This window comes from Lemur catta, chromosome 1 (assembly GCF_020740605.2).
Source record: "Lemur catta isolate mLemCat1 chromosome 1, mLemCat1.pri, whole genome shotgun sequence".
Classification (NCBI taxonomy): domain Eukaryota; kingdom Metazoa; phylum Chordata; class Mammalia; order Primates; family Lemuridae; genus Lemur; species Lemur catta.
Window position 1 is genome coordinate 4801765 of NC_059128.1, and position 63245 is coordinate 4865009.

The 63245-nt window shown below is 58.4% G+C and overlaps 1 protein-coding gene and 1 long non-coding RNA gene across 2 annotated transcripts; both read left to right on the plus strand.

Moving 5' to 3' along the window:
• Positions 1–32058: 32058 nt before the first annotated feature.
• Positions 32059–34515, plus strand: LOC123640110. The gene is made up of 4 exons (XR_006735875.1): positions 32059–32118; positions 33746–33802; positions 34121–34182; positions 34501–34515. It is a non-coding gene; the product is annotated as an uncharacterized LOC123640110 (long non-coding RNA).
• Positions 34516–48458: 13943 nt separating this feature from the next.
• BEGAIN (brain enriched guanylate kinase associated) lies at positions 48459–60370 on the plus strand. Its single transcript, XM_045560558.1, has 6 exons — positions 48459–48591; positions 51721–51882; positions 53124–53190; positions 54198–54305; positions 56619–56702; positions 57574–60370. Exons 2-6 carry the CDS (start codon positions 51725–51727, stop codon positions 59407–59409), a joined length of 2253 nt encoding a protein of 750 aa, XP_045416514.1. The 5' UTR covers positions 48459–48591; positions 51721–51724; the 3' UTR covers positions 59410–60370.
• The last annotated feature ends 2875 nt before the right edge of the window (positions 60371–63245 follow it).

Sequence of the window (63245 nt, forward strand, 5' to 3'; positions counted from 1 at the left end):
AGGGCATCTGAAGGGTGCTGGGAGCCCCAGGGGCCCAAAGCTGTCCCTCCCAAGCTGGGCCTGGCACCTGACATTCCTCCATCAGCCAGGGCCAAGGGGAGGGCGATGACAGTGACCACACCAGGCTGTCTTCTGATAGGCCTGTGTCTGGCCTGGGTCTAGAATCAGGTGGGGGGTCCAAGAGCCTGCCAGGTCCCCAGGGGTCGCAGATACGGGGGTCAAACAAGTGAGGCATGGATTAGGGGCCTCTCCAAGGCCGCAGGGCTGGGACGTCATGTCCTGGGCAGAGAGGCAGGTGGGCACCCAGGAGGCCTGGTTGAGAGAATGAGGCTGGGTGGCCACTGGCAAAGCTGTCAGAGGAGCTAGTGCCACCACCTCTTCCCTATTGTGTCTCTAGCCCGGCTTGGAGGCAGGAGCCAGAGGAGAAGTGCTTGAGGGTTCGAAAGTGCCCCCGTGCCATCCTGGGGCCCCAGGGGGCCTCCACCTGTGACATGCCTCTCCCTGGCCCCCGAACTGCCACTTGCAGCTGGCTCCCATGCCCCTCCCCCACCACTCTGGCCCAGGGATTCCTCTTGCCCGTGTCCCTCCGTCCCATCTGTCCCTGCTGCCCAGTTCAGGACTCTGGTTGCTCTGGGCTCCAGCACCCCTTCTACATTGTGGCTCCAGGGTAACTTTGCTAAGCAGCAGGCCGAGCCCGGACCCCATCCCAAAGCTGTCACTGGGTCCCTTCCCCTGCAGACCCAGGGCAAGCTTTCTGTCCCCCATGAGTCCCTGCACCCACCCACCCTGTGGCCCCATTACTCTGCCCGGCCCAAGCCCCCATCCCCACACATGGTCACACCTCCACACACCTTTGCACGCCCACCCCTCTGCCCGGCAAGCCCTCCCTCCCACCTCCACCCTGCAAACTCACCCTTTCAGCCCTGCTCGAACATCGGGAGACTTGAACATCCTCCACCCTCCTGCCCTCCTGAACGTCGGCGCTGGGGGTGCTTCTCCACCTGGATCACACGGGCACCTCACACTCGTTTCCACAGTTGTCCCCGTGCCCCCCACACCAGGCTGTGGGCATCTTCAGGGCTGCGCCCTGCCCTGCCCCATGATGCCCTGGCTGGTGGTCTCAGGCCCCCTCGCAGGGGCTGCCACTGAGTAGCTGCTCAGTAAATATTAAATGAAGAAATTAATGAATGAAGCCCTAATGAAAAGCTAAAAATGGACTGCCCCTCCTGGGCCTGACCCACTTTCTGAGGCTTCACCAGCTGCTCAGGGAAGCAGCATCGATTCTTGTGCCGCGCGGAGCCCAGGCATCAATGAGCCTCTGATTGCGCCACTCTGGGCAGTGCGGGAGCCGCCCCGCAGGGCCGCTGGCTCAGGCTGCCGGGCCGCAAGGACAGGGAGGGAGCACCCCGTCCCAGAGGGTCCGAGTGCCAGGCTGAGGGAGGCCCTGGGACTTTGGGGTCAGTCTGCCTACCCGGGCACTGAGCCCCTCACATCCAGCTGTGCGTGAACTTGGCTGAGTTCTGGACCTCGCCGAGCCTCAGTTTCCCCAACTTGTGAAGTGGGGTCCCATTGCGTGTATGGATGAACCAGACCAGGGGCCGGCACGTTTTTCAGTAAACGGCTGGATAGTAAATATTTTCGGCCTTGTGGGCCAAGCCGGCTCCGTCACTCTCGACTCCGCCGCGTTGGTGCCAGAGCAGCCCCAGACGGGAGGGAGATGCGCCGTGTGGCTTCGCGCCAGCACGGCGCTATTTATGAACACTGGGGCTTGAGTTTCATATGACTTCGCATGTCATGAAATATTATTCTTCTTACTTTTCCCAACCATTTAAAAACGTGACAACCATTCTTAGTTTACAGGATGGACAAAAATAGGTGGTGGCTCAGATTGGCCCGCGGGCCCTAGTCTGCTGCCCCCCAGTGAGACTACGGGAGACTCCCTGAATCTGAGCCTTGGTTCCCAGCATTGTTGTGTGTTTCTGACGGGTTGTCTCCAAAAAGAGGCACTTGGAAATCTGATGTCAAAACAATTGTTTTGTTTAGTTGTTTACTTAACATGCAATATTTGTTAAATGGCTAATAGATTTCTAGCAGTCAGGGGGGCATCTGTGGTTGGAATTAGTTGCTGCGATGGTAGTGAACTCCCCGTCTCTGAAGGTGTGCAAGTAGAGTGGAATGATGGGGGCAGGGGAGCCGTAGAGAGGGTTTGGAGGTAGGGAGTTTGAGAAAGGGTCATCGAGTGCCAGATTGGGGGCATGTGTAGGGCTCTCGCCTCGGCTAGAGCTGGAAGGCGGGGGTCCGTCTTCTCCCTCCCCTGGCGCTGCCCCGGACCCTTAGCCAGCACAGGGAGCACTCACCCGCAGCTGACATAAAAAGCTAACGCCCAGTGCACCTGACAACACGTGGTGCCGGGACACAGGAGGGTCTCAGGCCTGACATGTTGCTCTGGGACGAGCACGTGGGTGCAGGGGGTTTACTGGGGAGGCGATTCCGGGAAGAGTGAGAGGAAGTGGGGAAGTGAGACGCAGGAGGCAAGCCTGCGACGTGTGGGTTAACGAGCAGGTCAATGCTGAGCCCACCTGCGGCTTCACCTGTTGAGGACCCTCCGAGAGGCAGCACAAAGCACACCTCAGATTTGTCCCACTACAGGGAGGAAGCTGGGGCATTTGCCCGCCACTCCCGCCCTCGTCGCGCGAGGGTTTGCTCCTGGAGGCCACAGCACATGCCTGCAGCCAGAGAAACCCTCCACGGACCATGCAGGTGCTGGATTCAGAAGTGGGCGGTGCGTCCAGAAACTGACACAGGCTCCCAGACCCTATCCGGGGGTGGGCGGAGGGCGTGGCCCAGGAAACACTGAGGATCTAACTCGTGCCGGTGTTCAGCTCCAGACTTGCCCGAAGCCCCTGCTATGAACGGAAACCCCCGTCCGTTCCCTCCGTGGCAGGGCGTGGCCGTGTCGCTGCGCCCACGGGAGCTGCAGCCTCATCGGCGGTGAGATGAAGACGGCGGCGCTCCTCTCTCGGGGCTGCCATGAGGACCATGTGGGATGGTGCACCTGAGAACAGCGGGCAGATCCCGGGCGTTGCAGGCGCTCAGTAGGTGACAGCGCATTGCCACCGTGCCCTGCGCTGCCTGGGCTAGGCAGCTCTCGTGGGCATTCGTTGGTCCCCTCTCCTTTCTCTGGCCAAGGAAACTCAATTTTCCACAACTGACCCCAACTCCACTCTGAGAGTGGCCATGATCAGCACCTCCCACCCCCTGGATGCAGTGACCGGTCAGGGGTAAGCATGTGACCTAGTTCTAGCCAGTAAAAGAGGCGATGGCAGGACCGTTTGGTATTCCTGAAACTGATCCTTTCTGCTCCAGAATGGAGAGTGGGGTGACCCAGGGCTGTGGGTTTGCAGCAGGGCAGATGCTTCCCCGCCAAGGGGAGACCCGCCGGGGCTGCCGGGGGCACCGCTCGGATCCCACGGACCAAGGGAGACAGGATACAGCAGGGTCTGTGTGACCATCCTTTGAGCCGCTGGATGGAGCCTCCCCGGAAGCTTTTGAACTCTTCAGTTACAGGAGCCAGTAAATTCCCTTTATGTCGAAGCCACCAGGAGTTGGGTTTCTTGTCCTTTGCAACCTAAATAGTTCTAACAAACAGAGCATCCCTCCTTGCTACCTGAGACTCACGGACAGGGCTGTAAAATACAGGATTCACTGAACAGACACAAGGAGCAAGGCCCTTCCGGGCTGCGGCCGGGGCAGGAGAGGAGGCTGGGAAGCTCGGATGGCTCCCTGCTATCGCTGCGGCAAAGGGACTCTCGGCCCAGCCACTGCGAAGCCTTGAGGACATCAGAGGCTCTGTGAATGACGAAGCAGTGGGCCAGGCAGGGAGAAGCCTTTGGTTAGGACCTCGGTGCCCAGAGGCAAGGTCAGGGCAACAAGGATGGGGCACCTCCCACACACACGGGCCTCTCGGCTGGCGGGCGCTTGGCAAGCACACCCACAGAGGACACGCAGGGGCCCTTTCCTTCCCTCTCAATAATTTCAGAAGTGGAGAAAACCTCCAGCGACACAGCCCACAGCGAGCACTTTGCAAAGCCCGGAGACCGCAGGAGTGGCTCCTAGGCGGGAAGCGGCGTGTGGGAGGAGGGGGGGGCTGAGAGCCCTGGGGTTTGCTGGAGCTTACGGACTTCCAACTTGCTTAACACAGTTAACGTGTTCGTGCCTCCAGAGAAATTGGCAGGAAGGACGGGGTGAGAACTCAGGAGTTTCCTTTCTGTAACAGCAATAGTGACATAGCCGTCACGCGCTAGGCTTATAATCCGAATACGAGCTGGCACACCTGACAGGTTGGGCTGGGACTCAGGACAAAATGTACATGGGATGTCAGAGTCTTTCAGGGAACAGGCTGCTCAGTGTGTGGTTGGGCTGGTGGCTACAAGGTCCTGGAAAAGCCCAAACAGAGAGCAAGTGGCCACCCAGAGCCAGAGGTGAGGCTTCTGCAATGCCCGGTGGGCAGAGCCAGGTGGCCCACCTGCCCAGAGAGGAGGGAAGGGGTGGCACTTACCACTAAAGCAGCACAGGGCATCCGCCTGTGAAAACCCCTGAGTCGTCCACGTTAGTCTCATTGTACAAAAGGCTAAACCTGAGGCTGGGAGGCAGGGTGGCTGGTCCAGGTCCCTCAGACACTCTGAGCCCCCAGAGCTGGACAAACCCAGCTTGCCGCTTCTCCTTGGACTCTCCCCACCCCCTCAAACCTGTTCCCACCCTGATCCCACCCCTGCCCTGCAGACCCAAACCCTCTAACCTCCCCCATCACCCCAGCCCCTCCGCTCTGCCGAGACCCCTCACAGACCCAGCACCCAGGAGGGGTGGGAACCCCCGGCTCCAGCAGTGACAGAGAGACATGCAGGAAGGCCCGAGGGGACCTACCGGGCAGAGAGGGAGGGCAAGGCCAAGGCTTCCTGCCACTGCCATATGTTGGGCCTGAGGGACCCTGTTGGCTCACCCCTTGAAGCCCAAACAGTAAGCAGGACGCCCAGCTACACTAGTGTTTCAACCGTGCCCCCCGCCATGGTCCGCAAAGCTGCCCTCGGGAGGAAAGCAAAGAGAGCAAACCCTCCCACCCCACCCTCCTCCCCTGCCCTGGCCCTGCAGGCCCCTGCAGCTCCCCAGCGCCCAGCCCGCAGCAGCTTCCACAGCCTTGCCCAGAGTGGCGGGAAGGGGCCCAGGTGTGTGGGGTGGGGGACAGGAGATGTGTGGACGGCACCTGGGCGGCCGCCATCTGCTCCTCTGCTCAGAGCGCAGTGGGCCGCAGGGGGAGCGGGAGCGGCAGCACGGGCCAGGACGAGGCCAGGAGGGCCACTGGGCTGGCAGCGGCCCCACCCTGGGCAGAGCCAGGGACATGTCCTAAAACCAGAGTAGGGGATGCTTGGCCGCGCCACACCAAGGGGCCTGCAGACCAGGCACAGGGGAGCGGGAAGGGGGGGGGAGGGCTGCTCAGTGCCTGTCTTATTTCATTTCAGAAAAGTACGCAGAACAAAGAGCGCACAGCTGTGCGCCTGCCACACAGAAAGGACAATCACTGGCATTTTGTCCCAATTGTTTTAACTCTTTCCCTTTTTCAGTGCAAATATAGAAAACAGTACAAATAATATTGAAGTCCTCTGTGTGACCCTGAGGTGACATGAGGACCATCCGGGACCCATGTGTCTCCCTCCATTGCCACCCACCCCCCAGAGAAGGAAAACAACCCTCCTGGAGCACACGGTGTGCCCAGCGCCAGCCCAGAGAGTCAGTTCCATGAGTCACCTCCTCTTGTCCCTGCAGCACAGCGAGGGACCCTGACCTGCTGCCACATGGTATGTAACGACCTCCAGCGATGAGAAAGGCCTGTTATTGGAGGAAGGGGTGCAGGTGGGTTACCTCGGCCCTTGGTAGCTTCCTGCAGACATCCTTCTGCCGCCCGTTCTCCCAGCCTTCACGGCTCAGCCTTGCTCCCGATGGCCAAGGTAGCCCTTGGTTCCTGACATCACCCACATGTACTAACACATCCCGGGAGAAAAGACACTGCCTTTCTTTTATGGGCAAGGAAATCTTTCCCCAAAGCCACAGAACACTTTCCGCAGTCTCCTCAGACCTGCCCCAGTCGCCTTGCACACCCTGTCTTGAACTGCGGCAAGAGAGACCAATGGCACCGTGGTTGGCTTGGTGGCCATGTGGCCACTTGGCTGGGTGACCAGAGCAAATCAGGCTCTTTTAGCAAGAAGGAAGGGTGGGCGAGGGGACGAGGGCAAGGGTGTCAGGTGGGCAACCGCCCACCAGTGCCGGCCCCCCTGCCTGTGGACAGCAGCCATGAGGAGGCAGAAGAGGGAGCAGAGTCAGATGGCACTGTGCACCACCCCACTGCCAGGACCACACCCACACTACCAAACCACTGAACCGCCCCCACAGCTGCACCCCATAAGGTACATCACTGCACCCCCCACCACACCCTGCAAGGGGGACCAGGGCCGGGGGGTACATGAGAAGTGAGGGCAGGAAATGGGAGCAATCCCTGCAGTAAGGCCACCCACAGACCAGCATCAAGGGGCGAGGAGGGGAGCCAAGACCAGGGCCAGAGGGGCCGAGCGGCGGGGGGCACCAGCCACAGAGGGGAATGCTGGAAGGACAGGCAGGAAGTGACAGGGAGAAAGGGAGCTGGGGCAGAGCAGGAGTGGAAGGGGCCCTGGAGGGGCACGGCAGCTGCTTTCTGCTGGCACCAGACCCTGGCTGGGCAGGGAGGAGTCATCACAGGACTGAGCCAGTGTCATAACTCCCCTCGGAGGGTTCACATCCTTTAGGGACTCTTTGGACAAATCAGGAGAAATAAGGATGTGCTGGGATGGGGGGCTGTGTCCATTAGAATTGGGTTTGGCTGCAAAGCAGAAAGCATAGACTAACACAGGATCAAAGACACAGGATTTACTTTGTTGAGTAAAATAATCAGGGAGGTCGGCCATCCGGAGCTGGGCTGGCTGCTCCACAGCCTATTAAGGACCCGGGCTGCTTCCACCCGTCTATCTTTTCCTCCATCTTTCTAAGGATTTGTCCATTTCCTCCACATTTTCAAGTTTATGTGTATATAGATTTTTATAGTGTTCAGAGATGATATTTTGTATTTCCATGGTATCAGTTGTAATTCTCCTTTTTCATTCCTGATTGAGCTAATTAGAGTCCTTTCTTTTCTGCTTCTGGGTAATCTAGCAAGAGGCCCATCAATTTTGTTTATCTTTTCAAAGAACCAACTCTGTGTTTCATTAATCTTGTATATTTATTTTATTATTGATTTCATTTACTTCTGCTCTGCTCTTTGTTATTTCTTTTCTTCTGCTGGGCTTGGGATTGGTTTGCTCTTCCTTTTCCAGTTCCTTGAGATGATTCATTAGATTGTTGATTTGTGATCTTTCTGTCTTTTAGGTGAAAGCATTTATGGCTATGAATTTTCCTCTCAAGACCCACAGATTTTGATAACTTGTGTCCCCTTTGTCATTTAGTTCAAAGAATCTTCTGACTTTCATCTTAACTTCCTCCTTGACCCAACTATCATTCAGCAGTAGGTTGTTTAGTTTCCATGACTTTGTGTAGAGATGAGTGTTTCTATTGGAGTTGATTTCTAATTTTATTCCACTGTGGTCTAAGATTCATGGTATAATTTCTATTTTTTAAAAATTTGTTGAGACATGTTTGTGGCCTAGGATGTGATTAATCTTAGAGAATATTCCATGAGCTGATGAAAAGAATGTATATTCAGTGGTTTGGGGGCAGAATGTTCTGTAAATGTCTGTTAGGCCCATTTATTCTAGGGTTCTGTTTAAGTCCATTGTTTCTTTGTTTATTTTCTGTTTGGAAGAATATGCCCCATTCTGTCAGAGGGGTGTTGAAGTCCACATATCTTTTCCTACATCTTTAGCATGTAACTTCCATCCTTCAAATCACCTCCTGGTTTAAGAAAGTTCCTGGAGCTCCAGCTATCACATCTTCATTCCAGATAGCAGAAAGGACAAAAGGAGGAATGAAAAATGGAGACTTTGCCCAGCTGTCTATTCCCTTCAGAGAAGTCAAGCTAAGGACTTCCATTTCCAAAATAGAGTAACAGGGACCAGATTTACCCTCCAGCCTTAAACTATACACACACACACACACACACACACACACACACAAATGAAATTACGGCTTTTGGACACTGGATAAAAGGCAGCCCAAGAGAATGAGCCCAAAGCAAAGGTAAACAAACTAGGTGAGCCCTGTGATTCCCCCTGGAGTTTGCAGGCTATATTCCTGAGAAGGGAAAACCAAAGAATGTCCAGAAGTCTCTCTGAGTTGGGACACAGAGTTCAGAGAGCATAAGGCACCTACAATTTATGGTGTAGAACACCAGAGAAGAGAGAGCTGGATGGAGACAAAGAGCTTCAGGAAATGTTTCTCCTCCAGTCTTTAGCTAAGTGCTGACCAGTGCAAAAGTTTGAGGAAACTGTCAAAACTGAGGAAACTGTCAAAACTGAGGAAACAGCAATTAGAAAGGAAGAGGCTGAACAATTCCCTGGGCTTATAGAGAAATGAAAATAGTTTACCTTTCCACTGGCCAGAGTAGAAAGACCTTATAATGACCTTATAATAGAGGAGAATCCTCAGAAGGTATTACCTCAGTAGTGGGTCAAATTATCCCTAGACTAAAGGCTCACCTGGGCCTACCTACAAAGCTTAAAAGTAAGCCTCAAAAGAGTCAAACTCTCCAAAAGCCTCCCTTTTCCATTCCTCCCTTTCTCATTCCTGCTATTTGGAATGAAGCTGTGATAGCTGGAGCTCCAGGAACTTAATTGCATCTTGGAACAAAGCCAAAAAAATATTTAAAGGAATAGAAGAAACTCTAGCACCTAACAAAGTAAAATTATAATGCCTAGCATCCAATTAAAAATCACCTAGCATGAAAAGGAGGAAAAATGACCCATAAGAGAAGAAAAATAAATTAATAGAAACAGATCTAGAAATGACCAGATGATAGAATGAGTAAAATGGATGGTAAGATATATGTTCAAGAAAGTAGTGAAAATCTTGAGCATGAAGAAGAAGCAAATCGAATGTATTTTAAAAGACACAAATTGAACTTCTAGAGTTAATAAAATGTGTGAAATGAAAAACACACTAGATGAGATTAACAGAAGATTAAACTCTGCAAATGGAAAGGTTAGTGAACATGAAGATATGGCAATTAAAACTACCCAAAATGAAACACATAGAGGAAAATGTGAAAAAAAATGAACGGAGGATCACTAAGTTGTGGGACAATATCGAGTGGCCCAATACATGTATAACTGAGTCCTGGGGAGGGGGAAGAATTTTTCCAAATTTGATGAAAATTATAAATCTAAGAATCTCAATGAACCCTTAGCAAGAAAAAAGAAAGAAAAAAACAGGAATAAAACTACACCAAACTACATAATAATTAAATTGCTGGAAACCGATAAAAGCAGCGTAAAGAGACATATTACGTGCAGAGAAATAAAGATAAGAATGGCAACAGACTTCTTGTTGGAAGTAATCCAAGCCCAAAGAAAATAAACCAACATCTTTGTTAAAAGAAAAAAAATCTAATACCCAGTGAAAATATCTTTCAAACATGAAGGTGAAATACTTTTCAGACCTTCAAAATTAGAGGGAATTCATCACCAGCACACCAGCTCATAATGTTAAAAGGAATCCTTCAAGTAGAAAGAAAATGATACCAGAAGGAATCTGAATACATACAAAAGAATAAAGAGCACCAGAAATGGCTACCAGGTGGGTCTATCTTGTTCTTAAAAATCTCTTTACAAGATACTTAACTCCTTAAAGCAAGAATAATAACAATGTATTGTGGAGCTTGTAACAGATGTAGAAATAAAATATTCAGCAAAATAACTCAAAATCTATGATGGGGAAATAAAGGAAATATATTGTGGTAAGGTTTTTATGTTATTCATAAAGTAATATAATATTATTTGAAGGTAGCATATGACAAGTTAAATATGTTTACCACTGAAATAAGTTAAATATGTATACCTAAAGTAATCACTAAACAAAAATAACAGCGCGCGCGCACACACACACACACACACACACACACACACGTACACAACCAAAGAAGTATAGTTGATAAGTCAACATAAGGGTAAAATGTAATCATACATATTACTCAATTAATCCAAAAAGAAAGAAGAAGAGAATAAAAGGGAACTAAGAACAGATGGGCTAAATAAAAAAAGTATTAAGATAACAGAATTAAACTAAACCATATTAATAATCATACTAAGTGTAAATTGTCTAAATTCACCAATTACAAAGTAGTGATTGTCAAACAGATGAAAGAGCAAGACCCAATTATAGAGTGCCTACAAGAAACTCACTCTACATTCATGAAACCCACAATAGGTATAAAGGCACAGATTAATGAACAGTAAAAAGTATAAAAAAGAATATACTATATCAATATTAATCAAAAGAAAGTTGGAGTAACTATACTATTATCAGACAAAATAGATTTAAGAGAGACTAATATGACCAGGAGTAAAGAGGGTAGTTTCATAATGATAAAGGTTGTCAATTCTTCAACAGTTCATAATAATCTTAAATATTTATGCACCTAATGTATGATGCAAAAACTTATAGAACTGCAAAGAGAAATAACAAATACACAATTATAGTTGGAGATTTCAACATTACTCTTTCAATAATTGATAGAAGACAGAAAATCAATAAGGATATAAAAGATCTAAACAGCATTATCAGTGAACTTGACATTTATAGAATACACCACCCAACAACAGCAGAATACACACTCTTCTTAAGAGAACACAAAACATTCACCAAAACAAAATATGTTTTGGGCAATCGACAAGTCTCAATAAATTTTAAAAAATTGAAATCTTGCAAAATATATTCTCTGACCACAAAGGAATTAAACTAGAAATCAATAACAGAAAGATGCTTAGAAAAATCACCAAACCTTTGGACACTAAACAACACACTCCTAAATAATCCATGGATCAAAGAAGAAATCACAATGGAAATTATAAAATGTTTTAAGCTGAATACAGTGAAAACACAGCATATAAAAATGCAGTTAGGCCGGGCGCGGTGGCTCACGCCTGCAATCCTAGCACTCTGGGAGGCCGAGGTGGGTGGATCACTCAAGGTCAGGAGTTCGAGACCAGCCTGAGCAAGAGCGAGACCCTGTCTCTACTAAAAATAGAAAGAAATTATCTGGCCAACTAAAATATATATAGAAAAAATTAGCCGGGCAGGGTGGCGCATGCCTGTAGTCCCAGCTATTTGGGAGGCTGAGGCAGTAGGATTGCCAGGAGTTTGAGGTTGCTGTGAGCTAGGCTGACGCCACGGCACTCGCTCTAGCCAGGGCAACAAAGCGACACTATGTCTCAAAAAAAAAAAAAAAATGCAGTTAAAGCAATGGTTTGAGGGAAAGTCAGAGCACCAAATGCTTATGTTATAAAGCAGAAAGGTCTAAAATCAACAACCTCAGTTTTTACCTTAAGAAACTAGAAAAAAGAAGAGAAAAATCCAAATTAAGCAGAAGAAAGGAAATTATAAACAGCAGAAATCAATAATATGGAAAACATTAAAACAATAGAAAAATCAATGAAATCAAAAGCTGATTCTTTAATAAGTCAATAAAATTGACAAACATCTAGCCAGACTGATCAGGAGAAAAAAAGAGAAAACACGTACTGCCAATATTAAGGATGAGAGATAAGACATCACCATAGATCCTATAGAGATTAAAAAGATAACAAGTGAATATTTTGAACAACTTTAGGCCAAGAAATTTGACAACTTAGGTGCATTTGAAAATTCTTCAAAGGATATAATCGCTTTCAAGAATAAATAGTTCTCTGAATAGCCCCACATCTATTAAAGAAATTATATTTGTAGTTTTAAAATTTCTTTTCCACAAAGAAAATTACAGACCCAGATGTCTTTCCCACGAATTCTACCAAACACTTAAGGCAGACATGGTACCCATTCCACAGAAACTCTTCTAAAAGATAGAAGCAAAGGAAACTCATTTTTCTTTTTCTTTTGGCTAACATTATTCTGATACCAAAACTGGGTAATGACACTACAGGAGAAGAAAGCCACAGACCAATATTTCTCATGAACATAGACACAAAAATTCTTGACAGAATATTTGCAAATATTGAAGCCAATGAAATATAAAAACAACGACATCATGTCCAAGTGGGGCTTATCCCAGCAGTACAAGGTTGGTTTAACATTTGAAAATCAGTGTAATTCAGCATATTAACACCATAAAAATAAAGACACATGTGACCATCTTGATAGATGAAAAAAAAATTTAAATAAACTTCAACTTCCATTCCTAACAAAGACTCAGTAAACCAGGAAGATATGGTAGCGGCTTAGGAGTAAGGCACACTCAGCAGTGAAGGAGCCAGCACTTGCTCTCCAAGGCCAGGAGCAGAGCAGGGATGTCCACTGTCATCACTTCTACCCAGAGTGACACTCAGGTCCTAGGAAACACAGTAAGGCTAAAGACAAGCAAAACAAAACAAAACAAAAGTCATACACATTGTAAAACAGGGAGTAAAACTGTCCTCACACTCAGAGGTTGCGGTCATGTATGTAAAACTTTCTAAGAAATTTACAAAAAAGCTACTAGAACGAATATGTAAGTTGCCAGATACAAGGTGAATTGATTTATGTTAGTAGCAAAAAGCAATTGGTTAGGAGAGATGTTTTCATGTAGTAAATACAAAGTATAAAAGGAAAATTGATCAAGTGAACTTTATCAAAATTAAAACCTAAAACTTTGAATGACACTTTTGAGAAAATTAAAAGGCAAGCAAAAGACAGGAAGAGAATACATGTAAGACATATCTGACAAAGAACTCGAGTCCGGAATATGTAAAGACCACTTACAACTGAATAATAACAACACAAACCACCCACTTAAGAAGTGGGCAAAAGGTTTGAACAGACACTTCACTTAATTCTCAACATCATCAGTCACTAGGAAAACGAGAATTAAAACCACAGGGAGATACTACTACACACACATAGAATGGCTAAAATTAAACAGACTGACCATATCAAGGGTTGGCAATGATGTGGAGCAATGGGTCTCTCACACTTTGCTGATGGAAATGTAAAATGGTATAATCACTTTGAACATAGTCTGTCCGTTTCTTAACAAGTTAGACATAACACCTACCATACGATCCGGCCATTGCACTCTGAGCTGTTGACCCAGGAGAAAATAAAGCAATACAGCAGCACACAAAGACTTGTACACAAATGTTCATAGCAGTTGCTCCCCAAAACTGGAAAAACCCAAATGTCCATTAATAGGTGAACGGATAAACAAATTACAGCATGTTTATACAGTGGAATATTACCAATAAGAGGAAATGAACTATTGACACAACATGGGTGAATCTCACAATCATGATGCTGAGTGGCAGAAGCCACGCCCGCCAAAGTACATACTGTGTGATTCCACGTATAAAGAACTCTAGAAAACGCAAACTAATTGTTAAGGATAGAAGGCAGATCAGTGACTGCCTAGGACAGGGGAGGAGGGAGGGGTGGTTTGCCAAGAGGCGCCAGGAAGCTTTTCCGATTGACAGAAATATTTGTTATCTTGATTGTGGTGATGGTTTCATGAGTATGCACATGTGTCAAAACTTATCAAATTATGCACTTTAAATATGAGCAGTTTACTGTACGTCAATTACGCCTCAGTAAAGCTGTAAAAAAACAACAATAAAGAGTCTCTTTCAGCACCTTGTTCCATACAGCTCTCCAGGACTTAGTCATCTGGTGCTGCCTGGCTGCGAGGGTGACGGGGATGCCGTGTTCACGATAGGAGAGCGGATCCGTTAGTGAGGAAGGCGCCAGCGTGGAAGGAGGCACATGACACTCCCTGTGCACTGAGTTCCAAGGGACGGTGGGGACCGACCAGAGTCTCAGAGCACGGTCCAGCCTCCGCCTTCCTGCTCGGGAAGGACAAGGACGCAAATTGGCTGCATTTGTTCCCCAGCCCCTGGCGTGCTGGAGTACCCACAGCCCGGCGTCGCCGGTGATGGGGCCTCAGCACGCCGCGCCGTGCTAGGGCCTTGGCAGACGTGTTGCAGATCTTCACGTCTCTGCGGAGGAGAGGTTGTGCCGTCTCAGAGAGAAAACTGGAGTTCTGAGCTGCAAACGGCCTCTCCGGGGTAAGGCTGGGGCTGGGCTGAGACCAGAACCCCAGTGCTAGTGCTCTCCCTGGCCCCTGGGGTGCCAGTTTGCCCAGAAAGAAGCTGTAGGGAGGGACCAAGGTGGGGGAGGTACCCAGACGGCCTCGAGGCCCAGGTCTGGGGGGGGACTGGCCCTGAGAGGGAGCAGAGTCTAGAACTGGACCCAGGAACAGCAGTGCCCCCCAGGGCTGCCATCCCCTCAGGACAGTGTCCAGGTCCTGGCAGACCTTGAAACAGGCTCTTAGGGAACATGAACCTGACCTCCCTCCCAGCCAGAAATGCCTCCACAGGTGAACCCCTCTGCCCGCTTGATTTCCTCTGGCACTGGGGCCCTCACTACCTCCCAAAGTGTTTACCTTGAACTATTGTAAGTTCTTCTCATCCTGAGCTGAAGGTGACCAACTTGCCTCGGTTTTCCCAGGACTGTCCCATTTTAAAACAGAAAGTCCCATGTCCCAGGAACCCCCTCAGTCCCTGGTAAATCTGGGCAGTGGTCATCTTACACATGTGCCAGCCTGCCCCAGTCACTGCCCCCACTGGCCCCAGAGTAGCACGCTGAGCTCACAGCCCTCATCTGTAGCTACCGCCCAGCACCCTGCGGTGGGGAGGGTGCCTGGTGTGTCCTCCCCAAGTCTGCACTGCCTCAAGGCAAATGCCCAGTCCTGGCACCTTCTGCACGGGGACCACCTATGCTGCTTCACCTCCTGTCCCCTCCCCATGGCTGGCCCTGCCTGTGGACAAGTGAAGCTGCCGCCCCGGGGAAGGAGCTCGGCTGTGTGGCAGACAGATCTCGGCTCACATCCCAGCCACTGCACCTCCACTGAGCACATTTACCCCAACGTCCTACACCTTAGTGCCAGCCTCCAAGGTGGGCTGAGGTCCCTAGGCTGCTGGATCAGCCCTAATGTGCACAAAGGGCTCCAAGTGGGCCTGGCACATGGAGCTGCTCCGTGAACTTTGCTTTTTGGCCCCATACTCTTGATGTGTGAAGCCACGACCCTGGGTTGGGGGTCACCCAACAGTGCAGAGCCCCATGGAAGGCAAGCTTGGGATGTCCGGGGGCCCAGGGACAGGCTTGGGAGGACGTTGGGTGAGGACTCAATCCGCTGCCTGTGCCAGGACGGCTCCTGCCTACTGTCTCCATCCCAGCCAAGCAGGATGTCCCTGCCTACTGCACGACTTTGAGGCTCCCTGCAGCCACTGTTCTGCATGCTGGCCAGCACCTAGATCCATTGCAGGCACGAGAACCAGCTAGAACACAGAGGAGTCGGCAGAAATAATTTTCCTGCCCAGTGGAGTGAGGAAAATTGGTGGCCGCCTCTGCAGCCCCGTTTTCAGCAAGGGCAGCCTGCTCACATCCCAGCAGCCGCAGCCCTGCCGCCACCTCGCGACGCTTTATGGGGAGCTCCGTGCCTGGGCACCCCAGCGTCAGGTTCTCTCCCAGGCATTTGACCCCAGGCTTGAGATTGCAAATTTCCTCCTGGACAGGGCCTGTCTTGTCTGCAGCCCTGGTCCCTGCTCTAGGTGGAAACTTTCCGAACAGTCACGTGGAAGGCAGACGAGGCCTGGGGCTCGGAGTAGGTTCCCATGCTACAGATGAGCAAGAAGGAAACTGAGCCCAGAGGGGAGAATGCCCTGCCCAGGGCAGTCAGATGCGAGGTCCCCTGGGCCCAGGTCAGAGGCCTGACCAGTGGCTGTCTTGACATCTGAGGGCCTTACCAGTCACCTGTGCCAGGACTGGTGCTGTTCTGAGTGGGAGTCAGAAGAGAAGGGGACATGGGCACACCAAAGGGGCCACGGTCAGGTCAGGAGCCACTGAAGGATGGGATGAGGAGGGCAGGCGAGTCCTGGGGAGTGGAAAACAGGGCTGTAGACAGAGGTGGGGCCGTGCAGACCTGGCCCCTGCCCCCCACCATTCCAGGGGCCCAGGATCACATGAGCCTCTTTTTTATTGGAATGTTGCCTCCTGTTTTGAGTACGGATGAGGACAAAAGAGGCCGAGTGTGCATGCCTGTCGGTGGAGGGACAGAGGGGCAGAAAAGCCCCCGCCTCTGCCAAGAGAATATAAGTCATATCTGAGACTCGAGTGAGCCCATAGAAGGCACAGAGTGCCTGGATAGTATGTGTCAGGCAGTAGGGAGCTACTACAGGTTCTTGAGCAGGAGAGGGACAGGGTTAAAAGGGTATTGGGGACTCTTCCCAGAGTCCAGAACAGACATGATGCCGGTGTCAGAGGCAGAGAGGCAGGTTGGAGACTATGTGGACTCCCTGGAGGGACGAGGGGGTTTCTGGGCTGGGAATGGAGGGTGTGGGGGCCTGCCCAGCTCCAGGCACCCTCAGCTTCCACTCTTTCACCCCAGCAGACCAACTCAGCACTGCCTTGGCCTCCACCGTCAACCCATAGCACACAGGGCGGTGCCAGGAGAGGGATTAGGGTTAGGGCTGATGTTGGGGTTAGGGGTCGAATCAGGGTTAGGGTTAGGGCTGGTGTTGGGGTTAGGGTTTGGGTTGGGGTTAGGGTTGGGGCTGGAATGAGGTTAGGGTTGGGATCAGGCTTGGGCCGTTTCAGAGATGCTCTGCTGCCTTCGGAGGGCAGCTCCAGTCTGACCTGCAGCGGATTCTGGAGTGTAAGTTATAGTGTCTGTTAGGTGGGAAGAGAAAGAAACCTCTGAATTGCCCACGGTCCCTGGACTTCGCACTCTAAGAACCTTGTCTCATCCCAACCTAAGCGGCCACCGGGAAGGGAAGGCCAGAGCCTGGCCAGCAGGACTGGCTGATTCTGGAGTCCGGGGGGACAGGAGGGGCTGGATTCCCACACCTGTGCATCTGCAGGAGCTTCGCACTCAACGACCACCCTCCAACCTGCTGTCTGCCCTGGTCCAGGCAGCCACATGGCATCACATTGTGCTCCTCCAATCTTCCTTCCGTTCATTCATTCATCCACTCATTGGTTGGTTCTACAACTTTCCCCAGCACCAGGCTGGTTCCTGCCCCCGTCCCTGCCCCTCAGGGTAGAGGAGCATATACTCCAGCTGGGCAGATTGATGTGTACACGGACAAATAAAGCAGACAGCATTGGAGAGAAGTGAGAGCCACACAGAAAATAAAACAGGTCATGGGATTGAGAGATGGGGATGGTCAGCAGAGGCCCGAAGGAGGGGGGGGCTGGAGACAAGGGGCCTATACAGCCCCGGGGCACAGGCCCCATGCCCTGCCACTTTCATCCCTTCTTCCCATTGCCAGAGGAAACCTCACCTCCTCCAGGAAGCCTGCCTGGTGCTCCAGGCACTGCTGCACCAGCCCACGTTGCAGGGCTCTTCACATTGCGTCCTCTGGACCCCCTCAGAGACACCTGGACATTGGTCCTGTGGGAGGCAAGACTTGAATGGGAGCGACCACTGGACCAAATCGACCAGGTCAGCCTCCTACTTGCTAAGTGGCCTTAGGCAAGGGACTTCTGCTCTCTGAGCCTCAGTTTCCCCATCTGTAAAAGGGGGCTAGTGCCACCTCTCCACAGGGCCACTACAGGGATTAGCCAAGACCCAGAGCCAGTGCCCACTCTCTCCCTCCTTCTGATCGTTGGTGGGCTTGGTGGGAAGGAGGGAAGAGAGGGCTTGGAGGGTGGGGACAGGAGGCGGGTGCAGAGTTGGGGAGGGGCTCTCCCGGGGCCTACCCAGGCAGGCCCCAGCTGAAGTCTGCAAGCTGCCTGAGCTGAGGCAGGAGCCGCCCCCACCCCACTCACCCCTCCCCCGCCTCCCCAGCCATCTGCGGCGTTGGCAGCAGCAGCACCAGGGCGGGCGGCGAACATTCTGGCACCATCTGAGCAGGACCAGTCTTTGGGGAACGGCCGCAGCCCAGGAGGAGGAAATGTGGGCAGAGCCCCCACATGTATGCTCTATCCCACATCCCCCATTAGTGTTTGTCCTCTTGGGGCCTGGGGAGGGCAAGGACATTGGGGCTGGCAGGCTGGGCCCCCACCGCCTCTCATGGGCTGCCTCCACTTCTGTGCGTGGCCTGAACAGTATCAGAACCCAAGAGGCCAGGAGTGGAGGTCATGGAACCTGCCCCGACTCATGATGGGGAAACTCATCAAGGCCCCCGGAGCAAAGGGACCAGTCCCATAGTGAGCCAGTGACAGGGCCTGGACAAAGCTCTCTCCCTGGGTAGGACTGGGAGAGCCCACACCCTGAGCTGCCACCTCTCAACTTGTCCGGACCGTAGCCCAGTGCACCTGGAGGCTGAAGGGCCGTCCTCTGACATTTACCTGTCCCCGGAACTTGGGACCCTCCCTGCACCGCCCTCTCTCCATTTGCTACCCAGTAATGTCCCTGGGCCTGAACAGGGAGAAGAGAGAGGACTCTGCCCGACACTAAATGGTCCAGTTGGCTGCTGGTTCTTCTTGTGTCTCCTGTTTCTGGTTTTTCTCTCTTCCTGGCTGTCAGTGCCTTTTCTCAGCATGTCACTGTGCCTGAATGTAGCAATCTACTCTCCTGATTAAAGGAGAGAGTAGAAACTGCAAAGTAGACAACATATAGACATATAAGGATAGTGGTGATGGTAGCACAACAGTGTGAATCTACTTAATGCCATCAAATTGTGCTTTAAAGTGATCAAAATGGTAACTTTTATGCACATTTTCCCCACAATTTAAAAAAAGTAAAAAAAAAATAAGGTATTTATTGGCAGCATCTTCTAATCTTCCACGTGCTTGGAATGACATGAACACGTGTGGACTCTGAGCCTGCAGGTCCCAAAGGAGGTCAACAGTGAAGCGCACGTGCTCTGGGACCTCTCCTCCCACCACTTGGACCCTTCTGCCTCCCCAGCGCGCCTCCCAGGGTTCCCACGCTGGCTGCGGCTGGGCTGGCCAGGGTGGAAGATTCTCTGACACCCTCAGGACTGACCCCTGCTCATTCCTGAGGAGGCTCCGGCCTGGCCTGGGCCATCAGAATCGCCCTGCCTAGTGCCTTCAGGAGGAGAGGGCAGGTTCACACTGTGCCCTTCCCCCGGCGGGGCTGGGCCAGCCTTGGGCCCTGCTGGGGGGCAAGGACGGGCGTGCTCCAGCTGAGCAGGGTGAGCAGCACTGACCCTCTGAGGCCACCTTCTCTTTCTGAGAGCTCCCTGGGGAGAAGGCAGCCCCTCTGTCATCACTTGGCTGTCCTGGGCCAGGTGCACTGAGTCAGGCAGGGAAGGAAGGCCGGGCAGGTACCTGCGGTGATGACTGATGACCGGGCAGGGCAGGGGCGGGGAGAGAGGTAGCTGCAGTTTCCTCATCTGTAAACTGTGAGCTCCATGAGGGCAGGAACTTAGTTCCACTCAGTCCTATATCCCCAGGGCCCAGAGCAGGGCTGGTTGGTACACAGTAGGTGTCTAATAAATGTTGAGGGATTGAATGAATGGGTGCATGAATAGGCTGACAGGTTACGACTGTCTTGGGCTTTACTCCAAGTTCTCTTCATGCATTCATTCTCTCATTCATTCGTTCCTCCAGCCTGCACGCCCCGCACTCATTCATTCATGCGCCCCGCCATTCATGCACGCACAGGTTCATTCATTCCCTGCCCCAGTGCCATTCCGTCCCCGACTCCCGTTCACACGCGGGGTCCCGTGCCCCTGCAGCCCCGCGCCCGCCACGTGCGCCCCGGTTGGGCGCTGAGCCTGGAAGCGCTGAGGCAGCCGCGGCTGCGCGGGGCCGGGGCTGGCGGGGAGCCGGGCTGGGGGCGGGGGGCGGGCGCTCCCGCGGGAAGCCGGGCGGGGTAGGGGGAGCCCCGGCCGCGCCGGCTCCGGGCGCGCTCGGCCTCGGAGGGGAGGGGGCAGAGGCGGCGGGACCTGAGCGCTGCGGCGGCGGCGGCGGCGGCGGCGGCGAGCAACGCAGCTGCCCCGGGACCATGTGGACGGGCGGCCGCCGCCCGGGCCGGCTTCGCCGGGCGGTGAGTACCTGAGAGCACGGAGGGCAAAGCGGGGACACCGGCGCGGAGGCGGGGCGGGCGCCACCCACGCCTCTGGGCGGTCCCTGCTCAGCGCCGCGTGCTACTGGCCCCCCGCCCCCCGCTCCGATCCCGCGGCGCCCCTCCGGGGCCGGTGCGCCGGGACCCCGCCGTGCATGTCCCCTGGCCCCGGAGGAGCGGCCCGGACACCGGGCCTGGGCACCCTCGGGCGGGGGGGGGGCGCTCGGTGCGGCGCGCTACCCTGCCCCCCACACGGCCGGCCGGGAGCGCCGGTCCGATTTGCGGGCTCTTTGCCTTAGCACGCGTGTCCCTGCCGCTGGGGGATGGGGGGACAGGGGACCCAGGGCGAGGCCCTAGCGTCTGGCACCCGCCACTGTCCCGGGCAGGTCGTGAGGGTGCAGGCAGGCCTCGTCCCGCCCTGCGTCAGGGGCAGGGCCCGACCCCGCTCGGGGAGGCCGGAAGGAGGCTGGGTCGTGGAGCGCTCGCCGTGCGTGGGCGCGCGCTAGCTCCGGACACTCTGAGTCATTCCGGACCCCAGGGCGGGTACTGTCATTCTCCCCATTTACAGGCGAGGAAACTGAGGCTCACGGAGGCGAGGGGCTTGCCCGGGCGGCTCAGCTGGCGCTCTCGCCCTCCCTGAACCCCAGCACGTTGCAGGGGAGTTGCTGCCCTAGCGTTTCCGCTTCCTGCCTGGTTTCGGGGTGTTTCCTTCCTTGTCTGTGCCCCACCCCATCCCCAATGTGGTTCCTCTGGGGCAGGAGCAGCGTGGGCGACATCCTGGAGACTCCCGAGCCAGCAGAATGGGAGCAGAGTGGGCACCCGGGCTCGAGTTGGGGGCGGCTGGCCTGCAGAAGGGGCCCTGGGTGGCCAAGGTCCACCCAGCAGGGCAGACCAGGGGCCCAGGCCTTGGGGCATGGTGGGGCAAGGTCTTCATGGGCCTGGCTGGTCCCAGGCCCCAGTGCCCTGGGTATCTGGGGGCCATGGACAGGTCCTTTCCCTTCTCCGGCCTCAGTTCCCCCACCTGCCAGGGGCAGCAGAGCCCCGTCCCATCCTCGCCAAAGGCCAGGCTCCAGCGAGGACTGGAAGAAAGCCCCTTACACACTGTGATGTGCCACCCTGCCAGGCTGGGCATGGCCCTGCCGCCTGGGGCAAGTAGCCATTGGGGGTGGCTGTGCCTGGCATCTGTGATGCGCAGGGCGGAGAGGCGACAGCAGGGCCCTGGCAGCATCCTACAAACCCTTAATTTTCCCGACTCTCACTATAATCAGGGCGGCCGGAAGAGCAGACACGGTAGCAGATGCAGCTCCTTCCCGGCTGCTCAGCCGCAGGCGCCGAGCGAGGACCCTCCCAAACTATTGTCTCGTATTTATAGATTCCTGTACTCTGCATTCGGCTCGTCGGCTCATCGTCAAAACCTGGAGCTCTTCGCACCTGGGACGCTGAGTGGGGAGGGCCAGGGCTGCCTGGAGCCTCAGTCCATAGCGAGTATTCCACAGGCTGGGGGGGTGGGGAGCGGGACGTTTGTCAGGTCTGGGGAGGGGAAATGAGCCCCAAGCAACCCGGGAGATGATCTCCCATCCACTCGGTAAGACTCCTGGGCCCAGGGTCTGGCCCACCTAGCTTCCGCTGGTGGAGCACCTACTATGTGCGGGGCAGCGTTAGCATGTTCCACAGCATCTCCACGGCAACGCCGTGAAGCGGTGCTCCCACTCCGTAGGCACTTGATGGTGTTGAAGTGTTGATGGATGAATGGATGGATGGAGGGAAGGACAGCCATCCATGAATCCATGGCTTGTTGCAGACAGCCCACAAATCGTCTTCCAAATCCCAGGAGGTGAGCCCGGTGGGCTGAGTAGGAGTTGAACAGGTAGAGGCAGGTAGAGGCGTGTTAGAGGAACTTGGGCCAAGGGCTGGAAGTGACAGGAGGGTGCAGTGAGTCCCAGGGTCAGAAGAGTCTCTGTCCTCCTGGAGTGTGGAAGGCAAAGGCAAGGCCATGGGGAAGAGGTGGCTCCTCCCCTCAAAGGAGGTAGGGATCACTGGGACAAATCGGAGGGTGACCCCAAAGCTCACTGTGTTGGTCCAGAACTGTCCCCAGGGTCCTCTCCTGCCTTCCCCTCCTGTCCCAGGGCTGGTCACTAGCCTGGTGGAGAGGCCTGAACAGGGGTCTGGAGTCCTGGGTTCCACTTCCTCCTCTGCCATTGATTTACCATGTGACCTTGGGCAAGGACTGGCCTCTCTCTAGGCCTCAGCATCAGGGACTGTGACTTCCTATCACAGCCAGGGGAGTGACTTCCAGGGCCTGAGAGCAGGCACCACACAGTGGCCTGTGGTAAGAGAAGCTGACCAGAGGTGTCTCTGCTGGTCCAGTCATTATAGGAATGAATGAATGAATGAATGAGTGACTGGCTGAGTGGTTGGACTCTATGTTCACCGAGCATACTCTCCTGAGCACCCACTCTGTGCTGCTCATTGGGGTCACTGAGGTGAACCTGACAGAGACCTTGCCCTTCAAGAGTCCACAGTCTGCTGGGAGACATGGACCCTGACCAGTGTGGCAGGTATTAGGAGGTGCTGGGGACCTTCTCTGTCCCACCTCCTGCCAGGAAGAAGGACTCAGAAGTGGCCCCAGCCCCAGCAGGCCACGAGTCTGGAAGACTCTGGCGGCTTCCTGGAGTGGGATCAGCCAGGGCCCCCCTCTGAGCCCGGCTGGGGAACCGTAGTCATGGTTCAATCAGCAGGCCCTGGACCAAGTCAGGATGGAGGGGATCAGGCCTGGGCCCCACCTGGGGAAGACAGGCCTGGAAACCTGCAACACCACGGGGCGGTGAATCTGGGATGAAGAGGCACACGGGTGGAGAAGCCATGGTGTGAGGAAGGGTGGGTGGGGGAAGGAGGATGTGTGGAAGGGGGCCTGGATAGAAAGCTGGAGGGTAGATGGATGGAAGGGGAGATGGGTGCATACAGGTGTCGAGGTAGTCGGGGATGGACGGGCAGACAGATGGAAGAGCTGGTGTGGATACAGGACTGTGTGGGTAGAGCAAAATGCTGGTGGATCCATGGGTGGAGCTGGCTGGATTTCTGGTGCATGTGGGGGATTGACATGAATGGATGGATGGTTGGGTAGACGTCAGTAGATGGATAAAGGTCTGGGGACGGATACAGGAGTACATATTGGAGGATGGATGAATACAGGCATGGGAAATAATGAATAGAGTTCATGCGTGGACGCTGGGCTAGATGGATGAATACTTGAGTGTGTGTCAGTAAGATGATGGACCTAGGAATGGATGGATACGGGAGGAGCAGATGGACAGGTGAATGAGTGTGTATTGATGAGTGAATGGATGCAGCCCTGGAAGGGTGGATCAGTGTGCAAAGGACATGTGTCAATGGATAAAGGCATGGACACAAACACAAGTGACAGACGGATGGGTGCATGGGTGATGGGTGGGTTCATGGATGGATACAGGACGAGAGGATGAGCGGATGGATGAGTACATGTCAGCAGACGCAGACATGGACAGATACGTTGGTGCAGGGATGGTGCGTGCAAGCATATGGTAGACTAATGGTTACAGGGGTGGGTGGGTGGAGGACGGTTGCTTAAATGGGTGGAGCTCCAGGCCACGTGTGCCTCAGTCTCCCAGATGCTACTGTCTTGCTCATGTGCCCCTAGTCCCTCTGGTTCAGAGGTGGTGTATTGGGGAGACACAGGGCTGGGAAGGGGGCCAGCCTTGCTGACTCAGACCCAGAGAGTTAATCCCACCTTGAGCGTTTTGGGGGGAAACCAACACAAACTAAGGGCATTAGGTCGCTCCAGTTCCGCGTGGCCCTAGAAGACATGTTCAGGGACGGATGACGCAGGGATGGAGGAGCAGCCAGCGGGGGTCCCACTGGGGCTTCCTTGCCTGGGGAGCGCTGGGGCAGAACTCAGGTGCCAACCCTGAGGACACAAAGCGTACGCAGGTGCTGGGGACCAAGAGACAGCTCAGATGCGCTGCTGCCCTCGGGGACTCTCAGGCCAGCGTGGAGATAGCCAGAGGCAGCCGGGCAGGGTGGCTGAGAGCACGAGTGTGGGACTTCCCAGACCCTCAGCATCCCCATCCGTAAAAGGGTCATAGTAATCGAACCTTCTGTGCTGGGATGGGGGAGGGCTAGAGAGGGGGGCTGCACTGCTGTTGGCATTTTCTACGGAGCCAAGCCTGGGTGTGACGAACCACGGCGTTCCCCAGTGACCCTGCAGAGCCCAGTTTCCTCCTCCATGAGGTGAGATCGCTGTTCCTGGCTCAAAGGGCTGTCAGGAGAATGGAGTGAGGTGATGCTTAGAGCTCTTAGTGGCTGCCCAGTCCCCGCTGCCCTGCCCACCCTGCAGGGTCCCACCAATACCCTGTGGCCTGGTCTTCCCAGTCCAGCCCAGCAGGGAGCGGGCAGTCCCATGTTCCTCTCCGGAGCTGGCAGGGGCCAGCTTTCTGCCCGCGGGAGCAGAGTGGGGCCAGGTGGCAGTACAGAGGCCAAGGGTGTCCTGGACAGGAGGTGAGTGTGAGTGCATGACCTTTGGGGTCCCCATCCTGGGTCTGCCACTCCGAGCCATGTGACCTCTAACGAGTCACTTCACCTGAGACTCTCCTCCTTTTAGCATAAAATAGTGTCCATAACGGTCCTTCCTCACAGGGTGGGTGAGGATTTAGGGCGAGGATGTGTGTGCACCCCCAGCATGGAGCTCGGCACTCAGGAGGGGCCCAAGAAGTGGGACTGAAACAGACGAGTCAGGGGACAGGGGCTGCAGCTCCAGAGGCTGGGTAGCCCCTTTCAGGAGATGTAGCCCAGGCTGCCGAGAGTGCACAGGCCCAGGCGACAGCCCGCGGCAGCTGGCAGCATCGTCAGGAGCCTCGGGCCCAGGCACCTGGCAGCCAGCAGGTTGTTATGACAATGGAAACTTGTCTGATGCAGCCTGAAACTCTGGGAGTGGCTCAGAGGACTAGCTGGCCAGGGCACCCCAGAGCACCCTTGAGACCCCACGTACCAGGGCGATGGAAAAATTAGAGCCCCAATGCTGGTGAGTCCTGAGGTCCTACTAGGTACCAGGCTTTGTGGTCACACTACTTCCTACTGCTCCCTGGGGGCTGGGTACTGCTCTGTCCCCACGTGGTAGATGAGGAGGGGGTGTGGCTTGCCCAGGGCTTATTGGAGTGTTGGAGAGGGGGTTTGAACTTGGATCTGCCAGCCTCCAAGTCTCATTCCCACTGGTGATGGGGCAGGGGCTGGACGGCCTCTGCTGGGAGGGGTTTGTCGGGGTGTAGAGGGGTGACTATCGGAGGACTGCCGGGGTAGGGGAGGACACTGTGGCCTGAGAGCCTGAGATCCCTCCTCTATGTCCTCAACCCATGTCCAGGCCAGAGTAGGCCCACAGCAGGCTGGGGATGCTTATGGACTGACAGCCCGAGCCTGTGATATCCTTCATTCATTCATTTGGGAACTTCTTATTGAGCATCTACTATGTGCCAGGCCCTATGCAGAGAGCCAGAATACAGTGAAACTTACATACTAGTGGGGCACAGATAACACACAAGTGATTGCAAACACGTTAGTTACAGCTGGGGGCCAGGTTGTGAGAAGGGCAGAAGGAGAGTCTTCCTGGCCGAGGGAACAGCAAGTGCAACGGCCCCGAGATCAGATAGAGCTTAGTACATTTGGGAACTTGACAGAAGTTCCTTTGCCGCGTGGGGAGCACAGGGGCGCAGGGTAGCAGAGAGAGAAGACTCTTGGCCACTGTCAGGGCCTTGCAGGGTATATGAAAGTGTGACATTGTCTAGTTACTTGGTCTGCGATTTTAAGAGATTGTACTGGCCATGCTTGTAGGATGAACTGACTGGACCAGCACAGAGTCAGGGGCCCCAGAGAGGGGTAATCGCAGGTGTCCAGGTGAGACATGGTGGCATCTGCGACCAGCAAAGTGACAGTGGGGATGGAAGGAGGTGGTCAGGTTTGAGAGAGGCTGAATCATTAGGATCTGGTGGTCAGGTGGGGGCAGGGAAGAGGCAGAGGGAGGCATCTGGGTGGCTCCTGTCCCTGTCTCAGGCAGCGGAGCCCATGGCGGTACTGTTCCTGGAGGCCCAGACATTCCGTCAGGGATGCCTGGGGCAGCCAGAGAGGTGCCCAGCTGAGCCCAGAAGAGCAGGGGTCCCAGGCATTTGATGTGAGACATCCAGGCAGGGCCCAGCTGCACAGCCCTGAGCAGGCGGTGCCAAGGAGGGCCTCGGCCATGCTCCAGGCAGCCCCAAGGCCAGTGCCAGAATGGTGGTGGTGCATGCCAGCTGGCCAGCCAAGGCCCTGGAGCTGCCACCCCCTAGCGAGCCTTCCTTTGGCTTCAGTGCCCACAAAGCTGCATCCTAAGAAGGAACTCTGCCTGGAGCCCTGGCGCCCTGTGAGGTACTAGGGGCAGGCGTGTCTTCCTTCACACAAAGGAGGGAAGGTCCAGACCTGGCTCTGGCCCTTCTCTGGGTTAATCTCCCCTACCCCACTCCCCATCTAACTAACCCTGGGCCCCCATGTGCCAAAGGCTCTTGCCTCATAGCATTAGCAGCTGCTGTTTCTCACCTTATCCCAGTGTATCATTGAAGAATTGCATGTAGTTGCTAGCAAGAGAGACTGGAAATAACTATGGCTTAAGCAAGACAAAGGGTTATGTCTCTCTGAAGTTAAAGAAATGCCAGAGGCAGATGGTGCAGCACTGGTGTGATGATTCAGTGGTCATCAGGGATCCAGGTTCCCTTTGTCTTTCTGCTCTTCTATCCTTTATATATGGCTTCTGTCACATTTTGTGAGATGTGGTGTACCTCATGGTGCAATGTGGCTGCCACAGCTCCAACCATCACTTCCATGTTCTAGAGAAGAAGCAGGAGAATGGGCAGAGGGAGCAAAAAGGGCACAGGCAAGCTGTCTGATCTCTTTTATGGAGCTCTCCTAGTAGTCACACCCGGCAACTTCTGTTTTAGCTCATTGGCTACCTCCTGGCTGCAAAGGCGGGGTACTTGCATCCCAAAATGAAATGAGAGTTCTTTAGTAAGGAAGAATGGGAGCACGGCGGGCAGCCAGTGGTCTCCACCACACCCTCCCACATTGCTGGATTGCTGCAGTTCCAGTTTCCCCTCCTGCAGACCCTGTGCTCACAGTCTGGTGGCCATGTGGCTGTCTGTGTACTGCCTGCCTCTCCGTGTCCCTGCACCCAGCAGAGGGGCCTTGTGAGTGGGAGCGGGTGAGGCCCAGCCGGGGCCCTGCACAGAGCAGCTCGTTCAGTGTGGTCTGCCTCCCCAGGCCGAGCCTAGGACATGACCTTCTCCTCTCCAGCACTTTCTAAGCCCGAAGCTCAGCTCCTATTTAGCGAGGATCAATTTGGGGGCGGGAGGCTGACAGGACCTGCCACCAGATCGATGGGCAGGCAGCGTTTGGCCAATCACCCTGGGCCCTGAGCGGCACGGGGATCCCAGCCCCATGGGAGAGCAGGCGCATCCGTGCTCTGGGAGAGGCGTGACCCCAGACTGACGAAGGAGGATGCTCTCCGGGCCCGGCTCCCAGACACGGAGGCCTGAGCCTGCCAGCCCCAGGCAGGATGGCCATGGCTCCCTCATGGCGGGGGCCCCCATCGCGGAAGCACACAGGCAGGACCCTGGCAGCCACAGGCCAAGCCCCAGCCCAGGGCAGAACCCCAAGGGCAAGGCTTCTCTGCCCAGCTGGACGGCAGGGCCTGGCCAGAAGGCCTGGGTGTCACCAGGCCAGCCGCCCACCCCGGCGCCCCTGAGCCCCGGTAGCAGGGCTGCCCTGGGCCCCCTCGCACGCCTAGGCCGCCGGCGCGAGGCCAGACTGCCCTTCTCCAGATTCCTGGATGAGGTCACCGTGCGGGTGCTGGACCCCGGGACCCTGGAGGCCCTCAGGGGGTCCAGGGCCCGCAGCCCAGGGCCCTCCTCGGATAAGCCAGGCCCGGGCCCGGCCCGGGAGGCCCTCGCCGGAGCTGCATCCCAGGAGGAGGAGGACGCAGCCCCGGGCCCCCAGCTTTCCTCCGAGGTGGCAGCTGAGGCTGCGTGCGGGGTGGGGCCAGGCCGGGCCGCGGAGACCAGCGGGCCTTGCAGCGGCAGCAGCCAGCGCGGAGGCCCAGCCGCCTCCCCACGGAGACCTTCAGGCCCGGTGAGTCTGTCCCTGACTGTCACCCGGCAGGCAGCCTGGGGCTGCTGCGGTCCTTCCCTCCCCATATGCCCTCCGGATTCCCCCGTCACACCCCCTTTGTAATCTCTGTAACAGGAAGACCTTAAGTACCGAAAGAAGGAATCTCTGAGGTGAAATTTCTGGCTTTGGGACAGGCAGACTATTTCTGGACCAAGCACACATGAGTAGACAGTAATGATAATGACAACATCACCACCCGCATTGGCAGGGCCCTTGGCGGCTCACCACGGGCTTTCCTGTGATTGTCCCTGTAAATTTTGGAGCCTCAGACAACTCCACATGAGGTAGGATGTCACACTGTCCTGTCAGGACCAGGTGGGCTGATGTCTTTCATAGCTGTCCCCATTTCATGGAGATGGAAACTGAGGCTTTGAGGGGCTGCTAATTGCCCCAGGTGACACAGGGAGCCCGGGCCTGGCCTGCAAGTGTCTCTCCTCAGCACCCTCTGCACTGGCCGCCCGTGGCTGGCCTGTCTCCAGAGCAGTCGGCGGGGGGAGCTCCGGTCCCTGAAGCCCCACCGGCCCTTTCCCTGTGGGTCTGCTGTGGGCAGCTGGGCCTGGGGGTTCTGGGGGGACTCTCATCTTGAGGGTCAGCTGCCTGCTGTGTGGCTCTGCATAGGCCGCCCCATCCTCATTGGGCCTCAGTTTCCCCAGCAGCTAATAAGCATGGTGTCCCCAGCCTCCTCCACACGGTGGTCTGAGCCGCTGCTTGTCTGCCGCTCTAGGCCCTGCCTGCCATGCAGACCTCACTCTGGGAAGTGCCAGGCCCCTGGAGGACGCTGTCCCAAAGCTCCTGGCACGTGCCTCCTGGGGCTACCGAGCAGCACAGGGCCGCCGGCCCGTGGGGGCCCAGCAGTGTGCGGGAGAGTGGGCCTGGCCGGGGGTGTCTGACGGAGGAGCTGGCCTTGACTCCCTGAAGCGGGAGGTGGCATCCTCCCTGGAAGGCAGGGCTGGGCCTCCCCTGGCATTGGAGGCCCCGGGTGCAGACCTAACTCTCCGACAACCCGCCCCAGCCCCACCCCCAGGACCATGCCCCGTGGCGAGCAGCGACTCTGAGCCCCTCCGCTCCAGCCTCAGATGCAGCAAGCCCGTGACAGTGACCCTGGGATTGGGCTCATTTTACCCACCAGCCCAGGAGGCCCAGAAGGCTAAGCCCCACAGGGTCCTGTGTCCTGCTCGGGGAACCTGGGCAAGTCATGTTCTCCTCAGGGTCTTCCCGGGGTGGGGGCTGGGAGAAGGGAGAGTTAGAGGTAACCGGCGTCCGGGCCTGGCGTGAGGTGGGAATTCAGCCACTGGGATGGCGACAGCGATGAAGATGATGATGGCGGCGCCTCTCGGGGGCTTGTCTGTTGATCTGAGTGCCTACTGTGTGCCTCCTACCTTCCTGGGCCGGACAGGCCTGCGTCGCTTCCTGTCCCGCAGTTGTTGGGGGAGTGGTAAGGAAGCAGGGCAGGCCCCCAGCTTCAAGTCATCAACTTGAAGGCCCTTTCTAGAGAGAAAATGCCTGGAGTTCCACCATTAACCACTTTGAGAGGAAGCTGCTGACCAGCGGAGGCCCCGGGTCCCAGTCCTGTCTCTCTCCTGCCTGGCTGAGTGGCCATGGGAGAGTCCCTGGTCCTCCCCTTCATTGTTCAGCAAACGAGAGGCCCCTGTAGAGGTCTCTGGGACCTCCAGCTGCCACAGACATGTGATGGAGGTCCATTCATACTACAGTGTGAATGACTCCAGCCAGTCTTTTTCTGAGAAGAGAGCAGGAGGCCCAGGGCCAGGGTCACAGCCCCGGATGGGGTTATGACAATACCCTCGTGCCAGTCCACAGTGCTGCAGCTGGATCCCGGCTGAGAGGCTGTCTGGCTGAGTGACCTTGACCACGTCACTCCACCCTCCTGGCCTCAGTGTCCCCATTGGTAGGGCAGCTGAGATGTGGATGGAGCCTGTCCTGAATGAGGGACCTCTGCCTCTGCCTCTGGAGGGGGCAGCTGCCTCCCAGCTCCCTGACTGTTGCCATGTGGGAATGTGGGCCGGAGTTGCCAGATCTTCCAAAATTTTCAGTAGAAGCCAAAAATACGGATTTTAAAATGTAAACTCTCCTAATTTTTAAATGTTGGCTCAAATGTTTAAAAAAAAAAAAGCTTTCTGCAGGCCAAATACAACATGCTGGTGGGCCCGATTTAGCTCAGGGAGGCCAGTTTGCAGCCACCAGCCTAGTCCGTCTGCACAGGTGGGAAAGCGGGAGGCCTGTCTGAAGTCACACGGAGCCCAGGCAAGACTTGGGGCTGGTGCCGCAGGTGGCACAGGGTCCCGTCTAGAACCCCAAGGGGAAGGACATTCTTGGCCCTATCTGGGGACAGCCCCAAGCCAGGGCCAGGGCCCAGGTCCCCAACTTGCTAGGTGACCTCTGGCAGGTGCTCTCCCCTCTCCCGGGATCAAGGCCGGGAAGCGCCCGGCTGTTTGGTGTCCCCCTGAAGCAGGGGCGGGGCTCGCACTGCATCCAGCGCAGACCAGGTCCCGCGGGGCTGCCCGGGGGCCACGGCGCCCAGCAGCTCTCTGTCCTCTCACCCACGACCCTAGGACCCCAGTCTCTTTGGCTGGCTCTGCCCCTCCCTGACTGCGGCTGTGACAGAGCCCGGCTCCGTCCTGGAGCCTCTTCTCCCCTTCCGAGACCACTCCCTTGGGGACCTCACTCAGTGCTGTGGCTTTAAGTGTTACCTCTGATCTGACCACTCCCAGGTTCACAGCGGCCGGGCCCTCCCCTAAACTCCAACCCCAAGTGCCCGCCCCTGGACGGCCCCACCGGGACAGACCTGAGTTCCCCTCTTCTCCCCACCCCTCCTGGCTGCGAGGCCAGCGCGGAGCCCTCTCCGGAATTCCCTCCCTCCCACTCGCCTGCGGTCTGTCAGGGAATCCAGCCTGGTCCCCGCTGGCCTGGCGTGGTGCGCGAGCCTCCGCGGGGACTCCCCGGGGCCCTGCACGAGGCAGCGTGAGGGACACTCCTCTGTTTAGCCCTTCAGGGGCCCCATCCCGCTCAGGACAGAAGCCAAAGTCCTGCTGATGGCCTGGGAGGCCCCGCCCAGCCCTCCTGCTTCCCAGACCCACCGGGCACCGCCCCGCTCGCCCCCCTCGGGCTCCCGACGACTCCCTCCTGCCTCCTGCGGGTTCTGCTCACACCCTCCCCACCTCTCTCTGCGCAGTTGCTCCCCTGCCGTCCGGCCTGCCGTCCTTCCTGCCATCCTCGCACACTTAGCCCCGGGACGCGCTGGGTGCGAGGGGGCGGTTTCCGGACTTCTCTTGCGCACGGTCTCCCTGCGCTGGAGTATCGGCACAGCGAACGCAGAGTTTCATCTAGTTTGTTCGCTGCTGAATCCCCTAGAGCAGAGCTCTGCGTACAGTGAATGTTTGTTGAATGAATGCCAGAAGGCAGAGAGCAATGTAAAACATCGCATAAACGTGACCACCGGAATGAGCAATTGAAAGGCTGGCTCTCCAGAGCAGCTGCAGCCCTTTACCAGCTCTGTCCCCAGGAGAGTCCCTTACACACGGCCACCTTGTTGCTCACAAAGTCCTCTGAGGATTTCCCATCTTTCCTTTGCAGATGAGTGATTGAGGATCAGAGAGGTTGAGAGCCTTGCCCAGGATCACACAGCTGCACAGGAGGCCCAAGTCACCCCGGTGAGAGGTGTGCTCTGCGCCCCCTGCACCTCCCCCCACCGCCGTGCCTAGGCACGTTTCCTCCCCTCCGGTGGGGCAGGGGAGCAAGCCGAGGGAAACTGAGGAAGCCAGAGCCAGTATGGGTGTGAGGAGGCCCCCGGGGGCAAGCACCAGGGTTGAGGTCCATGAGGCCAGAGGTGGGCTCACTTTCTTTTTCTTGATAGTTTCAGGACTTGGCAGGATCGGGGCGGACGGGGGGATGGGCAGCCATGCAGCGGAGCCGGAGGGTCCACAGAGGATTTACATGCACTCTAGTGTGGACAACGGACCGGCCACGCCTGCAGAACTGGGCAGAACTCTGTGCAGGTGCCGTGCTGGGTACCAAGGGGACTCCGGTCCCCTCTGGCACAACAGTGGGCTTGAAGAAGGGACGCAGGATGGCGTGAGGATGCCGAGGGTTGTGCAGCCGAGGGTTGTGAGAGCAGGACAGTGCTGCCCAGCAGGGCAGGGCCGCCACCAGCTGGGTGAGGAGCCGCTGCGCGTTCAGGCCGAGCCACCTGCTCACCGGAGGCCTCCCTGCCAGGCCAGGCACAGGCAGATGCAACGGCTGAAGGAGAGCTGCCCTGGGTCGGGGCTGTCATTTATACTGTAGGCGGTGGTCAGAGAAGGCAGGCACTAGACATGCAGGGGTCAGGGCTGAGCACTCCAGATGGAGGGAAAGACGTGCAAAGTCCCTGAGGCAGGAATGAGCCCGGTGAGCTTGGGACCAGCAGGGCAGCCCTTGTGGCCGGTGTGTGCTGGGGGTGGGGGTGGGGTCAGAGGGACACGTGGGCCAGATCAGTATTTACCACTCCCTCACAGAGGCCTGACTGGGGGTCCACGGTCACCTCCTCCCTCACATCTTGGGAGCACCTACTGTGTGCCAATTTCCGTGCCCACGTGCCACAGGGAGGATGGCAACTGTGCGAAGCCGTTCAGAGCCCTGGCCCCACATCTCCAGGCACCTGCATGTAAACTGCTGGGGTTTGCCTCTTGGAGCCTCTGTTTTTGCATCTGTAAAATGGGAGTTCTAAGACCTGCCTGGCAAAGTCTCTCTGGGGAGTAAGTGGAATGGATCTCTGTCGCTGCTGCCCTGGGAGCAGAGCCAACCGACTGAAGGGCAGGTGGGCCAGGCGCCCTCCTGAAAGTCAGAATCCCGCAGAGAGCGAGCAAGGAAGCAGGTGGTGGGAGGGAGGCAGTGTGAGTGGGGGTCAGCCCTCGAGGGGTGCTTGTGTCTGGGCCACATCGGGGAAGACACTGAGTGAGGAGGAAGCAGGGGCCTGGGCACAGTCCAGTGTGGCCAGCAAGTAGGGCTCCTGCAAGGGTGTTGGGACATGAAGGTGGCTGCTGGGCTGGACCCCTGGAGAGTACAGGGGAGCTGAAAGTGACAGGATGACAGGTGTGTTGCAGGAAGAAGCAGAGTGGATTGGAGGACAGGGCCCAGAGGCAGGGAACGACTGTGCCCTGAGTACTCAGAGAGCTCACCTGTGTTCCCATCTGCCCTGAGGGGAGACCCCACCCCACCATTTCACAGTGGGAAGCCTGGACGTGCCCCAGGCACCACCCACCCCCTCGTGGTCCTCACCGTCTCCTTCCTCCTCCTCTATAGGGAGGCACCGCCTTTGGCCCAAGACCCAACCAGCACCCCAGTTCTCCAGCCTAACAGGTAGGCCTCACCTAGCCTCAGGTGACTTTGAGCAAGCCACTTTGTGCGCTGGCCTCAGTTTCCTCATCCATAAAAGGGGCCTTAGGGAAACATCCTCAAGTCCTGTGGTTAGTGAATGGCACAGTCAAGACTTGTACCCTGGGCACTGGTCCCAACACCAAGTCCATTGCCCAGGGCACTGTGCCCCCCTCACCGCACCCCCCCCCCGTGGCCAACCTCCCTGCTGTCCCCTCCCTGGCCACACACAGCGATGACTGCTCAACACATGGCCAGGTGCTGGGCTGGGGAAGACACAGGCCCTATCACATCTGGTTGCAGGGCTTCACCCAATGACCACTGAGTTCCCATGGAAGACTGCATGGAGGAGGCATCCTTTAAGGGTGAGGGCAACAGCTACCTCGCAGGCACTGGGTCAGAGGAGAATTTGAAGAATTGTAGCAGTATCACAGCCAGGCTTCAGGGTCTGCAAGAGCAAGTGAAGGGCGGAGGCCGGTTCCTGTGGGTCTCAGCCCCAGCCCCTGCCACCAGGGCAGCTCAGCCACCCCCTGCCTCCCCCAGAGTCCCTTCTAGGATTGAAGGGGGAATTCCCAGACTGGTCTTTTAGAAGAGCTGAAACATTCAATGTAAATAATTAATGCTAAATTTTTAAAATTAAATTTTAATACATTCTTATTAATTTTAGACAAACTCCCTGGCAGGTCATTCACTGTGGGCAATGAAGGCAACTGGAGACAGCCTTTGGGTGAAAAAGGCCTCTGAGAAGTGGGGTCCAGGTCCAGCTGAGCCCCTGCAGCTGTGGGGTTTCCGGCAAGCCCCTCTTGTGCCTCTGATCTTTGTTCTCCGTATCTGTAAAATGGGGACTCCCACTTCCCACTTCTCGGCAGAGCTGCCGCGAGATGCCAGTGGAAAGTGCTATGACTGTGTCAGGGGTGTTGGGTATTGTTATTTCTGCCCTCCTGCCGAGGGGGACTCCCAGGATGGGGTGGAAGTGAGTGTTGGCCACCCTTTGTGATAGTGCTGGGCTCCCTTCCTCTGCGGCCCCCTCTCGGCTGAGACCTCAGCCCCGAGCTAATGAATGAGAATCACTGGTGCATGGATGAACACTTCGGTGTCTTGGGTTTGGTTTGATCCTGGGTCAGGTCTGACCCTCCAGTGGACGGCTCCTCCCATCCTGCGCTGGCTGGTGAGGCCAACCCTGCTGGGTGCTGGGGTGTCCTGGTGAAAGCACGGGGTTCCTGCCCAGGACAGCCAGGAAAGGGAAGGCCGGCAAAGACCAGCTCTGGTGCGGTGGGATCCAGGCATGAATTGCCCCTGTGTATTGAGCGCCTGCTGTATGCTGGAATCTAGAGTGAGAAGCTCTGTCATGGGGACCCCCGAAAGGTGGGCCTGGGGAAGATCGGGGTGTGGGGGACGCGTTGGCCTGCGGCAAACTCTTCCTGGTAAACTCCTTATCTTGGAGGAGGAGGATTTATAGACGGAGTCCAGGCTTGTGGTGTTGGACAACTTTTAGAGTGTTGGGGAGGGGAGCCGCCATCCGGGCGCCTCAGGGATCCTGCGCTCTGAAATCCCTCCTCCCACCACAGCCCCTCCGCAGCCCACCAGTGCGGGAGGGCAGCAGAGCGCCTCGTCCAGCTTCCTGTACGCTCCCCATCCGCTCTCAGGTGAGGAAACTGAGATCGGGGGAGCCTCGGGAAGACCTGCGCAGCACCCGGGAAGTTGGTGGCCGAGCCTGGCCAAGGCCCCTGGCCGGGCCTTCCAGCTTGGAGCTGACGGCCGGGCTGCGCCCTCGCCGGCGGGGCGGAGGGGGAGGCGGCGTGGGGCCTGGACCGGAGCGGAGCGCGCTCTCGGCGGACGCGGCTGCGGTGCCCGGCGCGAGGGGCTGATATGGGCGGTTATCAGTCTTCCCAGGTCTGTCGGGTGGTCCCTGGGCTCAGACCCCCGTCCCCCTTTAATGCTGGTCCCGGCGTTGCGGGGTGATGCGGAAAGCCCCCGGGAGCGGCCTCTCGGGGTGCTGGGGAGCCCGCCCCGCGCCCCCTGCTCCACGCAGGAAGTGCGATCCCGCCCGGGCCGCTCGCGGACCCCGACGCTCGCCGGCGCCCACAGGGTTAACGGGGGCTGGTGGGTCCCCACGCCCGGGGAGCGGAGGGGCTGCCCGGCTGCGCGGGCTGGGCAGGGAGGGTCTCGAAGCGCCTCTCGGGCGGGTCTGCGCAAGCCCTGCAGGGAGCCCCACTGGCGAGCGGGGCGTTAAAGGGTTAATCCCTCGGGCTTGGGAGGGGCGAGCCAGACGCAGAACCCCAGAATCTGAGGGCAGCGGGTCCCTGATTGAGGAGTCTGAGGCTCTGAATACCATCACCCTCAGACCGCGTGAGTGTTCGCTTCTGCAATCCCGCACGGCCCCAATTCCCCATTCAAACATTCTGCGACTTAGAGATTCTGCGATTCCGGGGCTCGGCTTCTTCCAGGAGGGAGCGGGGGTAGGAGAGGTTAACGGGCGGGGCAGGGGGAGCAGCGGGGCCACGACCACCTGAGACTTAACGGGGACTGCCGGTCCCGCTTCTCCGGGCGGCCGAGGTCGTCTTTGGCCGGGGTATCTCGCTTCCCGTGCCAGCCCCCTCCTCGCCCCGGGGGGCGTAACTCGGTTGCGGGGAGCGCAGCAGCCCGGGCGGGCTCACCTGTTACTTGGCCGCGACCCGGCGTGCCCACTGAGTCACGGGGACCGCGGCCGGGGGCTAGGGGCACGCGGGGCCAGACTTTGCGCGGACGGAGCCCCGCGAGGGTGCCCGGCCGCAGCCCGGCTGTGCCCGCTGTGCCCGGCTCCGCCCGGCTTGGTGGCGGAGCGCACGCCTCCTGCCTGCTGACCCTCTCGTTTGGTTTCTCGCAGGCCTCTGCCGCAGACATGGAGAAACTCAGGTGAGTGGAGCGGCTTCCGTGCCGCGGCTCGCGGGGCCCCGGGGGTCGGGAGTAGGTCCTCCGGGGAGGATTAGGGGAGGGGGCGCCACCCCGGCGCATCCCTGGGGCCCGCGGGCTGCCCCCGGCCAGTGTGCGTGTGTGGTGCGTGTGTGCGCACTATGAGACAATGGGGAGCCCCGCATCGGGGCTCCTCAGCCCGGCCCGGGCGGCTGCGGCTGGAAATTAGGGGTGCGTCACCAACGGCCCCGGCGGCCCCCACTCCGGGCCGCACGCCTGCCCCCGCGAGCCCTTGAGACCTGCGCTGGACTCTAGTTCGTCCCCCGGGACCCTCTAGGTTTCCATTCCTGCTGTTACGCACCAGTCCCCGGCGCTGACTTCCCCCCCACCCCGCAGGTGACAGTTGCCTGCTTAAAAGCTTTTAAGTTTCCGCCCCGGGGGCAGGGGTGGAGGATGGAGTCCTCGCGGCTGGCCAGACAGTCGCATCTTGGAGCCATTTTAGGGGAGTCCGGCGACAACGTCTAGGGAGTGTCCCCCGCGACCTCCCTCCGGGTGCTAAACTTTGAGCCTCGATGGAGTCCACCGGGCTCCCTTTGCGGCTGGCCGCGATCAGTCCATTTGAATATTCATGACTCCCCCCCCACCCCGCTCCCCGCCGCGACTTCCCCCGGCCACGACGACCCCTACTTCGGGAGCACCCCCTCCTGTGTTTTCCTTCCCGAGCCTGAGCCCAGGCGTCGTGGGGGCAGCGTGCCCTGCCCCCGCGGCCGGGTCTCAGCAGCCCCTCCCCCGGCCTAGAGGTCTCTTGCCCCTCCCCCCGCCCCCGCCCCCGCCTCGAGGCCGGAATTGGCGTCCATGGGAAGGATTGTGGATGGCACGTCCCCCATTCCCTCGAGGGGCAGAGACCTAGCAGAGCCCGGGCTGGGCTCAGGTCGAGGGGAGAGGGGCCCCCAGCCTTCCCAGCTGACCCTTAGTGCGGTGGGTGAGTGGCTTGGGAACACCTAGGTGGGAGCCTGGGGACGGATGGGCTCATGTAGAGCCCGGGCTGGACACTGAGAGCAGAGCCATCTGCTGGGCCATTGAGCGGGAGTGCAGCCTCCCCGTGGGTCCCGCAGCGTCCGCACCAACATGTCGGAGGGGGGGGGATGGTTGCAGTCTCTTAGGTGGGAGGACCTCAGACCCCAAACCTGATGTCAGTCAGCCACGCCCACCCTGTCATGGCCGAGGCCCAGGTGGGGGCAGTGATGCCCAGAGAGGGGCAGCCCTGGCGGTGGTCACGTGGATGACCTCAAACCCAAACCAGGCTTTGACCCCAGGCCTGGGCCCCCTGGGCACCGTACCTTGGCTGTCATTTCCCCACACTCCCTGGGGGGGAGAGGACCCTGCTTAACTCAGCTTAGACTTGAGGAAAATGTAGCATTCATGGGGTGCCCTGAAGCCAAACCTAGGGGGTCCCTGCTATGGTTCTCTTTGTCTTCCCTCCCTCCCTTTGCCCAGCCAGGACTCTTACGTACCCACCCCTGTGTGCCAGGCTCTGGGGACAGAGATGGGGCCCAGCCTGGTTGGGGGCACAGGTGAGCAGGTGAGCCAGGTGGGCACATCAGCTGCCCAGATGCTGAGGGTGACAGATATTGCTTTTCCTGGTGGGCTGAGGGCTTCCCTGGGCTGAGTCAGGAAGGCTGGTGGCAGTGGCCGTGGCCTGGGCTTCTGGGGCATTGGGCTGCATGCTCTTTCTGGAGCTGGCAGAGGTCGTGTGGGGCCAGGACTCGGCATTGCCTCCTGGAGTTGGGGGGTCCTGCCTTTCTCTCCCTCTCTCTCTCTTAGTGTTTTCAGAGCTGCCCCACGCCCTTTCCAGAACATTCTATCCTGGCCAGTTTGGGGGCTGCCCCAGTGGGTTTCTATCCTGCATTTAGTGCCCGGAGGGTAAGGGAAGTTGGTGATCAGGGCTCCCCACAGAAGGTCACAAGGTTTGGGGTCTCACAGACCCGGTCTCTGGCAAAGTTCTAACTCTCACTGGGCCTCAGTTTCCCCATCTGCAGAATGGAGGTCCTAACCACACCCAGGTACAGAGATGTTGGGGGATGGCTGAGCCCCTGTAGGTGAAGCATCTTGCCTGGGACCTGGCCCCAAACAAACCCAATAGAGGGTCCCTGGGGGCCGTTAGACTGCATGGCTGCCAGTTTCTCACGCAAGAGAGATACATAGTGATCCACGTGAAGGGGTCCTGGTGTCCAGAGGGATGACCTCATGGCCAGGTCCTGCCTGCTGACCCCTAGTGCGGGGTCTCTGTGAATTGCAAGCTGAGCCTGGGGTCTGGCGTGAGCTCTGAGAGGTAGGTCCAGCCCCATGCTCTAGAGACCATCCCCTAAATACTCATTGCATGAGCAAAAGGACTCTGTCATCGAGTGGTATTGTGGCCCTCAGTGGCTCCCTTTTGTGTTCACATATACTGCTGGGGGGTCCCCCTGCCCTGGCCTCTCTGCCCGACTCCCAACCCACACTGTGGTCCCGCTTCCAAGTCCCCAAAGCTGTCACCCTCATGTCTCTCTGCCTTTGCCCAGGATGTCCCCTCTGCCTAGGAAGCCCTTCCCCCACCTCTTATCCACGTGACAAACTCTCTTCCTCACTGTCACCTTTTCCCTGTGGCTTTTGCGACCTTCTTGCCCCTCCCTCCCAAGTGGAGTCAGGTGCCCCATGCACCAAGCCCTGTGCTGGGCATCGAGGCACAGCAAGCCCCAGGCCAGCCCTCCCAGGCCATCAGGGGGGGCAGTGGGGGCTGCCCCGGGTGCTCTGAGGTCTCAAGTTGGGGACACTGGCCTGGGGTGTTCCTGCATCTGGGGAGAGCTTTCCAGAAGCAGGGACTCTTGAGCCGAGGCTTGAAGGATGAATATGAATTTGCAAGGAGGACAAATAAGCCACCTTCCAAGAGGTCCAAAGGCCTGGGGGTTTGAGGAAGCAGGATGTGTTCAGGGAGACAGGTGAGGGGTGGGGACTGGAGGTCAGTGGGGCTCTCACTGTCACTTAGAGTGTCCTCTGTCCTCCCCAGTGCCCCAGTTGGGCACCTCAGAGAGCAGAGCTTGGGTCTGAACCCTGGATTTCTGCAGCCCCAGTGCCTGGCAGGGGCTGGCACACAGTAGGACTCCCCCGGGCCCGGGTGGCACATAGTAGGCACGCAGACACATCAGGTAATGGCCTGGTCCCCTTGTCCCTTGACGTCCCTCCCCTGTACCCAGCTATCCTGCCACCCACTGCTTGAAAAACTATTGTGTGGCGCTCAAACGTTTTGTGGGTATTACTGTGTCCCGACTGGCTGGCTGTGTGCCGTGAGCCTGCGGCGCCTGTAATCCCTCAGATTAATCCCCCCGCACCCGCACAGGGTCGGCGTGGGGTCCTGTCTGCCTCGCCTCCTGCCGCGCGCCTTTGGGCTAGCGCCTCTCCCAGTCTCAGCTCCGGTTCCCTCCCCCTCGTCAAATAGGGGAGTGGCACCTGGGGCGGAGAAGGCGCTCCGGAAGCCCACGGCTGTTCCCGTTAGGAGTCTACACCTTCCTTCCAAAATACAGGTTTTCAACGTTGTGACCTGTCATAGGCATGCCGAGAAGTTAGTAAGTATCTGCGCAGTTTAGCAATTAAGTTTAGAACGACCACCTGGTGGCCAGCACTCCGGTCAACAAGTTCTACACTACCAGCCCCCCAGATGTCCCCCAAGACCTTTCCCCAAACACAGCCCTGTCCCACTCCCCAGAGGTCGCCAGGAGCCTTTGTGATCCGCGGGTCCTTGCTGCATGCTTCTGCCACCAAGAGAGCAGCCCAAACCGAGATGGTTTCATTTTGCCCGATTTAGGATCCCATTGTCCTAAATCAGCCTGTGCTTCGGGGTTGGCTTTTTTCACCAGGAATATCTTTTTGTGACAGTCCCAGTGGTGGTCCGTGGAGCTGTCCCTTGCCGGTTGTGTGGCGGAGGGCGTTCCCCCGTGATTTTCCTGCAGTCCGTTGACGCATTGACGGATGGCTGGGCAGTTTCCAGCCGGGACCACCGTCGGGAAGCTGCTGTGGGCATCGCCGTGCAGGCGTCAGGGCACGCGCGCTGCGTTCCCGGCTGTGTACCCGGGAGCGGGACCGCCGGGGTGCGGGGCACTCCACGGGGGCGGGGGCACGCGTGTGAGACCAGCTTTGGAAGATGAGACCCCGCTCTCCACGGTGCCCCTCCCACAGTGCCGCGCGGGCACTGTCAAGGGACCCTCCCCGTGAGCCGTTCTTCCCTCCCTGCGTCTGCCCCGCCCTTCAAGGCTTCTCCCCGTCACCATCCCGCCGGAGTGGGGGGAGGGGCGCCTTGGTCGCACCTCCCGGGGTCACGGCCCCTAGGTCTCCGCTCTGGCGAAGTCTGTGCCCACTTCCTATGAAGACGTCTGTCCTTTTCTCCCTGACTGCGGGAGCGCCGCGCGCGGTCCGCCAGCTCTGCGTGTGGCAGATGCACCTCCTGTGGTCGCCTGCTTCTCTCTGCATGGTTCTTTGAGGAACGGAAGTTCTTAATTTTAATTTTGTTGAATGTCTCAGCCTTTTACTTTTTGATTAAAGTTTTTTTGCGTCTTGTTTAAGGAACGCTTATAATGTCATGAAGCTATTGGCTTTTAATGCACTTGAAATTGGTTTTTGTGTGGTTTGAGGTTGAGGTTGGAACTTTTTTCTCTCTCTCTCTCTTTTTTTTTTTTTTTTTTTGCACAAGGAGACTCAGTATTGGCCCACACTCTTCAATTCACTCACTCATAAGACTGCCAGGCTGACGTCCTGGAGCAGAGACAGAGGGTGAGCAGGAAGTCTGCCCGGTGGCCTGCCCTGCCTGGCCCTCCGGGTTGCCACTCCTGTTTGATTTGTTCATTGATCATGCATTCAGCACATATTTATTAAGCACCACTATTTGCCAGGGGCTGTTTTAGGCACTGGGGATGCTGCAGTGACCAACACAGGCAAAGATCCTGCAGTTGGGCGGGGGGACAGAAAACTTCTTAAAATAAATATTACAGTGACAGGTGCTATGGGGACAAACAGAAAGGAAGGCAGTGAGTGCGTGTGGCCTGCGAAGGCTCCTGACCAGGTGCTCCCCAGCCCCAGCCGCCAAGCCCTCTCCTTCACAGTAGGAATAACGTTACCTTCCCAGCAGACGGGGAGACAGGGCCCGGGCAGCGCAGAGTCAGACACCGCACAGCAAGAGCTAGTCCACGTAGCCTTAACCACATGCCAAGTTCATGCTCATGCACTTAATCCTCAGAACAGCCTTCCAAGGCAGGTGCTATTATTGTCTCCATCTTATAGAGGTAGAAACTGAGAATCAGAGAGGTTCAGAAATTTGCCCAAGGCCACACAGCCTGTAAATGGCAGACCTGGGATTCATACTTAGGTGGTCCTACCCTCTTAACTACATATACCATCCATCAGGGAGTCTTTGCAGAGGAGTGGGAACCTGACTGGCCTGTGGGGACAGGAGACTTTTTTAAATTTTTAAATTTTTATTTATTTATTTATTTTTTTGTCTCACTGCATTTTGTCTTACTACATTGCCCAGACTGGGCTCAAATGCCTTGAAGGGCAGGGCAGAGGAAGGGAAGAAAGAACAGTTCATGTGGAGGGTCCCTTAAGAATGCCCTGACCCCTAAAGAGGGAAATCAAAGTGAGGCAGTCATTCATACTTTAGTGAGAATTAGTCCATCATGCTTCCTCTAGTAGGTTCAGGTTGGTTTAGAAATGGGGTAGAGAGCCTTGAAGGGTGACATTTAAGGAGAGGTTAGGCCTGCTGGGGTAATGGTAGGTGAAAGAGACAAGAGATGGAGAATAGGGGACCTGGGGACAAGGGGCGGGGGCTGCACCAGGTGGGACAGAAGAAAAGGAGGCTGATGGGTGTTGCTGGGGACAGCAGGAGGCAGCTCAGAGGGGCTGATGGAGATGAGGCCAAGACACTGAGAAGTGGCTCTAAGTCTATCCATCATCCCGCATCCGGAGCAGCTTTGAGGGTATCAACTTGAGGAGTGGGGTTTAGGGATGGGGCCAGGGTGCTCCTGGGTCACCAGGACAATCCCCAGATCTCAGGGCATCCGGGGGCTGCTTGGGGCTTCTGCTCCTGTTCCTACTTGCGGAGACTGAGGCTCCAAGAGCTGTGGTGCCAAACTCAGAAGCCCCAGCAGCCCATGGCAGGGCAGAGAGTGCTGAGGTTAGAGACTGCTCAGCCACCCATCCTCTCTCGGGTGAGCTGGCCTGGGCCCCCTCACACCCACACCACTCAGCGGGGCGACCTCCCTGCCTTCCTGGAGCTGGTGCTGGGATTGGGGGGTCCTAGACACAGCTGGAGGGGGGCTCAGGTAGCCCCAGATGAGTCTGGAGTCCATTGTAGCTGCAGGTCTTCTCTTCAAGACTGGGTTTTGCCCTGGGGGCTGTCCTGAGTCTGTGTGTGTGTTTTGCAAGGGAGGTGGGGAGAGGACCAGCCAGGACCTAGGGCATCCAGAGAGCCCCACGGGCTTGGGGCAGACACGCTGTGCCCAGCAGTCCAGGGCCACCAATCAGCATCCCACATCCCTGATCTGCCTCACAATGCCCAGAATTCCAGAAAACAGGCCTCCTGCCCATCTAGTTAATAAGTTTGGCCACGTCTGTTTGCAGTGGTGAGAAGGCTGGTGGGGTGGTCAAGTGAGCGTGGGTTCCTTAGTAGCCAGTAATGAACCTGATAATCAAAGAGTTGAATTGCAGCCTCTTCTCACCTGGGCTCCAAGGGAGGTGGCAGGTGCTGGGAGGTTAATTTGGGGGCCCTGCGGGGAGCTTGTCCTTGGCTGGGGGGCTGGCCCCGTGGTCATCTGGCTGCTCCTCCTCCCCTGAACACCAGCTCTGGGCACAATGGCAAGGGGTGGGGTTCAGAGCCAACATACACCTAGCCCCACCCTCCAGGCACCCCCCACCTTCCTTTAGAGGGGAGCCAGGCAGATGGGCAGTGTGCCAGGCTGGGTACTGGGAAGGAGGGGCCAGGCAGGTGCCCAAGGAGCCCTGATGGAGCCAGAGAGTGCTCCTGGGCCCACCACATGGCTCACCTGCCCCACCCCCACCGTGAGACAGCCTCCCTAGGCTCCCTGCCCCTGGCTCACCCACCAGAGGGATGGCCCCAAACCCAAGCTAACAGTCCTTCCAGCGTGGAGCACCCAAGGGGCCCCCAGTGCCCCTAGGAAGAGGATCAGACACCAGCCTGTGCCCAGGGCCTTCTGCCCACTGACCCTGCACCCAGCCCTGGGCTGCACCCTCCACCTCCCCCGCAGCCCTGGGCCCTGGCCACACCTCCTCCCACACACTGCCACCTCCTGACCTTCACAGAGCGTGGCCGGCTTGCCACAGGTGGCTCTGACTTTGGTTTCAAGGAGACCCCTCCGGCTGAGGACAGGTGAGGGCGGGCACAGGATGCCAGACAGGAGGCTGTGCACAGTCCCCTGAAAGAAGTCAGGCCCAGGGCGGTGGGTGGCGCTGGCAGAAGGCTGGGCACATTCCAAGGCAGAGCCGGGGGGGCCCTGCTGCCGGCCTGAAGGGACTCAGGACTTTGGGGAGGGCGGCGGAGTTCCCCTGGGCGCTGCCGGTCTGTGCTGCCCTGAGACAGAGGGGCTGGCACAGGGCGAGCGCACACAGGGAAGGGAGACGGGCGGGGCAGCCAGAGGGCCCAGGCAGCCATGCTGTTCGCACGGGGAGGGAGGCCTTGGCCGTGCCACTGGCTTGCAGGGGCCCAGGTCAAGTGAGGACTGAGAAGGGACCAGCAAGAGCCAGTCCAGGGACATGGAGGGGACAAGGGTCAGTGGGCATGGGGTCCTGGCAGGCTGGGAGTGAGGACACACAGGCAGCAAGTTCAGACAACAGTTCCACAGAGCAGAGATGGGGCAGTACCGGGAGGGTGAAGTTCGCACTATGGGAAAAGTAACCACATGTTTGTGTGCCAGGGGGAATGATCTGGAAGAAAGGGAGAACTTGGTGGTTCAGGAGCCGGAGCCGGGGGAGGGCAGGCGGCGCAGGTGGAGGGCTGCCCGCGGGCTGTCTGTAGTAACAGGCGGCATTGCCAGGTGTCGGGGCAGATGCTGGTAGGTGGGTCACGTGGCGGCGGCATCTGTGGAAGTTCCCTTTGGATGGTTCCATTCTCAGCCAAGAGGAAGCGAGGTCATCCTCCAGTGGGGAGGTGGAGAGGCAGCAAGTAGGTGTGAAGTCACTTTCCAGGCGAGTGGGGAGGGAGCAGGGACGTAGTGAGATTCCTGGGAGAGCGCTCAGCCGCGTTCTGCCGCCTGTGATCGGTGGCCCTGGGCAGGGCGGGGCTCTGCCCCCTTAGTGCAGTGGAGAGAGGTGGGGAGAGGGGATTCGAGCGGAGGGGCTATGCAGTCGTTGGCTTCCAAGTGAGGCAAGTGAGGGGCTGTGCGCTGGAGCAGTGAGGGGGCACAGAGGGCACGGGCTGGAGAGAGAGTTAGGTGTCGGAAGTGGGATTGTGGCCGGGGTCTGGGAGCTGGGCCTGACTCCCGCCCCCGCAGCACGGCAGGCCCTCCTCTGTGGCCAGTCACTGTGTCAGCAAGCGTTGGTTGTGCCAGGCTCAGTGCTGGGGCCCATATCCCCTGCCCCTGAGTCCCCCTCCTAGCCCTGGGCTCAGGAGGCCAGTGTGTCACCTGTCCATCTCCTCTCTGCCAGCCTTGTGGCTGGCAGAGGTCAGGAGAGCCCCACGCTGGAGTCAGGAGGCCTTCCTGGAGGAGGTAAATAGAGTGACAGGGAGGGGCCTATTCTGAGCAGGGGAGGGAGAGTGCACCAAGGTTCAGGGTGACTCTGCCATGGCCCTGTCCACCTGCCTGGCTTGGCCTGCTTTGCCCCAGTCCTGGGTCTGCCCACCCACTAAGGGCTCACCAGGACACCGAGCGCCAGCTGCCAGCACGTGGCCCTGCCTTGGCAGAGAGGGGCAGGCAGGGCAGGGCTGCAGCGCCTGATAAGATCAGGCAAGATGAAACGTTTCCGGCCCATCTCCTGACTCTGTCTGGGCAGGAGGGGGTAGGGGGGCCAACGGGAGGGGCGGGGCCTGCGAAGCCAGAAAAGAGAGGACCAGGGCAGGCTGGGGCCATAGGGGTCCCAGGGGACGGGAGGCTTTTATCTGGGTACAGTGAGGGGACCTTGGGGAGTTTGGGCCAGGGGCAGAGTGTGGTCTGGTTGGCTCTAGAGATGAGCCCTCTGGCCGCTGGGGGGAGACTGGATTTCGGGGGACAGGGTGGGGCAGGAGACTTGGGCACAGGGCACCTGGTGATAAACAGGAGAGCGGTGCAGCCCTGGTGACACTCGCCAATGAGGGAAGCAGCAGTTGACCCCTTGGGGGGGGGGCGTAGTGCTGGGTGGGGAGGAGTTAACCTGGAGCAGGAGGGAGCGGGTAAGATCATGCAGAAAAGGGGACAGAGTCACTGGCAGGAGAAACTGCCTGTAGCAGGTGACGGCTGGCTGGCAGTTCGGCGTTGCTGGAGCAGGACTGTGGGGCCAGGCTGAGAGCAGAGGCCAGGGGAGAAGCAGAGGCTGAGCCCAGGGCATGGCAGGGCCCCGCGGATCATGGGGACACAGGCCGGATTGGCTCTCTGGCCCTTGGCTGACCATAGGTCAGCGATACCCTCAGCCCCGCCCCGCCTGTCACCATAACGATGCCACTGACCTCCAGGGCGCTCCTCTGTCCCCCAGAAACCTTGCCAGCGCCCTCCGAGGCCCTGGCTCCTGCACCCCCAGGACGCCATGGAGCCAGGAAGGGTTTTCCCTGGTGCCATGTGACCTCCCTCCCCCAGGCCCAGCAGGGCCCCAGGGAGCACCCTGAGTGTCCCGTTCTCCACCCCACCACCAAGGACCCACAGCTGGTCCCCAAAGCCCCTCAAAGCCACCCCCTGCTCAAGAAGATGGACATCTGCTGACAGTGGTATCCCCAGAGGCCAACCCTCTGTCCATCGATCTGCCCAGCGGTCACAAGGACCTTCTGCCAGCAGAAGCAAGAAGGTGGCACCCCACACCAAGAGAGGTCGTCCATGGGGCCCATGTGGCTCTGCAGGCTCCTGCTGGGGCGATCGTGGCTCTGCTGACAGTGGGGTGGGGGCAGCCGTCAATTCCCTCTCCTGTCCTCTCGCGGAGCATGTCTACCCTCCTCTCCAAATACCGTGGCAGGCTCCTGGCAGGGTGGCCCTCCCGCAGCAGGCGCGGAGCGGGCACTGGCTCTCGCAGGGGAGCTGAGGGGAGGACGGCAGCCCCAGGAGGGCCCGGCAGACCTGGTTCTCATCTCTACTTCACTGAGACTCGCTGTGCAATCTCGTGCCTGTTGCTTCGCTCTCTGGGCCCCGGTTTTCTCCCCTCTAGGAGCATTGGGGGCATTTGCCGAGGGTGGACCCTGGGACCAGAGTTCCACAGTCCAGAGGCCAAGGGGACAACCAGAGGCCAAGCCACTGTGCCTCCCACCACCCCGTCCCCGCAGTGTGCTGGGCCCCGACTCCTGCTCACCTCTGCAGATCAGCTCAGGAAACCAGGGCACAGGCCCCATTTTACAGATGAGGAAACAGGGGCTCAAACAAGCCACGATCAATGTGTGGCTTGCAGCCCAGGCAAGAGCTCTCCCTCAGCCCAGCAAATCCATGGTTATGGTGATTTTTTTTTTTTTTTGGTACCAAAATTTGAGCCTTAGTAAATTTTTTTCTGATTTTTCATCCTCACTGTAGAAAATATGACAAATCTAGAAGAGTATAAAAGAAAAAATTGAAACTAGCCAGCATCCCACCACCCAGACGTAACAACATTAACATTTCTTTGCTTCCATTATTGTTTGTGGCTGTCTGTAAGCAGCTCTTTTTAAAAATAGGATTATACAGCTCTCTCCCTTCGCGCGCCCATCTGCCCGCGTCTGGTTTCTGGGGCCGCGTCGGGAGCCTCATTGACAGTGCCAGCCCCTCGCAGCAGATCAGCTCTCTGGCCTTGGCCCCAGGACCAGCGAGGCTGCCCGAGCCTCCCTGCACACGAGTCTCTGCCAGCCCCTCGCTGGTCCCCCGAGAGACGCCAGGAAGGGGACAACCACCAGGCACATGTCTAAGGCTCCTCCCACAGGGCAGCACCGGGGCAGGCCTGTGTCCGTCCCACACCCGTCCACTGTCCAGCCGAGACACGCCACTGGCAGGGGTACATGAGCAGGGGGCCCAGGGGAGGGTGAAGTGGGCCCTGGACACCTAACACCCACCAGGTCCCCACAGCCTACAAGACACTCCCAACCGGCTCCATACATCAGCCACCGCGGCCTCCCAGCAGAGAGGACGGGGAGAGGGGCTGGGCCACCCTGTCCCTCCATCCTGACCACTGAGTCCTGCCAGACAGGAACTCAACCCTGTCACAGACGCTCACCAGACAGCCCCAGAGCCTGCCCATCCGTCTGTCCTGCGACTGAGTGCTGGGGGTAGACTGACTTCAGGGATCACTGCCTGTCCGCTGGTGGTGGGACAGGATACCAAAAAGAGGCACCAGGCAAGTGGCTGGTGCCCCTGCTACGGTGGGACTCAGTGCCACCTTCAGTGAGGGCTGGCAGGTGCACACGCTGGGGTCCCCTTCTCTGGTTCCTGCAGACCCCTCTGCCCCTGCCATCTTGCAGATGACAAGGAGTTTTCCTGGCGGGGGTGGGGATGGAGTCCCCATCTCTGGGTTCAGCCAAGGGCTGCAGCTGCGTGCCCGACGGTGGGCCTGGTGTGGCCCCCAGCCGCCCACCCCACCGTTCTAAGCAGCTCTGTCCTCTTTGCCCACAGGCTGCGCAGCCCCTGGGTGCCCTCGTGCCTCGGGCAGTCCCGAGTCCTGCAGGGCCGGCTGGCCAGGTCCTCGCCCTCACTCTGGGACAGGTAACATACCTGTTGTCTCCCCCCGCTCCTTGGTGTCTCTACATCTGTCCTCAGACATCACTCCATGTCTACATCAACTCTTGAGACAGACAGGGAGACCCAGGGAGGGAGGGGGTTTCCTAGGCCAGTGGCACATCATCCTCATGCCCCACCCATGTGCTCCATCCCTGGGCGCGGGTCCCCTGGGCGTGGTCAGAGTGGGTGCCCTCCAGGCCTCATTACGTGCCTGGTGAGCTCGTCATGCTTCCCTGTTCATGGGCTTCCTGTGTGCAAGGAGGGAACCACGAAGAGCGTGCGTGTACGTACACACACACACACATACACACACACACACACACACACACGCATACACACACACACACAAACAGGTTAGGCCCAGATCCTGATTGCAAGGTGACCTCACCGGGCAGCAGTCTCAGGGCTTCCCAAGCCCCTAGACTTGGCTCCACACTCTCCCTTTGCCTCTGCTGAGGGGCTGTTTCCAGATGCCAGGGACCCCCCAACCCAACTCTGCACTTGCCAGGCCACCTTCTCACCCAGGGCAGGCGGCAGAGGCCACTGAGCTAAACCTCCAGGACTTGGTGACCAGCTATAAGGGGCAAGCGGGGGTCACCATGCCCACCCCCAGGTGGGGAATATGGTTGATGTGGTCTGCGTTGGACGGCTCAGTGTGAGATGCCCGAGGGCCATTGGTGGGGAGGCAGGTCGGCAGCTGGACGTGGTGGGGGCTGGCGCCCGAGAGGGGCCCCAGCTGGAGACAGGGGCCTGGGAGGGTCCTCATGCGGCTGGTGGAGGAGATTCAGCCTGAGAGTGTGGGGAGGAGGGGCAGCTGCAGCCCAGGGCCCTGAGGGGCAGCCTGGCAAGGTCAAGGGGGCTGCAGTGTGACAGCTGAGGGGCAGAAATAGGGAGAAGGCATGGCAGGGGCAGGACACCGGGGCAGGTGAGCTTGGGCATCAGCTGTGACTGAGGGGCCAGGCTGACGACTCTGCTCCTTGTCTACTGTCTGTCTCCCCTCGAGGCTGCAGGCGCCCCGGGCAGGGGCTGCGTTTGTCTTACAGCCGTGAGGTCTCGAAACAATGGGGCAGGGGTGCAGCAGGAAGGGGAGGAAAGAGAGAGCATGGTGATGGGTCCCATGCAGGCTGGGTGACGTCCAGGTAACAGTGGGTCCAAGCCGGGAGGGGAGAGAAGGTCACTGGCTCTAAGAGGTTCCAGTGGGGGTGTGGGGTACCCTGTGGGTACTGGGGTGATAGTAGGACTGGGTGAAGGGGTGCAGTGAGCTGAGGGTGCATGTCTCAGAAAAGCAAGGGCCAAGGGTGTGACAGTGCCCTCACCTCTGCCCCAGGATGAAGATCCCACCTGTGTCCTATGACTGAGGGCCATGGGTAGACCTGGAGGCCCTGCAGGGAGCAACCAACTTCAGGGTTGCTGCCCACCCCAGCCCAGACACCATGCCTACAGCGGGGGCACTGGATGGTGTGGGGGCCCCCAGGAAACTCGCCACCCACTGGGGAGGGAAGGCCTGTGCTGGGAAAGACCTGGGGCTGGGGCTGCAGGGTGCTCGAGGTCGGCAGTCTCGGAAGGCTGCCTGGAGGAGGCAGGTGGGCGAGCCTGGGCACAGCAACCCAGAGCGCTCCGGCAGGCAGACCTGCGTGGGCAACTGGTGGCACTTTGCCTCGGGGCTTCCCCTCTTTGCTTGTTACTCGACATCCTCTTTTGGGGACTGACTCTTGGGAAGACCCGCCCCGCCCTTCTCTGAGGTTCTCAAAAACGTAAGCAACTCTTTATTTCTATTTATTTTTAAAAATATAGACCCGGGCAGGAATCCAAGAATGTTTAATCAAGGTTTGCTGGGTGCATGCCCATGGTAACTCTTGTGGTTTACTCACAGGGCCCGAGACTGAAGGTACCTCTACCCAGGGGGATCTGGGGGGGATTGTGGTCCGGGGACGGGTGCAGGGAGGAAGCCTCCTGCCTGCCCTCTGCACCCCTTGGTGGGGTTTGGACTGGGGAGGTCCGGAGAACAGTACATCTGGGCAGAGTCAGGGTTCCAGGCCCTTCCACACCCAGGACTCCAGCATGACGCGCAGGAACTTCCCTCCAGTCCCCACCCCATGGTCTGGAGCTGGCACTGCCCACCCGACATCTCCCCCTCCCACAGCAAACCCACCAGAAGTTACCATCCAACCATGTTGGCCCCAGATGGTCCCCTGGGGCTGTGCGCGCCTTCCAAGGGACCAGCTGCTGGCTCAGACCTCGCTGTGACCCACATGACAGGAGGTGGAGCCCATGCCCTCGTGGAGTTCACAGCCAGTCCCCCTGGGCCACGGCCACCCCCCCACCCCAACTTTTGCCCAACTTTAGTTCAAGTGACTTGTAGACAGGTGGCTCACAAGGGTGAATTATGTCTTGTCTTTGCTTCCTGAGCCTGCAAGGGCAGGGGGCGTCTGTGTCCTGGGGTCTAGCCTCTAGGAGCCCCCATTCTATGGGGAAATAATACAGCCTGAAAAGCCGTGTCTGGGCTGCTGGAAGGCTTCCTGGAGGAAGGGGAACTTGAGCAGGCCAGGCTTTGCTGAGCTTCTAGTGCTGCACGAAACCTCGCTGGCCACCATGGTGGGCACCACCTGGGCATGGGGCATCCCCGCTAACCCTCCCCTGGCCCAGAGAGGTGACACAGTGTGCTGGGGTACACAGCCGGTTGAAGGGAAGGAGGCATGGTCTTGGGCGTGGCACTGCTGACTCGGGCTTCGCGGTCTCCACCCGGCGCTGTGGAGGAGCGACAGCGGGCCCTGGCCAGCTGTGCCATCAGGGAGACACGGGTGCTGCTGGGCACTCTTTATACCAGGGTCCTCTAAACCGCCCCTACACTCGCCAGGTTGTGGGGTCAGCGACTCCTCCAAGGTGGCCACAGGGGATTTATTCATGATGGGGGCACTGGTGGAGTCTGAGGAACTGCCTGGGCCAGCCAGGCTGGCTCAGTCCCCCCAGTGACGCCGCGGGAGGCCATGTGCGCGCGCGCGGGCACTACCGCGTGTGTTGGCGCGGCCCAGGGCGCGCCCCCGCCGGCCCGCGCGGGCCTCAGTTTCCCCCGCTCAGCGCCGCGGCCTGGCCGGCCGCCGCGTGTCGTTGCAGCGAGATGGAGGAGCAGAAGGGCGAGCTGCGCAAGCGGCTGTCCTACACCACGCACAGGCTGGAGAAGCTCGAGAACGAGTTTGACAACACGCGCCACTTCCTGGAGGTCGAGCTGCGCCGCGCGCAGGAGGAGCTGGAGAAGGTCACCGAGAAGCTGCGCAGGTGAGGCCGGGGGGCCGGCCCTTTCTCCAGGGTCGCGCTTTGTGCCAAGAGCAGCCCAGGCAGGATTGGGAGCCAGGGTTGGCCGCTGCTAGGGACAGGCTCCTCCCACCGGCTCCGTGTCCCCATCCTTCATTCTCTCGTATTTGGTGAGGCGACCGCATGAGGCACAACCCGGTCTCCAGACCCTGGTCCACCCCGGGTCCCAGCCACAGTACCGATGTCTAACCCCTGAGATGAACCAGAGTTTAGGGACCGGTCCCTTGAGCAGCGTGGCAGCTGACCACGTGTTGAGCAAGGTGTACCGGACTCCCTCAAACATCAAACTTTTCTAAAAGCATTTTTCTTCTGTAGATACAAGATGGATATTTTTCTAAAACGTTTTACACACTTTCCCGTCCTCTTAAACAGAAAATGCAGAGAATGCAAACTTTGCCGTTGGCTTGGTTTGTTTTAGTAAGTACAGAGTATCAGCTGGTGCTGTTTGTCCCTCCCTGAAGGGCCGCATCCTGCCGGGCTTGCGGTGCGGACCCCGGGCCGGGGCGGCACAGTCAGGCCGCCCGGCTCCACCACTTCGACTGCCCTAAGTTTCCCCACGGGCGAGACGGGCAGTGGCGCCACACACAGGGTGTCTAGAGCCGTGGTCTGCCACCCCCGCCACAGATCGGTACCACCACAGAGCTCCACACCCCCCAACCCATCCGTGGGAAAATTGTCTTCCATGAAACTGGTCCCTGATGCCAGAAAGTTGGGGACTGCTCGTCCAGAGCGTGGGCACAGTCTCTAAGCCCCCTACCAGCAGCAGTGAAAGCACAAAGCACCCGGTTCCCCCAACACTTGCTGCCGCCCTTCCTTCCAGGCAAAGCTGTGTCTTTCTTGCTGTGTGTCCCCAGCCTCACCCCACGACCCACCACAGTCAGGGTCAAGTTTCTTCCCTGCTGATTCGCATTTGAGCCCTCAGCCCCATAGCCAGGCTGGTAAGAACTGTGTGTCCAGTGTGAGTAAACTGACCCAACAGGACACCGTCTCTCGTGTCCCCAGCCTGTCCCCGGGGGGTCCTGGGATAGGGAAAGAATAACACAGCCCTTGCTCCTGACCCAGGAAAGCCTCTACACGGTTAGCTTTAATCGGGTGCAGAGGAGCACACATTCGGCCAGGCGGGGCTGGCGGGTGAGCTCAGGGGCTGTGAGGGGCGCGGGAGGGCCAGGCCGGCACAGCAGTGACCCCACCGCCTCCCGCTGCAGGATCCAGAACAACTACATGGCGCTGCAGAGAATCAACCAGGAGCTGGAGGACAAGCTGTACCGCATGGTGAGCCCCCCGCCCAGCACCTCCTCCCGCGCCGCAGCTCGGCTCTCAGAGCGCGAGAGCTGGCCCGTCCCCCGCTTTCTCCCCGGAATGGGAAGATGCCCTCAGGTGAAGGCAGGGGTTAGGTCCAGTGCAGCCCGTGCTGTCTGAGCAGCCAGTATGACACCCCGACCCGAGGGAGTGTGAGCGGGGCTACAGGACAGAGGACATGCCCTGGGGACAGGGACCCCGGCTCAGCCTGCCAGCCCAGGGACCCAGCCTGGGAGAACAGGCTCGGAAGACCCAGCTCTGCCTCTTGTGGGAACCCCTCTGTCTCACTGTGAGGAATAAACGTGACAGTGCCTTGCCCCAGTGGGTGACCACCCTCTGTGGAGACCGTCACACCACCTGCAAATAACCTCAGTGGTGTTGCCTTTGTTCCTCTGTGATGGGGCTGGTGGCACCTGTCGAGGAGGGACAGGGCACGTGTGTGTGGTGCCCCCTTCACTAGGAGGAGCTCCCTTTCTTTCTGGTTTGGTGAGCAGCTTGTTTGGTTTGGAAAATCGGAAATAGGTGTTCAACACCTGTCCATCTTCGAGGGGCTGTCAGACAGGGGAGCCCGACAGGCCTGGGGGCTGGGCCTGGCTCTGCCTGGGACCCTGGACAAGGGCCCTTTCCTTTCTGAGCCTCAGTTTCCCTGTCTGTCCAGTGTGGTGGCTGGGCTCCATGCCGAGTGCCAGCCATCCTCCCTCAGTCCCCAGCCAACCCATGAGCTACACATGACAATCTGAGGCCCAGGGAGGCAGTGACTTGCCCAAGGTCATCTGACTTGTCACTGGTGGAGCCAGGACTTGAACCCGGGTCAGTCTGTGCTCTGAACCCCTGCACCGGGGGCCCTCCAAGCACCCCAGCATTAGTGGCTGTGGGGGCAACACAGGAGGCCCAACTGAGCAATGGGGCTGAGTGCCAGCCTTGGGCAAGCTGCCGGGAGTTGCCCACTGACCACCTCCACCCACTGTCCCTGTCCCCAGGGCCAGCATTATGAGGAAGAGAAGCGTGCACTGAGCCACGAGATTGTCGCCCTCAACAGCCACCTGCTGGAGGCCAAGATGACCATCCAGAAGCTGACAGAAGACAACGTGAGTGCTGTGTGCATGTGGCCCACAGAGGGGTGCCAGCGGTGTTCTGGGAGTGCTTCCGGGCAGCAGGGGGAGTCACGGCCATTCTGGCCCTGAAGGGCCCTGAGCGGAGGTACTGTGGCTCCAGCCTCAAGGGGCTGGCCCAGGGGACAGGTGGATGGACAGGGTGGCCAAGGCAAGGCTTCCTGACCCCAGGGTGTGGGCAGGGCCACTCAGGACTCCTGCCTTCGGCCAGCCCCAGTGTCACATTGCAGCTGTGACATCCTCCACAAGCCCTGGGCAGCCGACCGTGCATCCGCTCATGCGCCTCTACTCCTTGCCAGACCCCACTAGGCTCCAAGATTATGGTGTGAACAACACAGGCAAAGAGAAAACAAACGGCAGTCCCTGCCCACGTGGAGTTCACATCTGAGCTGGGAAGACAGACAGTTAACAAGATAAAAATGCAAACATGTCGCATGTTAGAAATGCCAAATGCTGCAGGGAGACACAAAGCAAGGACCAGGGCCAGGAGTGGCCAGTCGCAGGGCCTGAAGGTCTCCATAGGGTGCTTCTGGAAGAGGCTGCTGGAGCCATGACCTGGGGGAAGCGAGGGAGCAGGCCTCACAGACACAGGGGGAGAGCGTTCCATCCAGGCAGGGAGGAGGAGGCGCCCAGGTGTGCCTGCTTAACTTGGAGAACCTCACAGAGGCCAGAGTGAGCCCCTGGGGGTCCTCAGGTCTGAGATCAGGAAGATAATAGGAGGCCATGCTGGATAGGCTTCTATCAGAAATCTGGGCTTTATTCTGGGTGAAATGGGGAGCCATGGAAGGTTCTTGAACGGATGAGTAATGGGACTGCACTTGTATCTTTACTGGGCTCCCATGGATGCTGTGCTGAGAACAGACTGCGGGGGCTCAGCGGGATGATAGCCGTGGGGGTGTGGGGAGAGGAGGGTCTGGTTATATTTTGAAAATGGAACCAACAGGATTGACCGAGATTTTGGATGTGGGGTGTGAGAAAAAGAGACGAGTCCAGCCCAGCTGTGGGGTTCAGGGCCTGAACAAAATGAGCCGCCTGCCGTTTCCAGGCCGGGGAAGCACACGAGCCCTCCTCCAAGCCTTCCAACAGGATGTCGTGAGGACGGGGCTGGCGTTCGCAGTGGAGGCTGGCACTCAAGGCGGTGCTTAAAGCCAGAGAGGGCTGAGATCGCTGAGGAAGTGTGCGGCGGGGGCAGGGGACGGAGGCACCCCTGAGAGGTTGAGGTAGCCAACAGGAACCAGCAAGGACGTCTGAGAGTGCAGGGGTCAGTGTGGTGGTCTCACAAGGCACCAGCTGTCAGTGCTCAGCCAGCTGGGAGGCCAGCGTTGAGAGGGGCTTGGGGACCCAGGCTCCTTCCCCCATGCAAGTCAAGTTGGGGGCACCAGGCTCAGTGCAGAAGGGGGCACAGGTAGGGGTGCCCATGACAGGGACAGCCTTGCCTGAGCTGCAGGACACCTGGCCCTGGTTGAGCTGGGACTGTGGCAGCAGCCCTCGGCCAGGAGCACCGAGGGGCTACGTAGGTGGGTCACAGGGCCTGCGGGGCAGACCCCAGGGCTGGCTGTCAGAGCCCTCGCCGTGGGGACCGCTGGGGGGGGGGGGTGAAAGTGCAAGGACCATCCACAGGCACATGCAACAGAGATTTGCAAAGGCAGAACCATCCCCTCGAATTCTACTGTTTGCATCTGTTTTCAGCTCAGGGGGCTGAGCCAGTCCCCGCCTGGACCTGGGGTCACACACCTGCCCCGATCCCTACCCACCCCTGCAGCCACCCCATTGCCAGGTCACACGCTGAGAGTGGGGTGTGAGCAGCGAGTCTGAGATGGGGGTGGCGGGCTGGGGGCTCATCCCTCATCTCCCCTTGGTGCCTGGCACTCCCACCCAGTCATCTTTGGAGGGACCCAGGAGCCCAAGGGACAGGGACACGAGGGCTGGTCTGTGAGCCTGGGGGCCACGAGGAACCCAGGGCCATTGGAGGCCCTTCTTCTGCTGCTGCTCCACCTGGCGGGAGCTCCCCTTCCTGGCAGGGCCCCAGGGGCACTGGCCGCAGCAGCACGGGACTGCCTGGCAGGGCCCACCACGCTCCAGCAGCTCCAGGTCAGAACGAGGCCCTCGCTGTGCAGGTGACAGCGTGAGGCCCAGAGAGGAACAGGGCCAGGAGTTGGTCTTTGTTCTGCCAGCCGCACAGCTGGCCCTGCCCACCCCCTTTGCCCCCGCTGGCCACGCGGCGCTGGTCAGGGTGGCGGGGACCTCGGCCAGGGTGAGTTGCACCAAACGCCTTCTCTTGTCTTTTAGGAGCTCTATAGGAAGGACTGCAACCTAGCGGCCCAGCTGCTGCTGTGCAGCCAGACCTACGGCAGGGTCTTTAAGGTGTCCGAGGTAACGTGACCCCTCACAGAAACCCTGTACTTTGGGCTCAACTACTGGCAGTGCCCGTTTCAGAGACAAGACAATGGCTTCAGGAAAAGTGACTTGGCCAGGGCCACAGGGCGAGCAGGTAGCAGAGCCAGGCCTTCAAGCCAGGCCTGTCTGGTGCCAGAGCCAGACTGGGCAGCAGCCCACCCTGCCCAAATGGCGGCAGCCTGTAGAGTTAGCCCAGGGACCCCCACCCTGGGCAAGCTGCCCCCGCCCCTCTTTTCACGTGCAGTCTCCTACCCTAGGCCTCTGTCTGTGTCCCCATTCCCTGGGGCCTGGGCCACACCTGAGACACTCAAAAAATAGATCAAACAGTAGCTGGACACCCCCACTTGGCCCCAGGCGCTCTTGCGGACACCGCAGGGCACCTGGCCTGCCTGGCCCCTCAATCTTTGTTGCATCTGTTTCTGAGTCTGCCTTATTTAGGAGCACCTGCGCAGCATGGCTGGGGGCACCCCCAACACAACCCATGGGCCTGGGCAGGAAATGGGGGCTGTAGCCGCAAGTCAGGCCCGAGTAAGACCTGGGTTCTAGCTTCTCCAGTCTGACTGCAGCCTCTGGGCTCTGCTGGGCCCAGTCAGAGTGGGGTGGGGTAGGTCAGGTGACCAGGGATCCCCAGGTGCTCTCAATACACACATCCCTGGGAGCTCGTCCAATACAGCATCCTGGGCCCCGGCTCCCACTGGTGGGGTCAGACAAGGCTGGGAGGTTCCTGTCCGTCTGTCTGCCTGTCGGTCACAGCAACGGTCCTGAGCCTCACTCAGGGCCAGTGCTGGGCCTCATGCTCACTTTGACCCCTGTCCCCACCCTCCCCTCGTCCTCGTGCTCGTTCCAGCTGCCCTTGGACTTCCAGGAGCGTGTGAGCCTGCACATGGAGAAGCACGGCTGCAGCCTGCCCTCCTCGCTCTGCCACCCATCCTACGCCGACACCGTGCCCATCTGCGTCATCGCCAAGGTGCTGGAGAAGCCTGAACCCTCCAGCCTGTCCTCCCAGCTGTCGGATGCCTCAGCCGGTGACCTGGCCTTCTGTGAGGAGATCGAGAAGCCGGGCCCGCAGCCCCCATACCAGGGGGACATCTACTGCAGCGATCCGGCCCTCTACTGCCCCGAGGAGCCTCAGCGCGACAGGCGCCCCAGCGTGGATGCATCTGTGAGCGAAGTGGGCTTCCTTCAGGCCCAGAATTCCACCGACAGCACAGCTGAGGAGGAGGAGGCCGAGGCGGCGGCCTACCCAGCAGGCTTCCAGCACGAGGCCTTTGCCGGCTACGAGGCCTCGCTGCCCACGTCCAGCTCCTACTCCAGCTTCAGCGCCGCATCGGAGGAGAAGGAGCAGGCCCAGGCCAGCACGCTCACCGTGTCCCAGCCGGCCGTCTACATGAGTAGCCGCCAGGAGTTCTTCCGCCGAAATCCGCCAGCCGTCTACGAGAGCAGCACTCGCTTCGGCTCCGGCTCGGGTGCAGCCGCTGCCCCGCGGGAGGCCTACGAGAGCAGCACCCGCTTTGGCTCTGGGTCCGGTGCAGCCGCTGCCCCACGGGAGGTCTACGAGAGCAGCACTCGCTTTGGCTCTGGCTCCGGTGCAGCCGCTGCCCCACGGGAGGTCTATGAGAGCAGCACCCGCTTTGGCTCTGGGTCCGGTGCAGCCGCTGCCCCGCGGGAGGCCTACGAGAGCAGCACCCGCTTTGGCTCTGGCTCTGCTGCAGCCGCTGCCCCGCGGGAGGCCTACCAGAGCAGCACTCGCTTTGGCTCTGGCTCCAGTGCAGCCACTGCAGCAGGCCCGCGGGAGGTCTACGAGAGCAGCACCCGCTTTGGCTCTGGCTCCGGTGCAGCCGCTGCAGCAGGCCCGCGGGAGGCCTACGAGAGCAGCACCCGCTTTGGCTCTGGCTCCGGTGCAGCCGCTGCAGCAGGCCCGCGGGAGGCCTACGAGAGCAGCACCCGCTTTGGCTCTGGCGCTGCTGCAGCCGCTGCCCCGCGGGAGGCCGAGGTGGGGTCTCGGTTTCGCAGGGCCCTGCCATCCTACCAAGACGACAACGCCTTCGAATTCCCGACCTCCATGAACACAGAGGGGATGCTGGTGACCCCCAATCTGTGGAGCCTGCGTGCCAAGCCCGTGAACGCCCGGCTCGCCGCTGGAGACATGCGAGGCCACTGGCGCCCCCCGAGCATGGAGGACATTGGCGCCTACTCGTACCCGACCAGAAGCGCCCGCCGCCTGCTTCACTGCAGCTTCTCTGAGCGCTACGGTGTGGGTAGGGGCAACGCAGGTATGAAGGCTGAGGGCCGTGCCAGTCCCTACTATGCCAGCTACAAGGCTGACAGCTTCTCTGAGGGTGACGACCTTTCCCAGGGCCACCTGGCAGACGCCTGCTTCCTGCGGGCGTGCGGCGAGCTGAGCCTCAGCCCCAGCCGCTCTGATGACCCACTGCCCAGCTATGAGCCTAGCGAGGGGGATGGGGACAGGCTTGGGGTGCAGCTATCTGAGGGCGGCAGCAGCCCTGAGCCCGATCATGGCTCCAGGGACTCCTTGGAGCCCAGCTCCCTGGAGGCCTCCCTGGAGATGCACGGTGCCGCCGGCCTCAGCCCCCAGCAGGCCTTCCCGCGGGGTGGTGGCCCAGGGCTGAGCCGCAAGGACAGCCTGACGAAAGCCCAGCTCTACGGAACCCTGCTCAACTGAGCCCCACCCCGTGGCACCCAAGAGCGGCGACCACCCCACTCCCGTGGCGCCCAAGAGGGGCGACCACCCCACCCCCGTGGCACCCAAGAGGGGCGACCACCCCACCCCCGTGGCACCCAAGAGGGGCGACCACCCCATCCCCGTGGCACCCAAGAGGGGCGACCACCCCACCCCCGTGGCACCCAAGAGAGGCGACCTCACCTCTGCCCAGACCCCTGTGACCCTGGCACCCTGCCCACAAAGAGGACTCGGGTGTCCCCAGCGCCTCCTCTCCCGTAGTCTAGTAGCACCTAAGAGGAGGACCCTCTCCCCACAGTGTCTTGTGCACCCAGCCCCACTCAGTGAAACTTCCCCTTAGAACAGTTTTCACGCTGCAACATCGTGCTTCACCTGAGACGAGCATCGCCTTTTGTAACGCAGAACGAGTTTTAAGGAGGAAAAGGGTCTGTCCTAACGCACTAAGCCTCCAGCTCCCTGGACAGCTGCCTTGGCGTTCTCAACACAAAACGCCTTTATTTTTCGGGTGAGGGTGTATGGGGCTCGCCCCTAGGAAGGGAAGGGAAGGAGGCATCCGTGGAGCCCAAGCTGCACAAGTGGGGAGCCGCCCCAGCAAGCCAGCGACGAGGAACCCCCGAAGTTCCGTCCACAAAGGGGAACTGAAATGAAGTAGAGGACACAAAATGTTTTAAAAGTGTATTTTTCACCATGTGGCCAACACACCATCCTGAGCTTTTTCGTGGTCCGCAGTCCCGAGTGGGGCCAGTTTGTCGTGCCAGTATTGCCGGTGCTCCTCCCCCACCCCCCGAGTCCGTCCCGACACCGTCTTTCTCTACTTCAGATGAAATGAGGTCCTGACTCTGACCCCCGTTTCCGTTGCCTGCGTCCCCGTTGTCTGTGATGCATGCCGTGTCGGTCAGTGCTGTACTTGACGTTCACGAATAAAAGACACCAGTGGAAAGAGTTTGGGTTTGGGTTGTTTCTTCTCCCCTTGCCTCGGGTCTCAGGAACGTGTGGCCCTCGTGTCCGTCCCTCAGTTCTGCTCCCTGCGGCCAAGGTGGGCCCCTTAACCCCATGTGATGCCCCCCAGCATCTGAGTTGCTGCCCACGTTTGGAGCCTTCGCTGTTCCCCGCCCCCCCAGCTGCACAGCACCGCCCTGCGCGTTGCCACATCTTCACCACCTCGTCCTTCTTGCCTCTCAGACTTCGCTTTCGTTGCATTTAGTGTGGCTCTGCCGGTGACAACTCGCAGTTGTCATTTCTCTGAAAGTGTGTTTCTTTTGCCCTGTTCTTGAGAGGTGTTTTGGCTGGGAGCAGGACGTGTTGGCGGGCCGTCACTTGCCAGCAGCGCACAGGAGACGCTGCGGCAGTGTCCCCGACGTCCTGTCGGTGCTGAGAACTTGCCATTAGCCTGGGAGCTGTTCCTTTGATGGAATAAACATTTTTTAAAAACCTTTTTTCCCCCTGGCAGTTTAAGATCTTCTCTTCCAATTTGGCTTTCTGCAGTTTCCCAAGGTTTGTCTGCGTGTGGATTTCCTTCTTAGGATTCACAGGGAGTCTTATGTGGATTGATGCATTTCATCAGTTCTGGAAAGTTCTCCAGTATTATTTTTTAAAAATATTTCCCTGCCCGTTCTCTTCTCTCCCTCTGGGACTACCATCCCAGGACCATGGCAGACCCTTGGACTGTAGCCTCTGCATCTGTTGCCTTCTCTTCTGTATTTCCCAAATTTTTGTCTCACCCTGCTACAATCTGCAAAGTTAGTGAACTGTCTTCCAGGTCACCAATTCTCTTCTGCTGTGTCTATCCAGCTCTCAGACACCCAGTTTCCAGTTTCAGTTATTGTTTTCCATTTGGTGGTTTCACAAAGCCACTGTGCTACTTTTTACTATAGTTTCTTATTCCCTGGAGATGTTTTCAAGCTTGTCTTTTTCTTCTTTCTTTTTTTTTTTTTAGAGACAGGGTCTCACTCTGTGACCCAGGCTGGAGTGCGGTGGTGCAGTCACAGCTCACTGTAACCTCAAACTCTGGGCTCAAGCAATCCTCCTGCCTTGGCCTCCCAAAGTGCTGGGATTACAGGCATGAGCCACCATGCCCGGCCTAATCTCCCTTTTCTCTAACCATAGTAGGCACAGCTGTGGCACGGCCTGGCACTTCCCGCATGTGGAATCTGTGTAGGCCTTTCTCCTGCTTCCTGGCCCAGTCGCCACGTTTCTGTGTGTGCCTCGTTCTCTTTGACACATGCCCATTCATGCCCTTGGAGATGAACCTGTGGGGGTTCAACAAGGCCTAGGATGGAGGCCCCCTCCCCCAGGGGGCTTTACACCTGATTCTTCCAGGTGCCTGGGGCACTTCCCACTGGGGACCACCTGAAGCCAGCTTTATGCCCTGAAGTTCCCTGGCCTAGCCAGCTGTCTGTGGCTCCAGGGAGGTCTCCCTCTTTTTGGGCAACACCAAGGAGCGTGGACATCAGGAGTGGCTTCCACATCCCTGCATTTTACCTGCCTCTGCAGAAGAGGCCAGATCTGGCCCAACTCCGTCTTCTCCAGGAGTAGATGCTGCCCTAAGAAAGCAGCCTCCCTGAGCCAGAGGAGGCCATGGAGAGGCTTGGGAGTCCCGTCCCCTCTCTGGTGCCCAGTTTCCTCATGGGCAGAGCAGGGGTGGCAACCCTCACGGAGCTGGGGACAACCGGGAGGGTGGAAGCAAGCAACACTGGGCACCCAGGGCGCAGAGGTGCTCCCAGGGGTAGCCTGAGCCCCCTCAGCCCACGTATCTGCCTCCTTCTGACTTCAGCTTTCCCACCTCTGTAAGGGAGGAAAGTCCTGCCCAGCTCCAGCTCCTAGGATCTATGAAACTGGAAGCACCTGGCCTTGGGCCGCATGGCTGGGCACCCCCTGGGGCTTTGCAGCCTCAGCATAGACTCAGAGTCCTGGCTCCCACGTTGCCCGAGGCTCCCGAGATGGCCTCCAAACCTCACACCTCACAGTGCTGTCCTCCTCTGGCCCCCAAGCCAGCCACAGCCAGGCCTCTGAGGTGTCTCATTCCCAGAGCACTTAAGACTGTTGGGCACCTGCTCAGGGCTGGGTGACTTCTTTGGCCACAGAGCCAGGCAGCCTACAAGGACAGGCGGGCCTAGCCACACAGAGAAGGGAGAGAGCATGGAGCTCCATCCCACGGTGTGCAGCAGCAGGGTCAGGCCGATGCTGGCCTGGGCGGGGGCCTGGGGTGCTATTCATGGCAGTCAGAGCACTTCTCCCTGTGGCGCTGAGATTGGGGGGCCTTGCTTTGCCTCCTAAATTCCCATGGCTCAAAGCTGGCTCAGTGGGACCCTGGGACTTCAATGCTTGTGGCTATGGTCGGCAGTTCTTCTCTCCCAGAATCCCCTGGGCTGGGGCTTGGTGCTTCTTCCTCTCCCTGGTGCTGGGCATAGCTGCCCAGCCTCATGCTGGCCATGGGGACCTGGCTCCGCTCACAAAGAGCTCGGGGATGGGGGAGGGAGGCGGACGGTGTAACACTAGGCTCGGGGCTTCGGGCACACAGGCCCTGTGGGCATCTGGATAGGGGAGGGTCCTCACTGCTCCAGAGGGAAGAATGAAAAAGATCAGAAGGAGGGGCTCATGCTGGGTATTGAAGGATGAATAGGAGTTTGCCAGACATTTCAGGCCGATGGAACAGCCTATGAAAAGGTACAGATGTGTGACACGTAGCGAGTCCCAGAAACTTCAGTGCTCCCATGTGCTTCCCTGAGGGTCTCAGCCCTGAGCTGCCAATTTCTCTCCAGATCTGTCCTTGGACATTTTACATTTGGACTTGTCACCATAACTGGATGGGAACTGCC

What these genes read in the sequence shown, in the direction of transcription:
- BEGAIN (XM_045560558.1), top strand. Translation starts at nt 51,725, where the DNA reads ATGGAGGAGCAGAAGGGCGAGCTGCGCAAGCGGCTGTCCTACACCACG. An exon ending in GTCACCGAGAAGCTGCGCAG is followed by an intron (nt 51,883 to 53,123) that starts GTGAGGCCGGGG and finishes CTCCCGCTGCAG; the next exon opens with GATCCAGAACAACTACATGG. An exon ending in AGAAGCTGACAGAAGACAAC is followed by an intron (nt 54,306 to 56,618) that starts GTGAGTGCTGTG and finishes CTTGTCTTTTAG; the next exon opens with GAGCTCTATAGGAAGGACTG.